At 49.5% G+C, this 72,089-nt stretch overlaps 2 protein-coding genes across 3 annotated transcripts; one reads left to right on the plus strand and one right to left on the minus strand.

Annotated features, from left to right (window-relative positions):
• The first annotated feature begins 14,055 nt into the window (after positions 1–14,055).
• On the plus strand, positions 14,056–14,761 carry LOC100275437 (uncharacterized). Its single transcript, NM_001149509.2, has one exon. The coding sequence runs from the start codon at positions 14,075–14,077 to the stop codon at positions 14,567–14,569; it is 495 nt and encodes a 164-aa protein (NP_001142981.2). The 5' UTR covers positions 14,056–14,074; the 3' UTR covers positions 14,570–14,761.
• A 19,564-nt stretch (positions 14,762–34,325) lies between these two features.
• LOC100193206 (uncharacterized) lies at positions 34,326–44,642 on the minus strand. Of its 2 annotated transcripts, none has more exons than NM_001138359.1 (7): positions 44,015–44,588; positions 42,992–43,432; positions 42,095–42,325; positions 35,372–35,463; positions 35,106–35,271; positions 34,939–35,016; positions 34,326–34,801 (listed from the first exon to the last, which is right to left on the minus strand). In NM_001138359.1, exons 1-7 carry the CDS (start codon positions 44,555–44,557, stop codon positions 34,733–34,735), a joined length of 1,620 nt encoding a protein of 539 aa, NP_001131831.1. In that variant the 5' UTR covers positions 44,558–44,588; the 3' UTR covers positions 34,326–34,732. The 2 variants fall into 2 exon arrangements, with proteins under 2 accessions (NP_001131831.1, XP_008681126.1); XM_008682904.3 differs by having other exon boundaries at positions 34,383–34,801; positions 35,211–35,271; positions 44,015–44,642.
• Between the last annotated feature and the right edge of the window lie 27,447 nt (positions 44,643–72,089).

The raw sequence follows: 72,089 nt of genomic DNA on the forward strand, positions 1-72,089 counted from the left end.
GTACACAGCCAAGCCTTTCACACCTCTTTCCTTTTCTTCTTCTTTCTGTTTCTAACACTTAGACAAGTATATTAGTCCACAAAACCAATGTACTAAGTCTAGAAACATACCTTCTCTGAATTATTTCATCCATAGCATTTCACATGCTTGAGCTTTGATGTTGGACTCATAAATCATCAAGTCGGTTTGACTTGATCTAGATTGACATTTCTTAGCTCCAACATCCTGTAAAGGTCACATAGAACATCTCCAAACATAGGAACAACCCAAACTAAAGATTAAGGTGAACTTAGCTCTTTTGGGCTGCTTCGAGTTCTGGTTTTGACACTTGTTCTCCTTCTAGTGACCTTGATCTCCTTCTTAGAGCTTGATCTTGAGCCTTATGACTTACACCTCATAACTGTAGCTGTTACCTCATTGGTTGTAAGTCACGTCCTTATGTAGTGATCCTTGATGAGCCGAAGCTGTTCTCAACTCGATCACCCTTGACTTTGCAAGCCTTCTTCTTCACCCTTGGCTTTGGGTTCCTCAGCCACCTTGACCTTCTCCCGTGCACTTGGTACCTCGAAGCTCTTCTTGCCTCCGTCCTTGGCTTGATCAGTTGTCTCCGAGCTATGCACCTGAGTATCACTTTTGCAATGTCCATCTTACTTGTGATGTCCATTATGTATCCATAATCCAATTCTTGGACCATCACATTTGTTCACTTGTGTTGAACCCTGTTAGATTTACCTTAAGCACCTGTTCAACACTTAGTACACTTGTTAGTCCTTTAATTGAGTTGTCATCCCAACACCAAAACTCACAAGAGAGCTTTCAGTTACCAGCTGAGAATTAGGAGTCTTGAGGGTACCCCTAATTATGGTCCCCGACAGTCATATTCCTGGAACTTCTCGAAGTCATCCATGTTGCCAGCATCACCTCATGAGCATTGGGTACACTGGGGACAACCTGGGGTGGGGGTAGTGTGTAAAGCAAGGGTGAGTACACATCAACGTACTCAGCAAATGTCCCGTTTGGCTAAAGTGGATTAGCTGTATATGGAGTTGAGGTTAAGCAGTTGCTTTTAGTTGGTCAAGTATTTATTATTATTAGTAGAGCCAAGTTTTAGTAAATAACCCAGTTATTACCCAGAAGTACCTCCTCAAAAGAGGAAATACCAGAGATCAGATTTTATAACATCATTGTTAGTCATCAACATAAAAGTATCCAAAGTTCTTCTAATCAAAGAGGATCCCAAGGCTGCTCTTAACCGTGAGCTCGGCTGATATACCAGTTTTAACACTCTACAGAGGGTGCACACTTTACCCACAAGCCGTGATTCCCATTCTGCCCGGGGTTCTAGCCTCCGCATTGATCACTACCAAGGTGACCTAGCAGGGTCTCACTACGTAGCCTTTACAAAGATTTCCTAGAGGTCATAGCCGCCCGTTAGGTTTCTCCAGTTTGATAAACACAGTACATCTCCCCAAAGGAAGGGTGACTAACAAAACCAAATCAAAGAACCTCTGCAACCAACCTCGGCAGAGCAAGTACTGTGCCCGGACCCCATTGATGGCCCTACGGCGAAGCCAACTACTCCTCTGGTTCCTCTAATTAATCAGCTAAGGGCGTCCCATTCCACCCTCATGGTTGCACTGTTATCCCGGGTTGTCACTCCCCAAACAGGTCCTTATGGAGAGGTACTCAGGAAAGAGCCTGAGCCCCCTAAAGTAATCACAAGGACCCCATTGGGATAACATCATCGTATCATAAAAGATCACATCATGTTCATTGATTAAGTTTAAGCAATAGCATAAGCTAACCATAATTAACCCAAAAAGGTAAACAAGGGTAAGGGAAATACAAACTAGTCAATCCTTAGGTTTCAATAAAGTAATGCGGGACGGTGAATTATAAAAGTAAAGTAGGACATGATAGGTCTGAGGACACTTGCCTTCACCAGGTGGTTGCTCAGGGAGGTCTCCAACAACACACTCAGGAACCTCGGACTGTTCGTTGTCTAAATAAAGCGAGCATGCATTCAGTACAAATGAACATCACACCAAACATGTACAAACATTGGAACACATCTTAAAAAGACACAATACTACATAAGGGATAATGAATTCAGAGTATAACATGAACTATAACATAAATTAACTTCATTTGAAAATAGATTACTATTTCCCTAAGTGTTATTTACAAGTACATAATCATAGATCAATTTATTTTATGGTGACCTAAAATTTAGAACAGAGATGAACTTATGTATTACATATTATTAATCTCACAAGCTTAAACAAGTTTAAATCTCTAAGGTTCTCCTTTTATTTATTTTATTAAATAAATAAAACATACATCTACATTAGTTCATATTCAATCCTAAAAATTAGAGTGTGCAATCAGTAAGTGAACCTATTTTATTTAAATAGAGAATAATTCTATGAACATTTTGCAATTTGAATCACTAAATTTGGAGTTCATATGCAAAAGTTATGAAATAAACAAGTTTGGGAATTCAAAATATGAAATTAGGGCCAATTCTGTGAATATTTAAAAGTCCAGGGCTAAATCTGCAAGAATACAGGGGCCTGCGCGCAAAAACCAGCGACGGCAGGTTGATTTCCAGTAAACCGATGGTCTCTTTAAGAAAACTACCGCGCGAAGGGGTATCGGGTGAATCTAACCGTCTGATCTAAAACCAACGGCTAAGATTAGATCTGCGACAGAGGGCGCGCGCGCGAGCAGGCGAGCGCTGACAGGCGGGCCAGGGAGTGTCAGCGACAGAGGGGGAGAGCGCGCTGACCGAGCGGGCCCAGCGCCAGGGGGTTTGGGCGCTGACAGGCGGGCCAAGGGCGCCGGGTGTGCGTGCGCGAAGCGGTACCCGCGGTCCGGGCCGTGTGATCAGGATCAGACGGAGGGGATCAGACCGGGGGAAAACAGACGGTTGCGGGCGGCGCCGCTCCTCTCCGTGGCGGTGAGGTCGCCGGAGTTGAGGCAGGCGTGAGCTAGGGGGGGTCCGGGGTCGCCGGGATTGGATAGAGAGGTAGAGGGCTCCACAGCGTACTCAATGGCGGGGAAGGGACCATGAATCCACGAGCAGAGAGGGGAGAACGGCGGTGAGAAAGCCTCGGGCGGACCGGAGAAACTCCGGTGAGCCATTCCGGCCATGGGGAGGGGGCTTAAGGCGCGCTAAGGCCTGTGCTAACTTCAGTAGAGGCAGGGGTGACACAGGGATCTACTCCGGGGAACTAGACCGGGCTAAATCGACCGGCCACCGTGCGAGGACGGCGGACCGCCGCGGCCAAGCACCAGCGAAGGCAAAATTGGCCTAGCACAGGTCGCAATAGGGGAAATTGGGCACGGGGACGGGTGTCTCACCTCGGGGCGAAGCTCGGGGAGGCTTGGAGCGGTCTCCGTCGAGCTGGATGGCCGGGAACACGAGCGCGGGTCTCCGGCGGCGGCTGGCGGTGTGAGCAGAGCGCGAGAGAGGGTGAAGCTGAGCGAAATGAGGCGAGGGGTGTGCGCGGGGGCACTGGCGGGGCTCTAAGAAGGGAGCTGGGCGCATGGGCGGGCGTCGTGGCCGAGAAATCCGGGGACGTGCGCGAGTGGGCACGCGCCGGTCCACGGCGAGCGCAGAGGGGGCGGAACTGACAGGGCAGGCCTACGACGCAGAGAGAGAAGAAAGGGGTGCGTGGGGCAACGGCTTGGCGACTGATGATCCGGGCCCGCGAGACAGAGAGAGAGAGCGAGAGCGTGCGGGCAAAGGAAACTGGCGCCGACAGATCGGCCCCACTGGGCAGCGTGCGAGAGAGGGAGGGCGCGCGCGAGGGAAAACTGCCGCTGACAGGCGGGGTCCGCCTGTCAGACGGCGCGGGCGCGCGACCGCACTGGGCTTAGAGGGCCGACTGGGCTACTTTCCCTTTTTCTTTTTCTCTAGATTTTCTAATTCTTTTTCTATTTCTTTTTCTATAGAGTTTTCAAATACAAATTTAAACTAGGTTTCAAATTCAAATAAATTCAAACTTGTGCAACACATCAAAGAATATTTTAAGCTCAGCATGATGCAACATGTCATGACTCATAAGGTTTTGACAAAAATAAATAATTAATCTCCACTAGTTTAAGCTATTTCTAATCAAAAGGAAAAAGGGAGAAAGAATCTAGAGAGAGAGAAAGCCGAGAGTGAGAAAAAGAAGAGTAAGACATGATTTTGGGTGATAATTAGAAAGAAATTTTATACCCCCAAAATTAGGGTGTTACAGTACCTAAGGTGGGGGACGAAGGCTACGACTCGGACGAGGTCGCCCAAATTAGGCACTTTAACTCCCAAGCCACAACTATACTCCTCGCCTCCTTGTGTCGAGAGGAGTATAATAAGGTGCAAGTGTTAAAGAGCGCCAAAGAAATTTGGGACGTGCTCAACGACGCACGAAGGGGATGAGGTGACCAAGATCACCAAGCGCGAGACGATCGAGGGAGAACTCGATCGATTCATCCTCAACAAGGGAGAGGAGCCACAAGCGATGTACAACCGGCTCAAGACCTTGGTCAACCAAGTGCGCAACCTCGGGAGCACCAAGTGGGATGACCATGAAATGGTCAAGGTTATTCTTAGATCACTTGTTTTTCGTAGTCCCACTCAAGTGCAACTAATCCGTGGAGACCCTAGATATAAACAGATGTCTCTCGAGGAGGTAATTGGCAAGTTTGTGAGCTTTGAACTTATGATTAAAGACTCCAAACATATTGTCAACTTGGAGCAAGGCGCCACCTTTACACCCGAGGTGCAACCCGTCGCATTCAAAGCGACGGAAGAGAAGAAAGAGGAGTCTACATCAAGTAGGCTTCCAATCGACGCCTCGAAGCTTGACAATGAGGAGATGACGCTCATCATCAAGAGTTTTCGCCAAATCCTCAAGCAAAGGAGGGGGAAGGATTACAAACCTCGCTCCAAAAGGGTGAGCTACAAATGTGGTAAGCCGATCATTTTATCGCTAAATGCCCAATGTCTAGTGATAGTGATAGGGACAACGACAAGAAGGGGAAGAAGAAGGAGAAGAAGAGGTACTACAAGAAGAAGGGCGGCGATGCCCACGTGTGTCGGGAATGGGACTCCGATGAGAGCTCCACTGACTCCTCCTCCGACGAGGACGCCGCCAACATCGCCGTGAACAAGGGCCTCCTCTTCCCAACGTCGGCCACAAGTGTTTCATGGCGAAGGACGACAAAAAGAAGAAGGTACAATCTAGAACCACCCCCAAGTATACAACATCTAGTAATGAGGGTAGTTCTAGTGAAGACGAAGATGATTTACTTACTCTTTTTGCTAACCTCAACATGGAACAAAAAGAAAAACTGAATGAATTGATAGGAGCCATTCATGAGAAGGATGAACTCTTGGATAGCCAAGAGGAATTCCTTATTAAAGAAATAAAAAACATGTTAAAGTAAAAAATGCTTATGCTTAGGAAGTAGAGAAATGTGAAAACTTGACTAAAGAGCTTAGCATTTGCCATGATTCAATTACCAGTCTTAGAAATGAAAATGCTAGTTTAAATGCTAAGATTGATAAATTGAATGAGTCAATTTCTAGGCTTAGGACTGAAAATGCTAGTTTAATTTCTAAAGCTAGAGAGTTAGATGTTTGCAATGATTTTATTTCCTGTCTTAGAAATGAGAATGCCATATTACATGCTAAGATAGATTAATTGAATGTTTGCAAACCCTCTACATCTACTGTTGATCATGTTACTATTTGTACTAGATGTAGAGATGTTAATGTTGATGCTATAAATGATCACCTCACTCTTATTAAACAACAAAATGATCATATAGCTCAATTAACTGCTAAAATTAAAGAGCATGAAATTGAAAATGAAAAGTTTAAATTTGCTAGAAGCATGCTCTATAATGGAAGACGCCCTGGCATTAAGGATGGCATTGGTTTCCAACAGGGAAGCAATGTCAAGCTTAATGCCCCTAAGAGATTGTCCAATTTTGTTAAGGGCAAGGCTCCCATGGTTCAGGATAATGAGGGCTATATTTTATATCCTGTTAATTATTCTGAGCATAAAATTAGAAGAATTCATGCTAGGAAACCTCATAACATTTCTCACCATGCTTTTATGTATAAGAATGAGGCTTCTAGCTCTAGGCATTCTACACATGTTAAAATGCCTAAAAAGAAAACTCCTGCTGCATCAAATGAGCATAACATTTCATTTAATAATTTTGATGTATCTTATGTTTTAACTAACAAATCAGGCAAAGTAGTTGCCAAATATGTTGGGGGCAAACACAAGAGCTCCAAGACTTGTGTTTGGGTATCCAAGGTGCTTGTTTCTAACGTGAAAGGACCCAAGACTGTTTGGGTACCTAAGAACAAGGCCTAAATTGTTTTGCAGGTTTATGCATCCGGGGGCTCAAGCTGGATAATAGATAGCGGATGCACAAACCACATGACAGGGGAGAAAAGAATGTTCTCCTCCTACGAGAAAAACAATGATCCGCAACGAGCTATCACATTCGGGGATGGAAATCAAGGTTTGGTCAAAGGACTTGGTAAAATTGCTATATCACCTGACCATTCTATTTCCAATGTTTTTCTTGTAGATTCCTTAGATTACAATTTGCTTTCGGTTTCTCAATTATGCAAAATGGGTTACAAGTGTCTTTTTACAGATTTAGGTGTTACTGTCTTTAGAAGAAGTGATGATTCAATAGCATTTAAGGGAGTGTTAGAGGGTCAACTATATTTAGTTGATTTTAATGAGAACACAACTGAACTCAACACTTGTTTGATTGCTAAGACTAATATGGGTTGGCTCTGGCATCGCCGACTAACCCATGTTGGAATGAAGAATCTTCACACGCTTCTAAAGGGAGAACACATTTTGGGACTAACAAATGTTCATTTTGAGAAAGATAAGGTTTGTAGCGCATGTCAAGCAAGAAAGCAAGTTGGCACCCACCATCCACACAAGAATATCATGACGACCGACATACCGCTTGAACTACTCCACATGGATTTATTCGGCCCGATCGCTTACATAAGCATTAGCGAGAGTAAGTCTTGTCTTGTAATTGTGAATGATTATTCTCGCTTCACTTGGGTATTCTTTTTGCAGGAAAAATCACAAACCCAAGAGACCTTAAAGGGATTCTTGAGACGGGCTCAAAATGAGTTCGGATTAAGGATCAAGAAAATAAGAAGCGACAATGGGACGAAGTTCAAGAACTCTCAAATCGAAGACTTTCTTGAGGACGAGGGCATCAAGCATGAGTTCTCTTCTCCCTACACACCTCAACAAAATGGTGTAGTGGAGAGGAAGAATAGAACTCTACTGGACATGGCAAGAACCATGCTTGATGAGTACAAGACACCAGACCGTTTTTGGGCAGACGTAATCAACATTGCTTGCTACTCCATCAACCGGCTCTACCTTCACCGAATCCTCAAGAAGACATCATATGAACTCCTTACCGGTAAAAAGCCCAATGTTTCATATTTTAGAGTCTTTGGAAGCAAATGTTTTATTTTTGTTAAAAGAGGTAGAAAATCTAAATTTGCTCTTAAGGCTGTAGAAGGCTTTTTACTAGGATATGACTCAAACACTAGGGCATACAGAGTCTTCAACAAATCTACTGGATTAGTTGAGGTTTCTTGTGACATTGTGTTTGATGATACTAATGGCTCCCAAGTGGAGCAAGTTGATCTTGATGAGCTAGATGATGAAGAGGCTCCGTGCATCGCACTAAGAAACATGTCCATTGGGGACGTGTGTCCGAAGGAATCCGAAGAGCCCACTCAAGCACAAGATCAACCATCATCTTCCAACCAAGCATCCTCACCTACTCAAGATGAGGATCAGGCTCAAAACAATGAAGATGAAGATCAAGAGGATGAGCCACCTCAAGAGGAGGACAATAATCAAGGGGAGATGAATATAATAAAGACAAGGAAGATGATCAAGAAATACAGGGTCAAAGACCGCCACACCCAAGAGTCCACCAAGCAATTCAACGAGATCGCCCCGTCAACTCCATCCTCGGTGACATTCATAAGGGGGTAACCACTAGATCTCGAGTTGCACATTTATGTGAATATCACTCTTTTGTCTCCTCTGTTGAGCCATACAGGGTAGAGGATGCACTAAGAGACTCGGATTGGGTGCTGGCAATGCAAGAGGAACTCAACAACTTCACGAAGAATGAGGTATGGCATTTAATTCCACGTCCTAACCAAAATGTTGTAGGTACCAAGTGGGTATTCCGCAACAAGCAAGATGAGCATGGTGTGGTGACTAGGAACAAAGGCCAACTTGTAGCCAAAGGTTATTCATAAGTCGAAGGTTTGGACTTTGGTGAAACTTATGCACCCGTAGCTAGGAAGACGACTTTGGCGATTCTGGCGAGGAAGACGACTCTGGTGCCATGGGCCCACCAGTCGGTTGGCGTGAGCGTGAATAGCGGGCGGTGGCCGACAGCCGGGCCCCGCACACAAGTGAGTCCGGCCGTGGCGACGTTGGCTGGCGAGGAGAGAATGTGTAGTGGGCCGAAATGGTTAGGAGCTGGCCCAAATAGTGTTTTTGACCTTTTCTTTTTATTTTCCCACCTTCCTTTCTTCATTTTCAACTTCACTTTAAATTCAAATTTAATTCAAACTTTTTTTTGTGGTTCTTCCTTACAAATTAGATTTGTGAAATTAGGGTATTAACTCTGGAGTTATTTATTTATGTATATTATTTACCTATTCATCTCCTTTATCTTTTCTGCACAATTCTAGAATTTCCTTTTAAACTTTAAATTCCCATTTAGATATTAATACATTTTTTTACTCTATTTTTATATCATCACAAAATGCACACAAAATAAAGCCTCGGCATGATGCACAATTTAATTACTTTTACCAATCCTTTGTTTTTAAATGAGGTGTTCACATGGGATGATAATTAGAGACACACACATATATAAAGGAAACAATTTCTCCTTTTATTCTTCCTTACAATTTGGGTGTTACAAATCCTACCCCCTTAAAAATAATCTCGTCCTCGAGATTTGTAAGAAAAAAAGGATTATACCAAGATTGGTTTGTAATTGAAGTTGTAGTTTCTAATTGATTCAAAAATTAAGAGACTCTCTTTTTTTTAAATACAATTTAGCAAGTACTTAGAAATGCATGGGTATCTTCTAGTTTAGACACACAGTTAGGTAAGAAGAGAGATGGTCAAAGTGAGGTTAGGTGATGGTAAGAAGAACTTAGTAAGGGAAGACTCCATCGAAGGTGGTAAATCTTGAATCATCTCGAGATCTGATTTGACTCCTATTCTTCCATGTCGAGGTTGATCTCCTCCTTCTTGCTCTTTGGTGTCTCCATCCGGGTTTGGGACAAGAGGCTAAGATAGATCTGTTATGTAAGTCAAGTTGTTGGGTATGGCCTTATCTTTTGTACCAGCATTAAGTAACTTACTCTAGATTAGATCATAATAGATTAGATAAAAGCTAGATTAGATTGGATATGACTAGATTAGACTAGTTAAAATCTAAATAATTTTTTTTATTAGCTTATGGTTGTTATTCTAGAGTGGGATAAATATGCTGATTAGGGCAAGATGGATCCATAAGGATAAGGTAGAATCTTTTGAGGTTAGTTAGATCTATTAGGATGAGATAAAATCTTTTCAAGATAAGATGAATCCATTAAGGTAAGAGAGTCTTTTAAGATAAGATGGAGCTATTAGGCTAGATATATTTTAATTAGGATAATCTAGGTTGTTTAGTTATCTTATGAATTTTATTTATTTACATTTATGCATATATGTATATGTAGATGTAATTGTGGACATTACTCCACAACTCATCCCACTCAATCAAAGATCCAAATCAGCCAAGTATCATAAGAACAAACATTCAAGCACATAGATACCTAAAAAATAATTTTGTTTTTTGTTCCTAAGAGTAGGTCTCCTATTCCTAAAGGTCACTTTAAGCACATGATTTCAAAGTGTGAAATCCACATTTGTCTTTAGAAAGAAAAGGTAAGAATAATCAGAGTAAGCGGAAATAGATGAGAAAAGATTAAGGAAAGTTTTGGAAAGAATCATAGGAACTGAAATGGTCCAATTTGGAGTTCATATGAATTTTCTACAAATTAAACAAGTTCTAGTAATTATTTTTGTATTAAAAATGCATTTCTGATTTATTTTCTCTGTTTTTCGAGTTTTCTGAACTGCGCCTCAATTCCCAGAAAGGTCAGGGGGTCTAGCGCAAGATTTTCACAGACACAGACTACTATACATTAGACTGCGGGTTGATTTATCAATACTAGAAGGGCTCTTTTGCTAATACGTCCCGCGAAGGGGTATCGACCAACACGGGCCACCCGATCGAGTCTGGACGGACGCGATTAGATCCCCATCGAATCAAACGGGTACGCAATGCTGATCCTCGGATCTAGATCCGATGGCCAATATCCTACGATCCCGAGATCCGACCCTAACCCTCCGATCACGATCCTACTACCGAGATGAATTTAGCGAAAAGGGCCGCGTGTCGCCTAATCTCCACCGCTCATCCTTGAATCTACGACTAGGGAACTTCTTCCCCGACCGAGGTCGAGCGGCAAAAAGGCCCAGGTCGCTCGTGGAGGCGCGCTCGCCGGTGACTGGCGTCACCCTCCCTGGTGACCAATCCATGGATTGGACTAGCACAAAGCGGTAAATAGGACTGGGCGAAAGTGTACGGCGTGTCATACCTATGGCTTGCGCAGACGTCGAGGCTGGTCACGGCACAGGGCGGGTATGCGGCCGAGCGCCAACTCCGGCGAGGAATCAACAGGCACCGAACAACTCCAATCGTCCGAGACTGTCGCCAACACGCGCAGATGGCGATATCAATCTTCACCCGAACCCGAGCAGAAAGTAGAGGCGCAGATGGTAGTGTAATCGGATTTGGCAAGTGGTAGTTTCATGGGTCGCGGCGGCGCGTTGCCGTGCATGATGGGAAAGGGTCAAAGGGGCGAGTTCCAGGAATATATAGCGCAGAACTCAATGGAACAGGCAGGGATCATTCGGGTCGCAACTGAATCGCTACGGATGCGGTGGGAGGTCCGCGCCGAGGAGGTAGCCGGGAAGTGCGGAATCTGTTGCCGCATCCGCGATTCTGGCGAGGAAGACGACTCTGGTGCCATGGGCCCACCAGTCGGTTGGCGTGAGCGTGAATAGCGGGCGGTGGCCGACAGCCGGGCCCCGCACACAAGTGAGTCCGGCCGTGGCGACGTTGGCTGGCGAGGAGAGAATGTGTAGTGGGCCGAAATGGTTAGGAGCTGGCCCAAATAGTGTTTTTGACCTTTTCTTTTTATTTTCCCACCTTCCTTTCTTCATTTTCAACTTCACTTTAAATTCAAATTTAATTCAAACTTTTTTTTGTGGTTCTTCCTTACAAATTAGATTTGTGAAATTAGGGTATTAACTCTGGAGTTATTTATTTATGTATATTATTTACCTATTCATCTCCTTTATCTTTTCTGCACAATTCTAAAATTTCCTTTTAAACTTTAAATTCTCATTTAGATATTAATACATTTTTTTACTCTATTTTTATATCATCACAAAATGCACACAAAATAAAGCCTCGGCATGATGCACAATTTAATTACTTTTACCAATCCTTTGTTTTTAAATGAGGTGTTCACATGGGATGATAATTAGAGACACACACATATATAAAGGAAACAATTTCTCCTTTTATTCTTCCTTACAATTTGGGTGTTACACTAAATGAATTGGTATTAATGTCCTGGGACGGAAGTCCCGTTCTACCGTAACTATAGTTTCTTATATTCTGTGCATGTGCATCTTTGTTCTTCTTCTACCACTTGTTCGTTGTCGTGAGAAGAGAAACGACAAAAATATTGTAGGTGACGAAAACGTGTTCCACAAAAGTTCCCCACACCACTCGTCTTTGACAAGGAAGAAAGTTTGGCAGCTAGCAATTGGCCATCACGAAGGGGAATGTTTTTTTTTATTGTCCCACCCTCCGAGTACAAGTTGTAGAGATGCGCAGATACGTGTTGCACGAAGAGAAATACTTGTTCTACAAAGGCCTTGAGGTGTGTTTGATTCAGCTGTAGACTTTTGAAAAACTGATTCTAGCTGTAAACTACAGAGAATTATTGAAAAAGTTATTGTAGCTATAAGCTATGAGGACGCTAGCGCGAGATAAGTCGTGTGATTGAATAGATTTTGTTACAGTGTGATGGATTGGCAACAAGAAATGAGGGATGCTGTCCTATCCTCTGGAACGAGCCGATTCAATAGAATGCTATCATTGACAAGGGGTAGTACGCCATGCCATTGGAGCCCTACGGTCGAAGCGCTAGACCCAAGCGTTATGGCTGTAGTCATGCCCAGTCCAGCATATACATGGTACCAGTCCAGCACATACATGGCAGTCTATACGAGTATCGTGTATGGTGGTGACATCTAAAACAATAGGGGCTCATTTGGAACGCAGGAACATGAATGGTAATTATGGTATAGAAATTTCACGGAAATTAGTTCAAAAACACAGGATTTAGGAAATTTTACTTTGTTCCGAAGGGGGGCCTAGATGTTACGACTTCGTTCCAAACATCAAATCAGGGTTAAAGAGATGTTAAAGGGGAAATTACATGTGAACAGACAATATGGATATTAGGCGATAAACAATATTGAAGGGTCGACAAGAACAATGTACAATGGTTCAGGAACAACCTCTAGAGTTGGACACAGGAAGACGGTGACAACTCTAGTCGCCAGGTGAGAGTCAAGCTATGAGTTAGGTGGAGACCTTCAAATAGAAACTAAAACGGTTCCATCCTATAAATAATGACAATTGGTTAATGTTTTCAAAATTTTCAATATAGGAATGAGGAAAATTTGGGATAGAAGGAGGATTTTATGTTAGACTAGAGGAATATATAGATTTTTGATAGAAAATTTAGCTCCGGTATCTCTTTGGTTGGAACTATAGATTTTGATAGAAAATTTAGCTCGTACAAGATACGTCCCTGAAGCTCGTTCTTATTAGCGTTTGCAGTACGACGGGGCGCCACAACCAAACGAGTCTTGGACGTACGCCGGAACGAAGCGTATATACAAGCATTTGGATCTCTTCAAGGTTTTGCCTTATACTACGTTTGGTTTCTTCAGTTTAGTTATTAAAGTAAACTGTTTGGTTAATGACTAAACGTAACTAAAAAGTATTAATTGGTGCGAATAATAACGGTATTAACTCTACTAAGGCCTTGTTTGGTTTGGTGTGACTAAAATTTAGTCACTTTTAGTCTCTAAAGAAGTAAACATGGTGACGGTGACTAAACTCTAGTTCTTTTAGGTGACTAAAAGGGAATAAAGTAATATTTTTTTACCTTATTTGCCCTCTTTACTTTCTTCTTGTAGCAAACATCTACTAATTAATAGGGATAATACAATCATTATTCACAACAATTAATGATTTTTAGTGCGGTTTAGTCACTGGAACCAAATGGGTACTTTAGTGACTAAAGGAACCAATCAGAGCCTAATTAGTGGTTGCCTGCTACACCGATAAAGAGAAGAGGATGAGGTAAATATTCTATTAGTCTCTTTTAGTCACCTCCTTATTAATTAATGAACTAAAATTCAATCATACCATGTTAGTCACTCTTTTCACTTTTTTAAAAACTAAGTGTTTAGTCACTCTTTTTAGAAACTTTTTGAGCGGCGACAGAGCAAGCATTTCATGATACAAGTCATCGTACCCCCTATCGTTTTCGTGGCTTGCACACGAGGATGACTGGACCTGGTTGATGAATGGCGAAACTTCCGATGACGCGCATTGTGGTCACATTCGACATGGCATGTCCGACAAGCGAGAGCAACGACCAACTACCCAACAAGACTTTTACAACTAAATTAATTGTGGCTAGACACGAAACTTCGCGTCATAGACTAACGTCGACGACACGATTTCTCTGCTTCCGCGTAACTCACCGACGGTGGTGTCCATATAAACTGCACACACGAACCAGGCTCCCAGCGCAACGTCATCCAAGGTCACACTAGCAATAATGCCTAATAACGGCGTCCGCGCCGTGGCGACGCCCGTCGCGCGAGAAGAGCCGCTCCTACGGCGGGAAGACGACGCAGCACCGCCGAAGGCCGCCGGTGGCGATGGGCAGCCGCTCGACGCGGGCGCCCGTGACGCCGGCAGCTTCCCGTGGCTGCCAGCCGCGGGCGTCGTGTACCTCACGCTCAGCTCCGCGATGGCCCTGCACCGCTGCTGGCCCGACCCCGGCGACGTCGCGTTCGTCGTGTCGGCGTACGTCGACCTCGTCCTGCTCTTCTGCTGCCTCCGGAGGTACGAGCGCGCGGAGCCTGGGTCGCCGCTCAGGGAGCGGCTCAAGCTGGCGGTGTGGCTGCTCACGTCCGCGCTGACGCTCCTCTTCTCCTATAAGGTCGCCGCCGTCATGCCGGCCGCCGTTGCTGCCATCGTCTGGCTCATGGGTCTCACCACCATCTGCGGTGGCTTCCTCGCTTTCTTCTGCTTCCAGAAGAAGGCGTGACTTTCGCTCTATGGACAGAGAGAGAAAAATGTCGGAGGTTGACGATGGACAAGATTACCGGGTTATCAAAATTTTATTGGTGATAAGCAAAATTTTTTGCACGAATTTATAGAAATGACTCAGTTTGTCTATAATATCTTGTAGCTATTATCTAGACATTTAAGAAATGAAAACAACACATGAGTCAGCCAATCGAGGAATGGAGGGAAAAAAAATTAGTGCAGAGAGCAACTCCAATAATTCTTAAACAAGAACTTGCTAAAATCATATTTAACGAGTTGCTAAATAGCTACCGGGACTTCGGGAGTAAAAAAAATCTTAGTCTTCAATAGTTACTTATATTTAAGAAGTAGTTCGATTTTAAAAGTTAGAGTTGTTTAAGAAAACTATTGAAGTTGTTGTAAGTGCCATGAGAGAGCCTGAAAGACCTATGTGAGCTATCTGGCTTTTAATTTAGGCCTTTGACGGGCACCAATTTAAAAATGGCTAAAATTTTCGACCGAAAACAGATCTCACCGCACGAAAATCGGATTTATTGGGGAACAATATGCACGATAAAATGCTTTCTTTCGGTAGTGAACATTCAAATCATTCCACACACATGACAATATGCATGGAGAATGATATGCATGTCAAACATTTCAGCATTCACACTCCTTAAACCAAAAATTCATAGCAGACTACATGTGCAAAGTTCAATATTTAGACACCACAGTTTATCACTCTGGTGAAAAAAATATCATCATAGCATATGCATAGGAGTCTACAAGTTTTGCATGACTGTGGTTCACAAGTTTTAGCCACAATCTTTATGAAAAACACTACAAAATACATCTACCATCAGCTTCTATGCATCTCTTGGCTTGTAAGTACAGCCAAGAGGATCAATTTATATGTAGCACCAAAAAAAGAAACTGGAGAATGCTTCAAAATATTTGTGTGTCACCAATTATCAGTCGCCACGGTTAACCATGCACTACTAGAATCAGCGACTTTGCCGAGTACCGCAGGCGCTCGGCAAGACCAGAAATGCATTTGGTAAATTAGTTATTGAGTGCTACATTTGGCAAAGAGTACGCGGTAAATGGCTATTTGTTGAGTGCCAAAAAAACACTCCAGAAAACAAAAATCGAGAAAACCCTGAAAGAATAGCAATCTTTTAATAGGGGAGGTACCCACCAGCGAGCGTGTGATATCCTCTACCACTCCACTTCTACCTTATTTGTGTCTATATTACGTTTTTCTTCTCCTCGTATTGAAACAAATCGAGTGTAAATTAATTATTTTAGACACTAAATGAATTCAAATGAAAAACTTATCAACTACAAAGTTGAATAACTATTTAAAATCAACAACTTTCATTTTAGTAGTTTCTTCATCCAAGGTCGTTTACAACATTTGAATTTTAAATCTGAAAACTTCAAACATAGTTTTCTATGACAAGATGTTTTCAAGACCTACACCTTTCATTGTAGTCGTTTTTCCATCCGAAGTCGTTTGAAAATTTCATTTTTTTGAATTTAGATAGTTTTCGTCGACAAGATGACTTAAAAATAAAAAAAATTACCAAATACAAAATTCTATAGTTTCTCAAGATCTACAAAAGCTTATTTTCATTGTTTGATCATTTATTTAACCAACATAGTGGTTCTAACATTGTTAGGTAGTGATGGGCATTACGATATCTAAAAAATACTTGATAAAGAACGTTTTTGTTTGTCACTCGATGTTGGAGTCTTGTTCTCAAATGCTATGAATTAAGAACAAGGCAACACAAAAGAAGGTTAAATGATCAACGTCCTTCGTCCTTCGAAGCATTATTTCCCTTGGGATATAACGATCTTCGGACGAAGGCTTTGAAGGTCATACCTTCATCATTACGGTATATGAAAGTGAAAATGAGAAACACATGAAATACGAAAGGTAGCATGAACATTTATATATCATTATTAGCTCATTTATACTTTATTAACATAGAAAAATAGAAATGATATTAAGTTACAAGTGTACCTTCGGCTTGAAAGAAAGCAAAAGTACAAGCGTGACGCAAAAGCAAATGCCAAGTCAGCGTGAACAGTACGGGACCTATTTATAGGCACGGGTCGCAGCCCATGCGAAATTACATCCAGGCCCTTTGCTTTTAATGATAACTCTATAGTAATTTATCGGGGCCTAGATAGTCTTTTCCTCTTTAAGTCGGTTTCCTTTTTCCAGCCAACATGCCGAAGCTTCCTTGCGCACAGCTTCGGCTTTATTCCATCCTTCGTTCTCCTTGTGTTTCTTCCTTTAGCGATTTTGACTTCGAAGGTACCTGCTCATGTATTACACTCCAGAAACATTGTCAAATCACGTTTTTGAGGACCTTCGGAAGTCGAAGGCCTCCCAACACTCGATAAAAAGCTTCTGTCGAGTGCTAGATGGTTCTACAAAAGCTACTTCCTCTTCAAAGTTTTTTTTGTGTGTGTGTATGTACACTATGTTGAATCTAGTGTGTATGAAAACACGTGAGGTGAATATAGCAAGCAACGTGAACACATTTATTTAGTATAAAGAGAAGCGATGATGAACAAATGAAGCTAGTGGTTAGGTAGAACTACTCATGAGAGGACACGTGTCCACACTTCTATGCTCTTAGGAAAGAATGATATTGAAGAACTTCAAGGTTACAAGATACGAGCAACATGAGAATTATGCATGGAGAAGGAATTTTTCTGCTATCTACTGGATGTTCTTTGTGAGAACAATATCTTTATAATCAATGTTGCGATTGAATAACAATTGGCAATATTTTCATTTTTCTTTATGAGGAAAATAGGCCTATACTCATTTGAAGAATGGTTTTAGTGATTGAATGATTACCAACATAATCGTTTGGAGTAATATTACTTGCTAGTATTCTTGGATATATTCAAAGGATGCACAAGTGTACCTATCCTAAGATAAAGTGGCAATCCGGATGATCAACACTTCAAACAAGACATTACAAGACGTGTAGAAGATCTACATGTACATGGAAAATGTCTAAGACACAAGATAAAGAAATCCATGCAAAGACAAAAATAAATAAATAAATCATGTTGTTTGGTAGCATCGAACGTATCCGTTAGTGCACCAAATGAACCACTAGACAACATTAGAATTGTGTGAAGTAGGGCAATCATATCCATGTGCACTAGACAAGCATGCGGGTGTGCACCAAATCCTAAGCACCAGACATGTCTAGTGATGCACCAAATACTGAAAGCTCTCTTATGGGTTTTGGTGGTTTCGATGATAACCCAATTAAAGAACTGATATGTGTTGCTAATTGTCGAACCTCTCTGAGTGGATCGCGGGTGGTCTGGCCACCTGGCATGGACGGTCCGCGACACAGATATTTAGCCCACTTTCCAAACACGCCTTTGAAAAGATTTTAACTCTCGAAATCGGAAGCGTTGTTAGTCCTAATGCATATGCAACATCTAAATGCTCTATGAGGCACTAAGTTTCACACAAAGAATTATTATTGACCCATCTTAATAATGTGGTTATGTAGCCTACTAATCCGATCAATTTCCTTCTCTAAACACCTTATGACCGGCAATCATTAGTACTTTTGCAAGCCACACTCGCATATCGTTCTTAGCTTTAGGTTCGTTTGTAGCTTTCTATTTATGTTAAACTCATAAGTGCTTAATGACTATGACATAATGAAATTGCACAATCAGTACTATGATAGCATAAAAGCTACTCCATACTTTTCTCCCAGTGTGGGATGCACTAAAGCACATAGGTCATCACCACTTCCTCCCGCTATGCAGGACAAGCTCTATGCCAACTTCAACTCCCCGTACGAGTATACATTTCAGACTTTACCTGCCATGCGGGTAATATCTCAAACTTTTCCCGCTATGCGGGTAGTTCCCTCGAAGGGACATAAATGCCAGGATTGGCTCATATTCAATCATCAAATTCAGAAATGAATCCGAAATTATGTAACAAACATGTTTAATCCAACGTTGGTCAAATCAAATATGCACATTACTTATCACAACTCTTACAATAATGACTGAAACAAAAATAAATTCTTCTTTATAGAGAGTGCATAAAAGACATTTCTTAAATTGTACTTCCATATCACTTTTATGCCATTGACGAAACTTTATCATCTTTTCTTGGATTAATAGCTAAGTACTTTCTTTTCGTTTCAAGCGATTCTTTAAGGAGAACACAATCCCCATGCAATGACCTTCTCTTTGAGTCACAAGTGCCCAACATATTTTCTTTTTGCCATCCTTGAGAGGACAATAATCAACAATAATGCTCATTAAATTTGAAATCAGTATGTTTTATTCTACATCACCGTTGGGCAAAAATAGAATAAAACGACATTGTTCTAAATTAGTTCCACATCACCGTTGGGCAGAATTGGAAATAACGTACTCAATCATCTTGAAAATATATGATTACTTCTCAATCAAATTCTCCTGTTGGTTCGAATTTAATTAGAAGATAATCATCATCATCGCAGCTAAAACATGAAAATACATTTTTTTTCTAGTTTAAGAGCACTCTTTGATCTTTATCTATTCTCTGAAAATTGATCACTTTGATGCAAAATTTACCAGAGACTTAAACTTTGACCGTAAACTCATAAAATTATAATATTGTTATCATCAACGTTGGTAAGAAAATAACAATGCCATAATTAACTTTGAACAAATATCTTTCTTCTCCTTTAATTAAATAGAGAATAACTTTGCAGCAGATACTGTAAATATTCTATTTTTCTAGAAGCATTTTCTTTACTTTTCTATTATTTGAAAATCAATCACATCGATGAAATTTTTTCCAGATATTTAACTTTAACAAACTCAACAAAATGCATCTAATTTACTTCTAAATAACAATAATCTGTTAATTATCTCTATGTTTTAAAATTAAATTCTTCCGTTGGTTCTAACTTAATAGTGAAACAATAATTTTAAATAACCAGCGGCAACTTAAAATAACTTTTATCCAAAAGCAAATACTTTCTTATCTGTTCCCTAATCAAACTATCCCGTTGTTCAAATTTGAGTAGAAATAAACATCAAAATTCAATAAATAATTGCTTCTGAAAATAAAAGTTGTATAACTTTTCTTTTCTTTATTTTAAACTAAAACTGGCCCAAAAAGACCAATTTGGTCCATTAGGGTAAAACCACATTTCTTTCCTTTATCTTCTCTTTTATCTTTGGAACAATTGGATCTATACCATTAAAAGATCTAAACTTTAGATATATACCATGGACCCCACATGTCATTGACTCATGTGGACTCACATGTAAGTGAGATAGTAATGGTATGGATTTAAAGTGGTGATCTTTTAATGGTATGGATCCAAATTTCCCGCTCTTTTCGTGCACCTGTGATTCACGGGAGCAAGCAGAGGGGGCGTAGGGCCGATGTGTGCACCTATTGACTTTTGCGCATTGCGCTGCAGCCTACAAACTATGACATTTTTCTTTCATTTTTTATTAAACCAAACAGCCACTTTTCTTTCCATTTTTTCTTAGATTCGTTTGGCTCGGCAGCAGCTACCGCTTTGACCGGATCGTATCATGCAACTCTTCGCATGCGGGTGACTGGTGAAGAAATAGATAGAAGAGGTGAATTAGTACTTCTAAAAACTATTTTTAAATTAGTCCACGATTAAATCTGAAGACTAAAACTTATACAAATAAATAATCTAGAATATGAAAACTAGGTTTTATCTAAGTGTTGCTATCTCTACTACAAAACCTAAATTTCAATCCTGAATATTCTAACTAAAAAAGAGAGATTGAAACTTAAGCACTTAATATAAATGTGGAAGGTAAAGAGCTAGTAGAGAAAGCAAACTCTCGTGGATGACGTCGATATTTTTACCGAGGTATCCGGAACCATGTAAGGTCCCGACGAATCTTCGTTGGTGCCCCTATGCAAAGGGTAGCCCACACGAGGGCCAAGCACCTCGGTCGGGTAACTCCGTAGAGAGTCGCGGGCCATCTCCACGCGTAAGTGGTGCTCCGCTTCTGACTCATCTCGAACGTTCCCCACCGTCTTCACTATCAAGCTTCCCGCCAAAACGTCGTGGGCCTCGTTCCCATGACACAAACTTTGTTGTCACGGTCTCGCAAAACTCTCGCCCCACTCGGTACAATTACAATGGCTCGTGCAACAACCGAGGGATCATGTGTTTTTTCTAAACTCACTCAACTAACTAGGATTCACATATAACAAGCACATAATCGGTCTAACTAACCTAAGCACTTCGCAAACCACCTAGGCTAATTACCGAGTGATTCTATTAAGCACTTGGGTGTATGAGCACTTGGAAATGTCAATAACATGTGCTGGTATGTTGTTTGGGCTCCCACACCTTCAAATGGCCGATTGGAGGGATATTTATAGCCCCTCCCCCCCTCAACAATAGTCGTTGGATAGAAAGCTGATTGTTTCTGTCGTCGGGCGCACCAGACTGTCCTGTGCACACTGGACATGTCCGGTGTCATGGCCACGTCAGCCGACCGTTGAGGTCTGTAGCAGTCAACCGTTGGATCCGACCATTACTAGACTGTCCAGTGCACACCGGATAGTCTAGTGCTACAGTGCCTAAGAGTCCCTGGTTGCGGGCCTCTCTACTCAAATTGTTCGGTACTCACCGGACAGTCCGGTGCACACCGGACACGTACCATTTACTGTCTGGTGCGCCACCATACCGCTGGCTGACTGCCCACTTCATGGATTTCTTCACTATTTCTTTGGGCTTCTTTTGTTCTTGAGTCTTAGACTTCTACGTATCTTTTAGGTCTTTTTTGAGGTGTTGCATCCTCAGTGCCTCAATCCAATCCTCTTCGCATCCTGTGAACTACAAACACAAACACTAGCAAACACATTAATCCACAAGGTTATGTTGATCATCAAACACCAAAATCACTTAGTCAAATGACCCTGGGTCTATTTTCCTTACAATCGGGTCGCACGCTCGCACTCTTCTCTCAACCTCTCAGACGCGCGTGAGCGTGAGCAGGGCTACCGCCCGTTGAATTAATGTGGGCCTGACCCAAATTAATATTCAACAATAGTCAATGCTAAAGGTCCACTTTAATGCTACAATGTACTAGTACTTTAGTACCATATCGGGGCCTGACCCAAATTAATATTCAACAATAGTCAATGCTAAAGGTCCACTTTAATGCTACAATGTACTAGTACTTTAGTACCATATCGGAAGTTTAAGGGACAAATCAATCAAATTAAATAAGTGGACCATTGGTGCATCTATTGAGAAGCTGAGAAAAGGATGAAGGACTGCCACACGCGCACGCCGTCAGCCGGGCCGAGGACGTGGCCGTGGCCGTGGTAGATCGGACCTTGGTCCGAATATTTATTCCTAACAGTTGTGCATTTTGCTTGGAGTGATGACCGTCCATTGTCGTCTGTTACTGTCTGTTTCCTGTGTTATGGCTAGTAACGGACGGGCTGTAATGGCTGTCAGTTTTCGTTCCTAATGGTGACAATTACTGTCTGTTCCCCTCTCTCTAGGTGTATACAAATACGGAGACGGAGGAGGTGCTGGTTCTTCTGGTTACATACGAACAGTCTCAGATGTGTTGCACTTAGCCCATTCCCATCCCACCTTCTGCGAGCACTGAGAGAGTGGGAGAGCAGGCCTCCGAAATTGTCGTCCGCAGAGCTACACTTGCACGGGTACTCGCGACTGCTCGCTTCATCCGCTCGACCAGCGTTGATCAAGTTCCTCATCGCAGGCGCCGTTCGAGGGACTGCACTGCGTACATCTGCCTGCATCAACTGCGTACGACTACATCGAACACACACATGAGATGCCTCGTGTGAATGGATCCACTAATACCTTGAGCATCGGTCCCTCCGCAGGGTACACTCTGTTCTTCGTATTTGTGCATATTTTACTTTGTTTACTGCTTATGTGAGTAGTGATACACATATGCACATACATGTCATCACATACATCACTCTAGTTTTCTGGATTAAATTAAAACTGAAAACGCCTATTTCTCTAACACTGCCATCGTTGCGGAAGGGGCCCTCCAGCCACGGGCGCGTAGGCTCTACCGCTTCGCCGCCACCCCGGACAGTGGGCGCGCAGGCCACGCCCCTCCCCCTTGTGTGCAGGCTAGCCCTCTAGCCGCGATGCGCTGCCCCCCTTGCAACCGCCTCAGGCTGCGAGCGCGCAGGCTGCCGTCGCCACCCCTCTTGAGCGCGAGTAGAAGAGCGCCACCGTGCGAGTGCATCTTCCCCCTAATTTGGGGATTCTTCTTTCTTACTTTCACTTTCTCTGTGAATCTTGTTACAGATTCATTCTTTTCGATTTTCGTTCAATCACAACATAAACCTTTCTTTGTTCTTCGATTTTCTTCGAATCTTCCCAATTCGAAATCAGGGTGTATAATCTATTTTGTTTGTAAATCTCAAACTGAGATGTACTATGTTTAATCTTTTCGATAATCGGAGAAGATACGTAGTCTAGGGTTAGAAATTTTGGGAACTAACCAGGCTCGTGATACCATTGATAGAACTTGAACTTTTGGATCTCCCCAAGAATCCTAACCACTAGAACAATACCAAACACAAATCATACCTCTGTTTAGATATACCCGATGTCATCACGTTCGTCGGTGAAGATCTGCGCTAGGGAAGCAACGGTCGGGGAGCGAGCTCGATGTCGACGGTGAGCTTCTTGTTGCTGATAGTCTCCCACTAGATCGAATTATGGTACCATCTCCAATTTACCTAAACCGCTACCTATACCCAAATTAGGTAAAGGAAGACATTGTAGACACGTCCACTAGTTTACCCAAAAGTTTACTCGGAGAGCAATCTACTCTCCCACCCCATATGGATGTGGGTATGGGTAAACTACTGATGTGAGGAAGCATAGACGACTACTGTGAACCTCGTACTGAGTCATTAACCCTCACCTATCTAATTATAGGCTGCACAATAGGGGCCCACCATCATCGTCTTGGGTTAGACACCCTTGATTAGGACGCGAGGTCAAGGATCCAATTTGCCGTTGGGCTAATTGGTAGAGATCAGTTCCAATAAAAAACTCATCGCTTGCAAGTGATTGTAGAAAAGGTGAACTATGCTTGTGCTGCAGTCCGTCGATGGAACGTAGCACATTCGTCACCACCAACGAAGAAAACATAAGAGCTAGTTTGGGAACCCTATTTTCCAAGGGTTTTCTATTTTTCAAAGAAAATTAGTTCATTTTCACTTGAAAAAATAAAAATCCATTGAAAAAATAGAGTTACCAAATTAGTCCTAAATTTTTTTCCGCCTGTCTTGTGTGCTATAGGCAGCGGTGGAGCATTAGGTTGTCTCCAGCAATGTCTCCTAAATTTCATCCCCTAAAAGAATATTTTCTATCCTTTACAGCACACTCCAAAAGATTTCATCCTCTATATCTTCTTCTTCTCCAGCAGTATACTCTAAATTATGTTCTCTATATGAACAGTGATACCAGATTTTGTATTCTATATTTTTCCGTATTCGACACAAAGAAACATATTGTTTGTATGTCTCAAAAATAAAATACGCTACATATTGCATTCTTGATTATGTAGCCTAAATTACTCATACTTATTTTTACCAACTCATTAACCAAGCTTTGTAGTTTACATTTCTCCGTATTGGACATGGAAAATGATCGTTCGAATGTCCCTACACAGGAATGGCGATTGGCGGCTGGACGAAGGGCCGATGGAGTTGGTCGTTGGTGCCTGGCTGTGCTCATGATATCCTCCGCCGCCGGCTTCGTGTCAAATACCGACGAGCTAGAACTGCGACGGAGGGCCAATGGAGTTGGCCGGGGATGAGCTAGATCTGCGACGGAGCACCCGATGTACACCTCGCCCTCCTTCCTTGCGGCTGCCGCTTCCCCGTCCCTGCGATCTTGGGCAGTGTTCGAACCAGAATTGAGCGCGGACGGTCCGGCCCTGAGGCCGGACGGTCCGCGGTCCGGACGGTCCGCGCGTGCGCAGAACAGATTAGGGTTCCGAGTTTTGTGCTACGGTTGTTAGCTAAAATCATGGGATAAGCTCGGAAATTAGTTTGTAAAGGGTCCAGCCCCCCTCCTCTATAAATAGAGAGGTATACGGCCGATTTGTAATCATCAACAATCGAATCAATACAACTTTTATTCGCATTTTATCCTAGGAGTAGTTCTAGTCTAGTTTAGGTTTAGCCTCCCAATCCTCAAATTCTTCGTCTCTCTTCGGCTCTACGTCGATTAGAGGAGTCTAGGTCGGCCGGCCCGAGCCTAGACACCACCTAGGATCTCTACTCCCCGACGGGGTCCCTCCCGGGAGCGAGATCCAGGCGCCGTCGGCGATCTTCCGCCGTCCCTGCGTACGTGCGGACCGTCCGGCCCCAGGGCGCGGACCGTCCGGCCGTCAGGCAGAAGTCCCAGCAGCGCACCAGGCCGCGGACCGTCCGGCCCCAGGCCGCGGATAGTCCGCCCTTGCGCAGAGAGCACCACCGCGCCTCGCACCAGGCCGCGGACCGTCCGGCCCCTGCGCGCGGACCGTCCGCCCCTGTGCAGAGGGCACCGCCACGGTTCTTGTTGAGTGTTTGGCGCTCCGAAAAGGCGTCAACATACTTTTTGGCGACTCCGCTGGGGACAACACATATAGACCTATCAAATCGGCCCTCAATGGCCGGTTCAAAAGATAGCTCTGAGGTTTCCACCAGCAATATCATCACACCGACATGGGAAGCCTTGCCGGCTGAAGAACAGCTCCTGTTCGAGGAGCGCCAGGAGCAGCTGATCCAAGAAGCAAAGGCGAAGTTACTGGCTGACTTCAAAGTGGACAGGAACAACAAAGTCGTTCGGCAACGGGCGACAGATCTGGCTTCGCTCCGACCTACTACGATTACCCCAAATGTAAGTAGCACCAACGAACTCCAATCTCTTAAAGCTTACATAGACGAACAACGAGAACAGATGCAAAATATCATAGGGGTTATGCAAAACGATTGTAGGAAACTGGTACGTGCATTTGATAAATCTAGTATAGCAAATTTTCCTTCACACGAGGTTGAATTAGGAGATAATACGCGTAATACATCGGTTAAAGGTTGTCACGACCAGTCACAACCCCCTTATGGGATGCCGATGGACACGTACCCTGAGCAAACGCAAATCGGCAGTAAACCAGCCGATCTACACATGTCCGGACCGTCCGCTCGCGAGCGCGGACCGTCCGGGTCAGCCACAGCCGGGCCCATTTTTAATGAGTTACCTAGACACGCACCCGAGCCACCACATAGGGCACCGAATTTAAACTATCCAGTCGGACGGTCCGCATACAACGACGGACGGTCCGCATATAATCACGGACGGTCCGGGTACGTATCCGGACAGTCCGCGCATGAGTCTTTTGAGGGGGATTATTACCTGAATCCTCGCCCGTCCCAACAACACTTCCCATCACATTATGCAATACACCAGCCCATTAATTCAGGATCCAGAGCCCAGGAAAGCTTTCCGGCCCCACCTAGAAGGCCGGAAAGAAACGATCAAACATATGAGCCATATAGGGCAAATGGAAATGCACCACGTAGCTCAAACCGATGGGGGGAACGACAACATACTAACATGCAACCAACCCCACCTATGTTTGACCGGAGAGTCGGTGGTCTTGCACCGGCTGCCATTGGTATAGTGAGGGAAGAAATAGCCGGGGCGTTCCGAGATAAGCTCGGAGTAAGCATGATCCCTGGGGGCAATCATATCGGAAGCCTTATGACAGCCGATTTGATCACCACCCATACCCACAGGGAACCAGGATACCCGAGTTTGCAAAGTTTTCGGGTGACCAAGGAAAGAGCACACGTGAGCACATAGGCCAGTTCCTAGCACAATTAAGAGAATTGGCCGACACCGAAGCATTCCGTGTGCGTTTATTTTCATTATCCTTAACAGGGACTGCATTCACATGGTATGCCGCGCTCCCTCCTAATTCCATTTTGTCATGGGGAGACTTAGAGCAAAAATTTCATGAACATTTCTTCTCTGGTGATTATGAGCTAGATTTAGTAGACTTAGTGACCCTACGACAAGAAAAGGATGAATCGGTTAGTGATTATATCCGGAGATTCCAGGATACGAGAAACCGATGCTTTCAAATTCATTTAACAGATAAACAACTGGCGGGAATAGCCTTTGATGGATTGCGCTATTATTTAAAAGAGAGATTAGAAGGCATCCAGTTCTTTACTCTAGCACAATTACATCAGAGAGCTTCGGCTTGTGAAAACCGAAGCAAAGAACTAGTCAGAACGGTTCATCATAATGTCCCTATAGTAGAACACAATCAAAGTAGTTCGGACGATGAACCAAAGAAAGTTTACACTGCCGAAATAGTTTGGCCCGAGCAGGCCAAATCTTCGGCTTGCTACTCCTTGCAGTCAGTTCAAAAGGAACGACAGGAGGAGGTTAAGTTTACATTTAATGTCGACAAATGTGATAAGATATTCGATGAATTACTAAAAAATGGTAACATTAAAATTGATTATATCGTTCCACCTGCCGACGAACTAAAGCGTCGCGCATACTGCAAGTGGCACAACTCATTTTCCCATGCCACTAATGATTGTAATGTGTTCCGACGACAAATTCAATCGGCCATTAATGAGGGACGATTGAAATTTCAGGAGGACACGGAGCCCTTCCCAATGAATGTGATCGACTTTAATGGCAAAAAGGTCCTAATTCGGCCCAACACAGCCGATAAGGGCAAAGACAAAGAAGTCATCATCGGCAACGCACGGGAGGTCGATGGAAACAACAAAATTTCTTGCAGGAAAGTGATGGCCGAGAAGACTCCTGATGGAAGGGAGACACTGAAGATAACCATCACAAACTCCAGCGCTGGGGGGCAAGCGCAGATAAAGGGACATGAGCGAGAACCCATACTACGCATCGCGGACGGTCCGGTGCCCAGGCGCGGACGGTCCGTAACATTACCGGACGGTCCGGAGCATTCCAGCGGACGGTCCGGCAACGCCGAAGAGCCACGACGACCACGTACCTTCAAACCACGACGACCAGAAATAGGTACGTGGAAAACTAACACGTTCAAAGCAACTGGTCGGTTGGTAAAATCTAGCCCGACCTTTGATCAATTATTGTCTAAATATGTGAAAAGGAAGGCTGGCCCAAGCGACCGGCCACCAAAGGGACCTCGCTTACCCACCCAGGTGCGATGGCAGGTTAGGCCGATTGGACCACCACACCAATCGGAAAGGATGGAAGGTCATAATGTTCAATTAAGACCTAACGTACCTGCATGGACACCTCCACCACCATATCCAACTATGCCATATCCATATACATACATACCTCCACCATATGCCCCAAATCAGATGTGGGGCATGCCACCATACCCATTTGGGATGCCACAGTACCCCGCATGGGGGGCACCCCAAACATTTGTATTCAATAGGTTGACACCTCCAGTACAAGACCGATTGAGAACCCCTCAATCTGGTCCACGAGCACAGGCCCAACAAGATTGCCGAACAACTCGGCCCCAAAGGCTGACTAATCCAGCAGGGGGGCATACAGCTACAACCTCCAACAGTACGAAAAAGGGAGATGTCATTAAAATAGGAACGACAGATGTCGTCGTACAACAAAATAACGAAGGGCCGATGATTTTTGGTGAATCGGCCAACACAAACAAAAAAGAAAGTACGACTGTCAATAAAATAGCTGATCCAAAATACTCCATGCCTCGATGGTGCCCATCGGGACTGACACGATCGCAAAAGCGAAAATTACAGCGCCTCAGAGCAAAGGAGAATCAGGAAAAAGAGGCAGAAAGAATATTCAATGACACGCATCCGCAGTATCCGCCACCGCAAAAGAGATGGAGACCAAAGGCTGTTGAGAAAAGTCAAACGGCCACAAAGATAGAAAATAAAACGACAACTGTGCATCTCTCTGCAGGTATGGTAGACTGTCCGGCTATAAAAGCCGAATCATCTGCACAGGACGCGGACCATCCGACCCCTGAGGCCGAACCATCCGCACTACACCAAGACACCTCCGACGACGTACCGACGCCCATGGAGGAAGACGACCTGCAAGGAGAAGACCTGGTTGACTACGGAGCTACGCCAGAACACTTAGAGAATTAAGAAGGCAAGGTGACGAATTGGTCAGGACCAGTATGACGCTCGGCGATGTTGGGACTGACAGTTCGATCAAATCTAAAGGGATCACGTCCGTTGAGTCAATCATCGAGACCAAGGCCACTGCGTACCATCCTAGTAAGTGGCAAGATGCCTAAGAAAACCGATGTGATCACATCGAGTTAGTTGCTTTTGGTTCGCCCAGCTCCACCAAAAGGCAGGGGGGCATATGTTCGAACCAGAATTGAGCGCGGACGGTCCGGCCCTGAGGCCGGACGGTCCGCGGTCCGGACGATCCGCGCGTGTGGGCCGGACGGTCCGCGCGTGCGCAGAACAGATTAGGGTTCCGAGTTTTGTGCTACGGTTGTTAGCTAAAATCATGGGATAAGCTCGGAAATTAGTTTGTAAAGGGTCCAGCCCCCCTCCTCTATAAATAGAGAGGTATACGGCCGATTTGTAATCATCAACAATCGAATCAATACAACTTTTATTCGCATTTTATCCTAGGAGTAGTTCTAGTCTAGTTTAGGTTTAGCCTCCCAATCCTCAAATTCTTCGTCTCTCTTCGGCTCTACGTCGATTAGAGGAGTCTAGGTCGGCCGGCCCGAGCCTAGACACCACCTAGGATCTCTACTCCCCGACGGGGTCCCTCCCGGGAGCGAGATCCAGGCGCCGTCGGCGATCTTCCGCCGTCCCTGCGTACGTGCGGACCGTCCGGCCCCAGGGCGCGGACCGTCCGGCCGTCAGGCAGAAGTCCCAGCAGCGCACCAGGCCGCGGACCGTCCGGCCCCAGGCCGCGGATAGTCCGCCCTTGCGCAGAGAGCACCACCGCGCCTCGCACCAGGCCGCGGACCGTCCGGCCCCTGCGCGCGGACCGTCCGCCCCTGTGCAGAGGGCACCGCCACGGTTCTTGTTGAGTGTTTGGCGCTCCGAAAAGGCGTCAACAGGCAGCTTCCGCGGTCCCTCCTGCTTGCTCGAGAGCTTCAGCCCCGGCGCCATGAATGAGAGCTTTGCGAGCGCCAGCAGGAAGCTTCAGCCCCAGCGCGCGGAGTAGAGGAAGGTGTCGTTTAGCGGATGCCCGAGATCCACTAGCTTTAGTGTGTACGAGGACGTGCTCTAAATTTACCGAACGTTTTAGCTTACGTTGCTGGACCCATAGAGGAGGTAGTTGTCCGCTAAATTTAACGTACAGGATTATTTACCGGTCATTGTTGAAGACAGCCTTAGCTCTCTCCAAGGATCTGTAAACGCTCTTGTACCCTATAGCGGTCGTAGAGTCTGATACACCCTCCAACAATGACCTGTGAACGTAATACAGCAGGAGTTGTGCTACCGCAATGCCGCATGGAGGAGGGGCCCGCGTGCCCCTCGTGACCACAAGCTGATGCAACAAAGCGTGGAGCGGGCCCACACTTAAACATTTATTTCCCCCTCTTTATTTGATTTGAGACAAAAAAAAATTGGTGAAACTAATTTGGGTTAAAATATGGTTGGGAAGATGTGGAGGATGAGATATGAACGATAAAATTTAGAGAACGCTACTGAAGACGGTGAAAATATAGAGAATATAATCTTTCAGAGTGTGATATAAAAGATAGAATATTTCTTTAAACAATAAAATTTAGAAAACGTTGCCAGCGAGACAGAATATTTTTCTTTTTTTTATTCCCTTCACATAATACTTTAGATGTACGAAGTACCGGATACTGAATGTCGAACACATAATCGCGCGAAGTGTTTTTAACCATCGGATTGATATCGGGCGTCTGGAAAAAAACGGAACGACGTGACGCGGAAGAAGCCCAGAAATTTCTCCGGTTTAAAATATAGAAGAAGATTTGGGGTTAGCAGTCGTTAAAAGGAGAAGCGATGGGGCATCATCTTGCCGTCATTATATAGTCCTTGCTACTTTTAACTGTTAGTTATTTTGTCACTGAGTCAAGTCAATGAGTCGATGTACGTAGAAAATGACTCAGTCTACGCTAGTCGTTCTTTTAATTTCTATAAAAGTCACTAGGTATTTCTTCTTCTTCTTCTTAATTTCTAGAAGTCACTAGGTAATTTTTAAGATCATGTTTGGTTTCGATTAAAAGCTGTGTTTTGAAGAAGTAACGCGAGAAACAAGAAAAACCCCATCAAACACCTCGCGGTCTGCGCAGTTCTACTCGTTTCAGATGGGACGATGAGTTTTTAACCGAGAATCGATAATCTTGAATCGCGATTATACCCGTTTGCTAGTAGCCCGAACCGCGCGTATCTCAAGCAAATTCCCTATTCTATCTTTTATCTCATCTTTTATTTTAAACTTCAGTCTTTAAATAATATCAAACAATGTCATTTACACGTCTACTATTTTATACCGAAGACAGTCTAAGAAAGCTATTAGGAATATTTTATGTACTCTCTTTGTTAGCCTTAGCGGCTAACACCACGAAGAGAAGGTAGGGACTGGGAAGAATACAGGAAGAATGCTAGAGGTAGAAGAAGGACGCAGGGAATTGGAGAACTTTGTTATTCTCATTCTTCCTGTCTGGAGGAGAAGTTGTCGACTTCTTTTTATACGCAGCCAACACAACCTAATACGCCAACGGTAATACGTAATCCTTTACAAGATGCAGCCCAACTACACGGCCCAATCTGGCCCGGTTACTCGAGTATTGGCGCGCCTCTTCCGTTGCACGCGAGGCTGCTGCGTTCCTCCGGATTCCACAATCTTCAGTTCATCTGGTTCCATCTCCGGAGTGCTAACATTCCCCTCTTCTTCAAATACGGCTTGTCCCCAAGCCGGAGCATTGGGAAATCGATTCTTGAGAGCATCCCGATTCTCCCATGTTGCTAACGAAGCATCCAAACCTGACCAGAGAACCAGTACTTGTGCCACAAAAGAGCCTCCCCGCTGCACCACCATACGACTCTGAAGAATTTGAATTGGAATCTGAAAAATATTAGCATCATCTGGCAGCTGAGGAATCAGTTTATGTTCTCTGCTCAACACAGTCTTCATTTGAGAAACATGAAAGACTGGATGCACATTGGAACTGTCAGGTAACTGTAATTTGTATGCAACATCACCAATGCGTTGTAGCACTGTGTAAGGTCCAAAAAATTTGAACGCCAATTTCTGATTGGGTCGAGTTGCGACAGACGACTGAACATACGGCTGGAGCTTCAAATACAGCTCGACACACTTCGGTGGTTGATCGGGTAGCTTCACTCAAAAGTTATCGAAGAGCAAGGGGCTTATGTGATCGATGTGCAGAGAAATGGTCTCATGGTCACAGATGTGCTACTACGGTGCAATTGCATGCAATTGAGGAAGTCTGGGAACTATTGGGTTCAGAAGAGATAACTGAAGAAGTTTTTGAACCTGAACAGCAAATAATGATGGTTTTATCTATGGCTGCTTGGGTCGGTCAGGATACTCCTAGCACATTTTGGATGCAGGGAATGTTGCAGAATCAGGAATTGTTGGTGTTAATTGATTCTGGCTCTTCGCACACGTTCTTGAATGCCAAATCGTTACCTCTGTTGCAGGGTGTGGACAAATTGTCTGCTCCAATTACAGTACAAGTGGCTAATGGACAGATACTCAAATGTGAACATTATTTACCAGCAGCAACCTGGGTCATGTCAGGAGTACAATTCTCTGCGGATCTAAAATTTTTGCCACTACCATCTTTTGATCTAGTGGTTGGCATGGACTGGTTGACGCAACACAGCCCAATGAAAATTGACTGGGCAAATAAATGGATGGCAATTCAATATCAAGGCCATTCTGTTAGGATGCAAGGTGTACTGTCCTGCTTTCACCCAGAAGCAAAATTGGAACTGATGTTAGTATCGGATACTGAACAGTGTGAGGTCTCGATAGAACCAGTGGATACACACATTGATTCCAGATTGGAGACCATACTTCTTCAGTTTGCAGAGTTATTTTCTGAACCAGTTGGCCTGCCTCCTAGTAGACAATGTGATCATGCTATTCCTCTAATAGATGGAGCTCAACCTTGTAATGTGAAGCCTTATCGTTATCCTCCTCTTCTCAATGATGAAATCGAGAAGCAAGTCAAAGATATGTTAGAGCAAGGTGTAATTCAGAAGAGTCACAGCTCTTTTGCTTCTCCAGTGCTGCTAGTAAAAAAAGAAAGACCATACTTGGCGTTTTTGTGTGGACTACAGATATCTCAATGCCCTAACTATTAAAAGCAAGTAACCAGTGCCCATTTTTGATCAATTAATGGATGAGCTGTCAGCTGCCAAGTGGTTCAGTAAACTGGACTTAAGGGCAGGGTATCACCAGATATTGCTGCAACAAGGAGAAGAACACAAGACTGCCTTTCAAACTCATATGTGACATTTCGAATTTAAAGTAATGGCTTTTGGCCTTACCGGCGCTCCCAACACATTTTTGGAAGCCATGAATGATACTCTAGCACCAGTTCTAAGGAAGTGTGCTCTGGTTTTTTTTTATGACATCTTAATATACAGTCCCTCTTTTGGAACCCATCTAGAGCATTTGACACTGGTGTTACAGCTGTTGCAGAAGGATAATTGGAAGGTTAAACGTTCTAAGTGTGACTTTGCTCAGACAAGCATATGTTATTTAGGACATGTAATCAGTGCTGATGGAGTAGCAACTGATCCATCAAAGATACAAGTGATTGAACAGTGGCCTGTTCCTACATCTGTCAAAGCCTTGAGGAGCTTCTTGGGGTTGGCCGGCTTCTATCGGAAATTTGTGCGGCACTTTGCTACTATCAGCAGACCCCTCACAGAGTTGTTAAAGAAACATGTAATTTTCATTTGGACAACCGTGCATCAGCAAGCATTTGATTGCCTGAAGAAAGCCTTGGTGTCTGCACCAGTATTAGCCCTGCCTGACTTCTTTGTCACTTTTAGCATTTACACTGATGCTTGTCTGACTGGTGTGGGAGCAGTATTGGTTCAAAAAGGGCACCCGTTGGCGTACCTCAGCAAAGCACTGGGACCCAGAAATCAAGGTTTATCTACCTATGAGAAAGAATACATGGCTATTTTGCTAGCAGTAGCACAATGGAGATCATATCTTCAGTTCATCTGGTTCCATCTCCGGAGTGCTAACACTCTTTCCAGAGGGATGTCACCTGTGCCTTTCTTTCACTGAGAGGGCAATGGTGTGGTTTGGTGTCCTCGTCTCTTATTTCAGGTACAGTCTATACGTGACCATATACACAATTTACTGGCTATAGTTCTGTTAGCGCATAGTTGGTTTTATTGTTGAAGTCTGTTGTTTTACTCAATCTGAGATCTTTTTTAAAAGAAAAGGCGACGTCAGCCGCTAGCCACAGCGCACGGTTGATGGAAATGAGTAGGCTGTAGCCAGCGTAGGAGACCGGAAAGCAATATAGTTGTACGCTACAGTTGCGCCTAGATGAGAATTGAGAAGCTACGTAGGAAGGAAACGGGTAAATTCAGCAGCCTGCAGAGCAACTGCCTACCTTTTTCTCCCCAACCCCAAACAGCATTCTCCAAAAAAAACCAGGCAGATAGCACATGCATTTGCATCAGCATTCTCCAAACTCGGCAGATTTGTGGCACAGCAACTGCCTACTTTGCTTGCGTTGCGCCCAAAAAAGGTCAAAAACATCAAGAACACGCAAAGAATTACCCTCACGTTCACTGCATATTTGCATTGACTAATGGCTGTACAACTCAACTCATAGGCTTCATGTATACATGGGTCAGACTACCGTCAATGTAAACCGCAAGCAATCCCAGGTGGGCTCTCTTGGAATCTTCACTACCGTCATGTAATCATTAGTGCTAACATATAGCTAAGTCAAATTTGAAATGGCAGGAACGTTTTGCAGATTCACTTTGGTCTTTGGGCTGTCCAAAGCACGCAGGAAGTTGTCTTGTAAAAACACGGTATGGTTTGTGGGCAGCAAGTCTTGATGCCGCAGTTATGGTTTGTGGTGCGCAGCTGCTTGGTCTTGCAGTTTAGTTGCCCTCAGGTTCATTCTTAACATTGCTCGGCTCATCGACAGCCATTGCCCTGGCACACACATGCTACAGTTCACAGCACCACGAAGAGGGGAAAAAACCCGATTTTGGTTAGTTGAACAGTCATAGTGTTATAGCATGCACTCTTCGAGTTCATCCATGTGGTGTTATAGTAGTTAGTGAATACAAACGAAGACACTTACAGGAGCTTGAATGGAGAAACCATTGTCTTCTGCCTTGGGTTCCAGTACTCTATGTTCAGATGCAACTCTGCCACCATCCTGCACAATACAAAACCAATAAGAATGTCTATTTCAGCATATAATCACATTAGTCGAGAAAATAGGAGTGCAAAAGAAAATGAAAGTACCTGTACTTTGGTATCATTTTCACCAAATTTTCTCTTAACTTTCATACCTACCTGTACTTTGGTATCATTTTCACCACCAAATTCTCTCTTAACTTCCATACCTACCTGTACTTTGGTATCATTTTCACCAAATTCTCTCTTAACTTTCATACCTAGAATGCTCCTCCTACAATTGGCAAGGGGCACACGCCGGGATGAAAAATAAAACTCAAAACGAAATGAGTACTGTAACTCAGGGAACAGAACGAAGAGGAAGGGACGGAGACCTCGCTGACGCTTCCACAGCCTTGTTATCATCCACTTCCGTATCAGAGTCAGGATCATGCCGTTCATCTGGATCATCTTGATCTTTGTCTGGCTGTACATCAAACATGTCCAAAAACAATCAGGTTTTGACTTATCACTTCCAATAGAATACCAGGCAAATTCAACCACCACTAAAGATCATTTGCGAAGTTGCATTCCTGACAGCTTAACACTTGTTGTCAATCACTTTATGTAGATAGCTCAACACTTGAAGGATAAAACTAACCGAAATAAATTATCGACCATCCAGTTTGTGTTCAATTCATCATGACAACATTTTATTGACACAATATTCAGACTGACTGAGGCCATGGAGCATAACACTAAGCTTCAAAAATAGCATCTCTTAGGTTTTAGCTATAACACAGTGTTATGACCGGCCGCCACTACAGGCGCCAGATAACAGCAGAGGCAACGGATAGACATGCAAATTAGTTGGATAAGGATCTACACATGCAGATTAGTTGGATAAGGATTAGAAGATTAAGGGATAAGATTTGTTAGAGAGAAAAGAGGGATTTGATCTCATTAGATAAGTACTAGAAGGGAGTATAAATAATTATAAGCACCACCCTATATGGAATTAAGCAGAAACAATTATAGTTTCCAGCTTCCCTCTGGGAGCTGGGAGAAACCCTAGCCGACACTGTTCATCGCGCTACTGTTCATCGCGCTACTATTCATCAGTGCGTTCTTCCGTTCAGCAGCCCATCTCCCTCTTTCCCTGCGCCCAGCATCCACGGCGCCCAAACACAGCTGTGGGCGTTTCCTCCCTCGCCCAGTCCCCTCACACTCATACAACCTAAGGCCAATCCGTGGTAGGGATCGTATTCCTATCAATCTGGTATCGGCTATGTCCAGCGATCCGTCCGCGTCGCTGCCCTCCTCGCCATCAGCGCCGTCGCTTTCTCAGGCGTCAGCGTCGCTACCATTAGACGCGGTGCCGTCCACGGTGCCGTCCACCGGTTATGTGCCGCCAGGCACCTCATCTGTTCCCCTGACCCTAGATTCCCTCGCTGAAGTAGTCCGGGAAATTTCACGGAACATGGTTGTCATGCAGGGAAACATGATCGTGATGCAGGGGAACATCTCCTCCATCCATACCTACATCACCGGCACCCAGAACCCACCGCTGCCTGCCTCCACCACCATGCCACTGCCGCCCAGCCCATCTGCGCCGCCGCCCACCGCATCTCTCCCAACATCCGCCGCTGCCGCATCCTCCATGACCGGGGCTGCGCCTGGCGTACCGCTGCACTTAATGCAGTGGCCCCGATCACCGTCGCAAGTCCCGTCATATGTGCTGCAGCCGCCGATCTACTCTACTCTGACGACCATCACGTCGTCGGTGGTGCAGTCTGAAGCCCCCCACGCGCCGGCCTCTGGGGGGGTCTTCTACGGAGGCGTCGAGGGAGTCCTCTTCCATGAACCCACGACCCAGACAGCCTCCTCCGGGGTCGTCGAGCCCGCTGCTGGCCTAGGCTATAGCCAGGCGGCACAGACTCCCCCTCGCTACTACAAGATCGACTTCCCCACCTATGATGGCAGCGTTGACCCCCTAAATTGGTTGAACCAATGCGAGCAGTTCTTCCGGGGCCAGCGCACCCTGGTGACTGACCGCACTTGGCTCGCTTCGTATCACCTGAAGGGCGCTGCGCAGACTTGGTATTACGCCCTGAAGCAAAACGAGGGCATGCCAACGTGGGGACGCTTCAAGGAGGTCTGTACCCTTCGGTTTGGGCCGCCTGTTCGGGGCACCCGCCTGTCCGAACTTGCCCGCTTGCCCTTCACCTCGACGGTACAGGACTACGCCGACCGCTTCAACGCTATGCTCGGCCACACGCACAAGCTCGACGCGCAGCAGAAGGCCGAACTCATCGGCGGCGGCCTCCCCGACCACATCCGGGCTGATGTGGCCATCCGAGACCCCCAGGACCTTCAATCAGCGATGTACTTGGCGCGTGCTTTCGAGCAGCGGCGCAGACCACTCCGCCTCCAGCGCGCGGGTTCCGGCAGTCTTGCCCGGGACTGCCAGCACCGCCGCGTCCGCTGACTGCTCCGCCAACCGCTGCAGCGCAACCAGCAGGTATAGCCGCCCCAGCGCGACTGTTCCGTCGGCTTACGCCGGCCGAGCAGCAGGAACGACGTCGTCAAGGGCTCTGTTTCAATTGTGATGAGCCCTATGTACGTGGGCACGTGTGTCCCCGCCTCTTCTACTTGGAGAACGACGACTACATCGACGACGAGCCCCAAGAGGAGGGAGCTGACCTACAGATCGCGCTCGAGCAGGAGCCACCCTCGCGCGCCGCGGCCATCATTCTGACGGTCTCGCTGCACGCATTGGCAGGGGTGCGCACACCAAACGCCATGTTGCGTCTTGTGGCCCTCGTCAACTCCGGCTCCACCACCAACTTCATGTTGGTGGGTCTGATGAGCCGCCTGCAGCTGCCATCCACGCCACACCCCACCATCAAAGTGCAGGTGGCCAACGGTGACAACATACCGTGCCAAGGTATGGCGCGGAGCGTCGACCTGCGGGTGGGCACCGAACAGTTTTCCATCGACTGTATCGGCCTCACCCTCGGCACCTTCGACGTCATTTTGGGCTTCGAGTTCCTGCGGCTGCTGGGGCCGATCCTCTGGGACTGCGACCGCCTGTCCATGTCCTTCACCAAGGGGGGCCGCCGCATCATTTGGTCCGGCCTGGGGGCGCCCGGTGCGGTTCCCCCACAGCCGACTGCGTGCGTGGTGTCCAGCACGCCCACACAGCCGCTCCTCGACGATCTTCTTCGGCAATTTGAGCTGGTCTTCGCCGAGCCGCAAGGGCTGCCACCCGCCCGCCCCTACGACCACCGCATCCATCTTCTTCCGGGGGCGGCACCGGTGGCGGTTCGGCCCTACCGTTACCCCCAGCTCCAGAAGGATGAGTTAGAGCGTCAGTGCAACGCCATGCTTGCCCAAGGGATCATTCGCCCCAGCACATCGCCATTCTCTACCCCGGTCTTGCTGGTCCGCAAGCCCGACAACTCGTGGCGGTTCTGCATCGACTACAGGGCCCTGAATGCTAAGACATCGAAGGACAAGTTCCCTATTCCGGTGGTCGATGAGTTGCTCGATGAGCTGCATGGCGCCCACTTCTTCACCAAGCTCGACTTGCGCTCGGGCTACCACCAGGTGCGCATGCACCCCGCTGATGTCGAGAAGACGGCGTTCCGGACACACGAGGGACACTATGAGTTCTTGGTCATGCCGTTTGGCCTCTCCAACGCTCCGGTGACCTTTCAAGCCATCATGAACGACGTCCTCCGCCCCTATTTGCGCAAGTATGTGCTTGTGTTCTTTGATGACATCCTCATCTACAGCAAGACATGGGCGGAACACCTCCAGCACATCAGCATCGTCCTCCACGCCCTGCGCGACCACCAGCTACATCTCAAACGCTCCAAGTGCTCCTTCGGGGCACGCTCGGTGGCATACCTCGGGCACGTCATCTCCGCCGCGGGGGTGGCCATGGATGCGGCCAAGGTGGAGGCCGTCTCCTCGTGGCCAGCACCGCACTCCGCTCGTGGCCTGCGGGGCTTCTTGGGCCTCGCCGGCTACTACAGAAAGTTCATCCGCGACTTCGGTGTCATCGCGGCACCTCTCACGCGCCTTCTGCGGCGCGATGCCTTCACCTGGGACGACGACACCCAGGCCGCCTTCCAGCAGCTGAAAACAGCCTTGACCACGGGTCCGGTCCTTTAGATGCCTGACTTCGAGAAGACCTTCGTCGTGGACTGCGACGCCTCCGGTACGGGCTTCGGCGCCGTCCTTCACCAAGGCGCGGGACCGGTGGCGTTCTTCAGCCGTCCCTTTGCGGCGCGACACCTCAAGCTTGCCGCTTACGAGCGGGAGCTGATCGGCTTGGTTCAGGCGGTGCGCCATTGGCGGCCCTATCTTTGGGGTCGTCATTTCGCCGTCTGCACTAACCACTACAGCTTGAAGTACCTCCTCGACCAGCGACTGTCTACAGTGCCCCAGCACCAGTGGCTGAGCAAGCTCTTCAGCTTCGACTTTGAGGTTGAGTATCGTCCGGGCCGCCTCAATGTCGCCGCGGACGCACTATCCCGCCACGACGCCGAGCTACTCCAACCATCTGCGGGGGAGCCGGGGGCAGCAGCAGCCCTGGCCCTCTCTGGGCCTTCGTTCGCCTTCCTCGACGACATCCGCCGCGCCACAACGACATCCCCGGACAGTAGCCGCCTGTGCCAGCAGCTCCAGGATGGTACCTTGACCGCCCCATGGCGCCTGGAGGATGGCCTCCTTCTTCACGGCTCGCGCGTCTATGTACCGAACCACGGCGACCTCCGACATCAGGCCATCCTCCTGGCCCACTCGGCGGGGCATGAGGGCATTCAGAAAACCCTCCATCGCCTCCGCGCCGAGTTCTACGTTCCTGGCGACCGCACCTTGGTGGCTGATTGGGTGCGGACGTGCACAACGTGCCAGCGGAACAAGACAGAGACCCTGCAGCCGGCGGGGCTGCTGCAGCCCGTCCAGGTGCCGTCCCAGGTGTGGGCTGACATCTCCATGGACTTCATCGAGGGGCTGCCTAAGGTGGGCGGCAAATCGATCATCCTCACGGTGGTCGATCGCTTCTCCAAGTACGCCCACTTCATTCCGCTCGGCCACCCGTATACGGCGGCATCGGTTGCGCGGGCCTTCTTCGATGGCATCGTCCGGTTACACGGGTTCCCCTCTTCCATCGTCAGCGATCGGGACCCTGTGTTTACCGGACACGTCTGGCGCGACCTCTTCAAGTGCGCCGGCGTTCCCTCCGCATGAGCACGGCGTTCCATCCACAGACGGATGGCCAGTCCGAGGTTATCAACAAGGTGATTGCCATGTACCTTCGTTGTGTGACAGGTGATCGGCCTCGGGCCTGGGTGGACTGGCTCTCTTGGGCGGAGTACTGCTACAACACCTCGTTCCACACCGCCCTCCGTGCCACGCCATTTGAGGTGGTGTATGGACGCCCCCCACCGTCGATCCTGCCATACCAGCCCGGGTCCGCACGGACGGCAGCGGCGGAGGAGTTGCTGCGCGACCGGGACAACATCCTTGCGGAGGTCCGACAGCGCCTCGTTCAGGCGCAACAGCTGTCCAAGCGGTACTACGACGCTGGTCATCGCGACATGGAGCTGGCTGTCGGGGATTGGGTGTGGCTGCGCCTTCTACATCGGCCCGTGCAGTCCCTAGAGCCACGCGCAAAAGGGAAGCTCGGCCCTCGCTACGCCAGACCGTTCCGAGTCCTGGAGCGCATTGGCAAGGTGGCATACCGGCTGGAGCTACCAGAGGGAGCCCGCCTGCACGACGTATTTCATGTGGGCCTCCTCAAGCGCCACAAGGGTGAACCGCCGGAGCAGCGTGCGAGGTTACCCCCTGTCCAGGATGGCAGACTACTACCGGCGCCGCTGAAGGTGCTGCGTGCTCAACAGCGGCGCGGAACGTGGCACATTTTGGTGCAATGGCAGGGCCTATCTCCGGAGGGAGCTACATGGGAGCCGCTCGACGACTTTCGGGGCCTCTACCCCGACTTCCAGCTCGAGGACGAGCTGTTTGCGCATGCGAGGAGAGATGTTATGACCGGCCGCCACTACAGGCGCCAGATAACAGCAGAGGCAACGGATAGACATGCAAATTAGTTGGATAAGGATCTACACATGCAGATTAGTTGGATAAGGATTAGAAGATTAAGGGATAAGATTTGTTAGAGAGAAAAGAGGGATTTGATCTCATTAGATAAGTACTAGAAGGGAGTATAAATAATTATAAGCACCACCCTATATGGAATTAAGCAGAAACAATTATAGTTTCCAGCTTCCCTCTGGGAGCTGGGAGAAACCCTAGCCGCCACTGTTCATCGCGCTACTGTTCATCGCGCTACTATTCATCAGTGCTTTCTTCCGTTCAGCAGCCCATCTTCCTCTTTCCCTACGCCCAGCATCCACGGCGCCCAAACACAGCCGTGGGCGTTTCCTCCCTCGCCCAGTCCCCTCACGCTCATACAACCTAAGGCCAATCCGTGGTAGGGATCGTATTCCTATCACACAGTCTCTCATATACAAATAATTAAAATGAACTGAATATCAAACAAAATACGGATGAGAAGAAATCACAAGAAAAAAAATTGTGAAAATTGGAATGTATGCACTGTCTTGTAATGCGACCTCAGCTGAGAAGCATAGCACATGCATGTATTGACAGATCAAGTCACTACTCACTACTACATAGAGCAAGACAATGCTAAAGAACGACAACAGACACTAGTTCATTTGCATTTGTAGTACAAAAAAGGCACAAACTTCTACCATCCTTCCAGCTTTGGTCGACAAGAAAAGAACAATGTTCTAAAAGCAGATCTATTAGACGTTATACAAGGAACAGGTGCCCACTGTGTTACCATGTACTGAAGGCTGTCCAATCAGTACTAAGCAGTTAGAATTTAATTCCGGTTACTAGTATTCAAAGCATACAAGAAATAACATAATGACTGAATATAGGTACCATACCACCACCAATCTGCATCTGGTAGAGATAAAGATACCACAGAATTTAAAACAAATGGTCAACACACATCTAGCACTCATGAAGGGACACACACAATTGTCTTGCTAGTTATAACAGGATGTTCAGTTGCTCACATCAGGTACTTCTGTATCAGGAACTCTCTCTTGAAACTGGACACTAGGAGCATGTTGAAGTTTTCTAAGATTATCAAGAAGTTTTGATCTTATATCATCCAGTTGGTGTCGTGTATTTTTGTTCTCCATGTTACTTGGTGTGACATGAAGAGTGTAATATGGAGCAAAGTATCCATAATACTCATTGGCAGGCATCTTATCTTCAAGCTCTTGGCCAAGAGCAACTCCCGTCTGCACAAAGTGTACTTTTTAGAGAAGAAATAGATGGAGCAAACAGCACGCAACAAAAAAAAAAACAGAAGTAAAAATATATTCCATTCTAACATCTGCAATCAAATTTTTTTAATGCAATGTCCTTGGCATGACAGGAAAGTGACCTGTCAGTTAATTTGTTTTATGTATCTACCAATAATCTACTCTGAGCTTGACTAACAAGGCACTTTTGTTTATCCCAAATATAATCTGAGAAACACAAGGTGTTCTGGTATTTGATGTGCTCAGTGCTCATACACACACACACACACACACATATATATATGTGTGTGTGTGTATATATATATATATATATATATATATATATATATATATATATATATATATATATATATATACTCTTTAACATATGTATTTCAACATTGAAACATATACTAACATTCCAAAACATGTGTCACATGTATAGCTCAGATGTCAAAACCAAGACCATGGGTATTATTTGAACAAAATTGCTAACAGTAAGTGCAGACTGAAGTAAAACAATACAATCACATCAGGTTCTGGCATGTTCTAGCTTGCATTTTCAGATCATCAATAAATAATGTTAGCTTAACCAAGTCATGGTAACTGCAGTACATAGGCATAAGGATTCAAGAAAGTCAAATTTTACTTAGATCATAGTACCTCATAGCACCAACAGCGTGCAACATTTCTTATGGTATATCCACCCCCACCAAGGAGCAACAATGGTACGTTGAAAGACCTCATGTACCTAACACATTCTGCATGACCTCTGATTGAGAGGTTGAAGCAGCCCAACCTATCCCCAGATAAGGAATCAGCACCACACTGAAGCACAACTGCGCCAGGTCGGAAAACCTCCATAACTTTGCTCATGATTGGCTTGAAAAGGGACTGGTAACTTTCATCATCAATCCCATCATCTAGAGGGGCATTCAGGGAGTAGTACTTCCCCTTTGAATGCCCAATGTCACGGATATCCCCTGTTCCTGGGAAATAGTCCCCAAACTTGTGGAACGAGACGGTCATAACCCTGTCTGTTGTGTAGAAAGCCTCCTCCACTCCATCCCCATGATGGATATCGATGTCGACATACAGAACTCTCTGTAAATATTAAATGAACCATCACATGTTAGCACACCAAAATGACTAGGAGTGATTTGATTGAACATCCATAGATGACGAGGCTATTAATCAAAACTGGTGAACATGCAAAACTGATTATGATGTAAACAGGAAAAAGTTGTTATATCTACTCTTACCTAGGCCCTGTTTGTTTACTCTCTAGATTATATAATCCAGCTTAAATAAGTTAAGAGAGAAATAAACAACACAGATTATTAGGTGGATATATCATCTAAATAACTAGATTATAATAATCTATAAGCAGGTCATTAGGTGTTTATATAATCCATAAGCTGAAGTATATAATCCTGGAAGGAAACAAACAGGATCCTAATCTACCCCAAATCGTGACATACCCATCACCAAATAGACCTAATGTACCCAAAATCGTACACATACCGATCACCAAGTAAATATAGAATTAGACACACCAGCAAAGCAAAAAAACACTATCGCGTAACTACATGCAAACGCATCCAAAGCAACCCGAACACCTAATTAATCGAGCCAACCAAAACACACCAAGGGGACAAAGTTGAGGAACCATGATCGTCACGTCACCTCGTGGTACTTGAGCAGCTCGAGTATGGCGAGCACGATGTCGTTGACGTAGCAGTAGCCCGACGCCTCGGACTTCTTGGCGTGGTGCAGGCCGCCCGACCAGTTGATTGCAATGTCGTGGCCGTGGTTGAGCCTGAAGGCCCCGCCGACTGAGGCGCCCGCGTAGGTCTGGCAGAAGCTGTAGAGGCCGTCGAAGACGGGGCAGTCCTCGCCGACGTTGAAGCGCTTGAGCAGGCGGGTCTGCTCCTGCTGCGTGTCGGGCGTGACGGAGCGCAGGAATTTGATGTAGTCGTCGGCGTGGAAGCGACAGAGGTCGCGTTGGCTGGCCAGGCTGGGGCGGTACACATGCATCTGGTTGAGGAGGCCGTAGCGCGCCAGCAGCGAGTGCGTCATCCGGATGCGGTGCGGCTTCATCGGATGGCCCTGCCCGTAGTAGTAGTTGCCCACATCCGGGTCGTAGTAGTAGCACACGCGCCGCTTCTGTCCGTCGGGGCCAACGGACGGGAGGGAGTTGCCGCCGGAGCCCGACGAGGACGGGTCCATCGCCGCCGCCGCAGGGGGTATGGGTTTTGTGTGGGGTTTTTTTTTCCGGATGGCGGAGCCTTTCGTTTTGTTTTCAGGAGAAAACGGGCGGGGGCGAGCTGGATCGATGGGAGATGTGAGTGAGACGAAAATCGAGCACTATCGTGTCCCGAATTTTTTCTTTTTCAGCTCTACTTTTGAAAAATATTTACGTTTGGACCCTCAGAAATTTTATATGCAAGTTTAGACCCGATACTCGGCGCCATAGACTGTGGCGCCGAGATAACATAGCTCGGCGCCACAGCCTATGGCGCCGAGGTGTGACGTGGCAACAACGGCTACCTGCGCCTATGGCTGACATGGCACTGACGCGGCACCGATGCGGCCTCGTAGCTCGGCGCCACAGATCTTGGCGCCGAGCTACGGAGGCCTATAAAAACAGTCGCGCTGCTGGCCGAGAGCAGCACATTTCCTCTCATATCAAAACTTCGTCAAAATTTGTTGGATTCAAAGATTCGAGTTGGTTCACTTCGTAGACCAAGGTATGGTGACCAACTGATTTGTTTTGTATATTGGGTTGTTAGTTTCATAGTTGCTCATAGTTTGATAGTTTGTGTAAACCTATTATATTATCATTTTGATTATTAGTTTCATAGTTGCTCATAATATATATAGTATCATTAATATGATGAGTATATTTTATTTGATAGTTTGTGTAAACCAGTTATAAAGCATATTAGGTACAAGTGATAATTATAATCGTTTATTAGATGAAAGACATGTACCGAGAGGTGTTGTGGCAGAAGAGAGGTCGTCATCGGGAGTTATATCCGGACGTATCTAGTAAGGATGCTCCTGTTCCTCTTGAACTCCCCGTGCCTAACTGTGACTGTGGCAGACTAGCTTGGTTATGTTAATCCAAACATCCAGACACGGCTGCTCGCTGCTTCTACCTTTGTGGCGGTTTTGACGTATGTAGCTTATGACTTGTGACTTAATTTTGTTCGCATTTATTATTTTGTAGATTTGTAATAGTGCTTCGTCCCATTGTTTTAGGGGCACCAGAGGTGTTTCTTTTTCCAGTGGATCGACGGTCCTGATAAATTTGACCTCGGTATCTTCTTTTCGCTAATTGGTTGAGTGGAAGGACTAGTCATGAGTGTTTTAAGCGTTGGGTACCTCCTCCCCCGAATCCTCCACCAATGACGGATGCGGAGAAGGAGATAGCAACAGAAAGACGGATGGACTCACCGCCTCGATGCGATTGTGGAGACCGTGCTGTCATCGACGAAGACCATGAGAAGCAGTTCTATTGTCCGAACATTGATTATGTGAGCCCATCGATATGCTAAATGTATGAACTAGTTATTTTTTACAATAAATTACTAATTTTTTCTCCTGCAGCCATACGGGTGGCGTAAGTGTCGTTTCAGAGAGTGGTTGTATGGTCCTTTGTCCCATTGGCCAGAGCCAGAGGTAAAGGAAAAGAAAAAAATCAGTGGGTGGAAGAGTTGAAATTTGATCCAGTACTCTGCAAATGTGGTATTGAAGCTAAGTATGGATTAGTTCCTTCCGAGCTTGGTGTTGGATATTTTTGTAGACATATGGTCGATTACGATGAGGTTGGTATTTATTTATTTTTTTGCACCAGCTGTAATGTTATAGCAGTACTTACTTTTTTTTGTAGGAGACGAGGAAATGCAGTTGGGAGAGTTATGACGACAGAGGAGAGGTGATGCGCACAATAGAGTCCAAGAGACTAATGGGACAGAAGATGCATTGTGGATCTCAGCTCGTCGATTCGTACATTAACGATCGCATACGCGACATGCGTAGGGACGCAAAATCTGCCTTTTATGATAGCCCGAAGCGTGCAGAGTATAGGAGGTTGAAGGCGGTAGATGAGAAGAGAGCACAGGATGCAAGGGAATGGGAAGCGGCTCAAGCCGAGAAACAGATGTTGGATAATCTTGCTGATCGCCTCAAGGGAAGTGAGTGAGAAAAATGATACTATAATTATGTTAGTACAATTTATTTATCTTGACTTTGTTAACTTATTTTGCTCATTATGTTTGCAGAGATTGGAGGTGGCGTAAACTATTTGACCGATGAGGCGCATGCAAGATATGTTCAGGATAAAATGGCGACGGTTGAGCTGATGGAGGAGGAGGACGACGACACATCTAGATTAAGTGAGCTTATCGCTCTCGCAGAGACAGGATTACATGAAGAAGAGGAGGACGACACATCAAGGTTGAGTGAGCTCATCGCACTAGCTGAGGCAGGATTACGTGCTCAAGAGGAAGAGGACGAGTTTATGTCTCAGGCCGCCGAAGAGGTAGAGGCGGCTTATTACAAGAAGAAGTCTGATGAGGCTGAGGCTAAGGATGAGTTACTCTCCCAAGCTGCAGATGAAGCAGAAGCCAATTATTACAAGAGAACTGTTGATAAGTGTGATGCAGGACAATGCAGCAAGTGGAATGAGGTTGTCGTTGAGGATTGCGCGACGGATGACTCCGAAGATGAGTTACTTATAGATTGTGATTTAGATTGAAGAAACTTGTAGCCTGTTATGTAGTATTTTCGTATCCAAAATAATTTAGAACTCTACTTGAATATCTAAAATAGTTTAGAACTCTAAAGATGCGTTACTTATTGCTTGTCATGTTTTTTACAATTCACAAAAAAAATTCGCAAGAGTTTCCCTTGTTTTATTAACAACCACAGTTCAAATAATCACATATTATAAGACATGACCACATTTCAACATACAATACATCACAAAGTAACATAGAATATAAAAACATCCACATAACATAGTTCTTCATACAATGTCCACAAACAAAGTACAAAATACAATGTCCACAAAACATAGTCCAAAACACATAACATAGTTCACATTACAACGTCTCCAGCATGAGTCCAAATCACAAAGTTTTCAGCATAAGACCAACATCACAAAAGTATTCATTTCCTCCTAGTCTTACCCTTGCCCTTGGCCCCAAGAGCGTCGGTGCCTGGAGTGTAAGGGTCACGTGGATGCCTTCTACGTGGTGTCAGTTGTGATGGCTGAGTTGTAGGAGCATCCTGCAATTGTGATGGTCCAATCTCCTCCTGACCTGCGGCGCCAGTGCCAGTGTCGTCGTTGTGTTCGTCGTCGTCCTCGTCGTCCTCGTCCTCGTCGTCGTGGGCCACGTCCTCAAACGTGTCCCGCGTCGATCGCGAGGAGCTCAATCCAGCTGTAGATGGTCCAACTGCACAAATGGGAGGCTGAACGTCCTGTTGCATAGGAGGCACAGGCAGCTGCACGTCAACGCTCGCTAGAGACCAGCATCCACAACGAGCCGCTGCACGATGAAGACGACGTGATACCCTCTGTAATCGAAATATTAGTTACAGACATATGTTACAACATACAAATAAACAAGTTTTCTTTTAAACATTGATACTCACTGATAGTAACGAAAGCGTAGTACTATCTGAAGTTCTCTGTGAGATACGCTCAAGTTCAACAACAGATATGTCGGGTACCATAATTAGGGGTACCCTCAACACTCCTAAACTCGGCTGGTAATCACCATCAGCACAAACTGCAAAGACTGATGGGCGCAATTCAGGTCAAGGCCTCGTCTACTCAAGGGACGCAATCTCGCCTCGCCCGAGCCCAGCCTCGGGCGAGAACAGTAGTCCCAGGCGAATTCACGCCTCGCCCGAGGGCCTCCTCAGCAACGGGCGCACCCTCGACTCGCCCAAAGCCCAGCTCGGACAGGCTTCGTTGTGAAGCAACCTTGGCCAAATCACCTCACCAAACGACCGTATCGTAGGCGCATTCAATGCAAGGATCGTCTGGCGCCTTATCCTGACACGCGTGCCTCAGTCGGCAAGGTCGAAGTGACCGCAGTCACTTTGCCCTCCCACTGACTGGCCTGACAGGAAAACAGCGCCACTCGCCCTCTCCGACTGCTGTGCCACCCGCCAGGGTGAGGCTGACAGCAGCTGAGTCCAGCCTCAGGTGCCACAGGAAGCTCCGCCTTGCCCGACCCTGGGCCTCGGCCTCAGGAGAAGTCTCCGCCTCGCCCGACCCCAGGGCTCGGCCCCCGCCTCGGCCTCGGAAGGTGGTCTCCGCCTCGTCCGACCCCAGGGCTCGGCCTCAACCTTGACCTCGGAAGGTGGTCTCCGCCTCGCCCGACCCCAGGGCCCGGCCTCAACCTCGACCTCGAGCGGAATCGCATCCTCGCCCGACCCTGGCCTCGGCCTCAGGAGGAGTCTCCGCCTCGCCCGACCTTGGGCTCGGACCGACCACGCCGCAGGGGGTACATCATTACCCTACCCCTAGCTAGCTCAGGCTACGGGGGAACAAGACCGGCGTCCCATCCAGGCTCGCCCCGGTAACAAGTAATGATGGATCCCCGCGTGCATCCATGACGATGGTGGCTCTCAGCCCCTTACGGAAGCAAGGAGACGTCAGCAAGGTCCCGATAGCCCCGACAGCTGTGCTTCTACAGGGCTCAAACGCTCCTCCAACGGCCACGACACCGCGTACACAGGGCTCTAGCACCTCTCCGACAACCACGTTGGCATGTACATAGGGCTTTGGCTCCTCTCTACCGGACACGATAGCATATTACTACACCCCCATTGTACACCTGGACCCTCTCCTTGAATCTATAAAAGGAAGGGCCAGGGCCCTCATACAGGAAGTTGGTCGCGCGGGACTCCCTCTCTCCCTCGCGAACGCTTGTAACCCCTACTGCAAGTGCACCCACTCTGGCGCAGGATAACACGAGCCAATGTTTTCCCCCCTTCGTGTTCCGTCTCGCGCCAACCCATCTGGGCTGGGGCACGCAGCGACAATTTACTCGTCGGTCCAGGGACCCCCCGGGGTCAAAACGCCGACAGTTGGCGCGCCAGGCAAGGGCCTGCTGCGTGTTGACGAACAACTTCCCATCGAGTTCTAGATGGGTAGTCTCCAGCAACCTCTTCAGCCCGGGACGCTGCTCCGTTTTGGGAGTCTCGAGTTCATGTCCCTCGACGGCAGCTACGACATGGTACTCCTTCCCCCGCAGCGCGACAGCGACAACGACGGTCGTCAGCCCGCCCGGCGGCGGCGGACTTGGCGACGTCTTCCCCCCATGGCGGAAGAGCAGCATCCGGGTTTGTCCCGTCGCCTTCCTCGCCGCAGGAGGAGGAGGCGGGGCAACCGTGGCCAAGCAGGAGGCGGCACCTCGTCGGCGGTCGAGCGAGTCGATGACGCCGGCACCCCAGCGGGGGACACGTCGGGCGCTGATCTCGTGCCTGAGACAACGACGAGTGTCGTTTCCCAGCAACACGCCAACCCCAAGCGGACAGATGACGCCAGCACGCTCGCAAAGGGCCTGCTAGGCGTTAGCCTCGTACCTGACATAACGGTGCAGTCCGTCCCCGACGTGACTTCGTCACCGTCCATCGATCGAGAGGTACCGTCCGTTTTCCACCAAGCGATCCCGCTTCGGTGAGCGCTTTCATAAAGGCATATCCTAACCTTCCGGGGTACCATATGTGGTCGACCTGGGACCGACTGACGGTCGTCTCGACCTACGGGCCCCCGGGTTCTGAGGAAGAAGACGAGTCCGACTCTGGTTGGGATTTCTCTGGGCTCGTTAATCCTAGCGCCATGCGAGACTTCATGACCGCATGCGACTACTGCCTCTCCGATTGATCCGATGATGGCCACAGCCTTGACGATGAAGGTTGTGGCCCAAGTCGCGAATGTTTCCACGTCGATCTAGGGGGTCATGACGAAGGCAACCACCTTGGTATGCCGGAGGATGATGATCCCCCTGGGCCTGCGCCTCGCGTTGACATCCTGCGGGAGCTAGCTATGGTCCCAGTCCCTGCGGGGGGTCAGGACACACAGCTCGAGCAAATCCGCGAGATGCAGGCCAAGCTCGACGAGGAAGCAGGACAACTTGTGCAGCTCCGGCAAAACATCGAGCAGGAGTGGGCAGGCCGAGCACTAGCTAGAGAAGCGCGTCATCAGGCCCAGGACGTCCAGCGTCGTATCACTGACGATGCCAGGGCAAGGCTGCCCCCGGCTTCCAGTGGGGTCGGCCAGAACCCGGCTGCAGCGGCAATACTACTCCGAGCGATGTCGGAGCTATCCACCACCGAGGGGCGGCGTATCCAGGGAGAACTCAAGAATCTCCTGGAGGATGCCGCGGTCCGACGGGCCGAGAGCTCTGCCTCCCGAAGGCAAGGGTACCCCCGGAGCATCGCGTCGTGACTTCCCGATTCATGCGGGAAGCCTCGGTCCACACCGGGCGCACGCGGGACGCGACGCCTGCAGCCCCGGGTCGCCTCAGCAACGAGCACCACCGCCACGACCGTCGAGCCCGCCTCGACGAAAAGGTGCGCCGAGGCTACCACCCCAGGCTCGGGGGACGCTACGACAGTGGGGAGGATCGGAGCCCCTCGCCCGAACCACCTGGTCCGCAAGCCTTCAGCCGGGCCATACAACGGGCGTTGTTCCCGACCCGGTTCCGAGCCCTGACTACCATCACCAAGTACTCAGGGTAAACAAGGCCAGAACTGTGGCTTGCGAACTACCGGCTGGCCTGCCAGCTAGGTGGAACGGATGATGACAACCTCATCATCTGCAACCTCCCCCTGTTCCTCTCCGATGTCGCCCGAGCCTGGCTGGAGCATCTGCCTCCTTCGCATATCTCCAACTAGGACGATCTGGTCAAAGCCTTCACTGGAAACTTCCAGGGCACATACGTGCGCCCTGGGAACTCCTGGGATCTCCGAAGCTGCCGCCAGCAGCCAGGGGAATCCCTGCGGGACTACATCCGGCGGTTTTCAAAGCAGCGCATCGATCTGCCCAACATCACCGACTCAGATGTCATCGGCGCGTTCCTCGCCAGCACCACTTGTCGCGACCTGGTGAGCAAACTGGGTCGCAAGACTCCCACCAGGGCGAGCGAGTTGATGGACATCGCCACCAAGTTCGCCTCTGGTCAGGAGGCGGTCGAGGCCATCTTCCGGAAGGACAAGCAGCCTCAGGGACGCCAACAGGAAGACGTCCCCGAGGCGTCCGCCCAGCGCGGCGCGAAGAAGAAGGGCAAGAAGAAGTCGCAAGCGAAACGCGACGCCACTGACACAGATCTTGTCGCTGCCGCCGAGCACAGAAACCTTCGGAAGCCTCCCGGAGAGGCCAACCTGTTCGACAAGATGCTCAAGGAGTCGTGCCCCTATCATCAGGGTCCCGTCAAGCACACCCTTGAGGAGTGCGTCATGCTTCGGCGCTACTTCCATAAGGCCGGGCCCCCGGCGGAAGGTGGCAAAGGCCATGACAACGACAAGAAGGAGGGCAACAAGGCAGAGGAGTTCCCTGAGGTCCATGACTGTTTCATGATCTACGGCGGGCAAGTGGCGAACGCCTCGGCTCGGCACTACAAGCAGGAGCGCCGGGAGGTCTGCTCGGTGAAGGTGGCGGCGCCAGTCTACCTAGACTGGTCCGACAAGCCCATCACCTTCGACCAAGGCGACCACCCCGACTGCGTACCGAGCCCAGGAAAGTACCCGCTCGTTGTCGACCCCGTCATCAGCAACGTCAGGCTCACCAAGGTCCTCATGGACGGAAGCAGCAGCCTCAACATCATCTATGCCGAGACCGTCGGGCTCTTGCAGATCGATCTGTCCACGATCCAGGCTGGTGCGGCGCCCTTTCACGGGATCATCCCCGGGAAGCGCGTCCAGCCCCTTGGACAACTCGATCTGCCCGTCTGCTTCGGGACTCCCTCCAACTTCCGAAAGGAAACCCTCACGTTCGAGGTGGTCGGGTTCCGAGGAACCTACCACGCGGTGCTGGGGAGACCATGCTACACCAAGTTCATGGCCGTCCCTAACTACACCTACCTCAAGCTCAAGATGTCGGGCCCCAACGGGGTCATCACCGTCGGATCCACATACCAACACGCGTACGAATGCGACGTGAAGTGTGTGGAGTACGCTGAGGCCCTCGCCGAGTCCGAGGCCCTCATCGCCGACCTGGAGTGCCTCTCCAAGGAGGTGCCAGATGCGAAGTGCCACGCCGGCAACTTCGAGCCAGCAGAGGCGGTTAAGTCCGTCCCTCTCTACCCCCAGCAACGACGCCTCCAAGCAAGTCTGGATCGGCTCCGAGCTCGACCCCAAATAGGAAGCAGTGCTCATCGACTTTCTCCGCGCGAACGCCGAGGTTTTTGCGTGGAGTCCCTCGGACATGCCTGGCATACCGAGGGATGTCGCCGAGCACTCGCTGGATATCCGAGCTGGAGCCCGACCCGTGAAGCAGCCTCTGCGCCGTTTCGACGAAGAAAAGCGCAGAGCCATAGGCGAGGAGATCCACAAGTTGATGGCTGCGGGGTTCATCAAAGAGGTATTCCATCCCGAATGGTTAGCCAACCCTGTGCTTGTGAAAAAGAAAGGTGGGAAATGGAGGATGTGTGTAGACTACACTGGTCTAAACAAAGCATGTTCGAAGGTTCCCTACCCTCTGCCTCGCATCGATCAAATCGTGGATTCCACTGCTAGGTGCGAAACCCTGTCATTCCTCGACGCCTACTCAGGATATCACCAAATCAAGATGAAAGAGTCCGACCAGCTCGCGACTTCTTTCATCACACCTTTTGGCATGTACTGCTATATTACTATGCCATTTGGTTTGAGGAATGCAGGTGCGACATACCAAAGGTGCATGAACCACGTGTTCGGAGAGCACATCAGCCGAACGGTCGAGGCTTACGTCGATGACATCGTAGTCAAGACGAGAAAAGCCTTCGACCTCCTCTCTGACCTTGAAACGACATTCAAGTGTCTGAGGGCGAAGGGCGTGAAACTCAACCCCGAGAAATGTGTCTTCGGAGTCCCCCGAGGCATGCTCCTGGGGTTCATCGTCTCCGAGCGGGGCATCGAGGCCAACCCGGAGAAAATCGCGGCCATCACCAACATGGGGCCTATCAAAGACTTGAAAGGAGTACAAAGGGTCATGGGATGCCTTGCGGCTCTGAGCCGCTTCATCTTGCGCTTCGGCGAAAGAGGCCTACCCTTGTATCGCCTCTTAAGGAAGACCGAGCGCTTCTCTTGGACCCCTGAGGCCGAGGAAGCCCTTGGAAACTTAAAGGCACTCCTTACAAGTGCGCCCATCTTGGTGCCCCTCACTGCAGGAGAAGCCCTCTTGATCTACGTAGCCGCAACCACTCAGGTGGTCAGCGCCGCGATCATAGTCGAGAGACGAGAAGAAGGGCATGCACTGCTCGTCCAGAGGCCGGTCTACTTCATCAGCGAAGTGCTATCCGAGACCAAGACCCGCTACCCGCAAATTTAGAAGCTACTGTTCGCAGTAATTCTGACGCGGCGAAAGTTGCGACACTACTTCGAGTCTCATCCGGTGACTGTGGTGTCATCCTTCCCCCTAGGGGAGATCATCCAGTGCCGAGAGGCCTCGGGTAGGATAGCAAAGTGGGCGGTGGAGATCATGGGCGAGACAATCTCGTTCGCTCCTCGGAAGGCCATCAAGTCCCAAGTCTTGGCAGACTTCGTGGCTGAATGGGTCGACACCCAGCTACCAACAGCTCCGATCCAACCGGAACTCTGGACCTTGTACTTCGATGGGTCGCTGATGAAAACAGGAGCAGGTGTGGGCCTGCTCTTCATCTCGCCCCTCGGGAAGCACCTCCGCTACGTGCTGCGCCTCCATTTCCCGGCGTCAAACAACGTGGCCGAGTACGAGGCTCTGGTTAACGGGTTGCGCATCACCATCGAGCTAGGGGTTCAGCGCCTCGACGCTAGTGGCGACTCGTAGCTTGTCATCGACCAAGTCATGAAGAACTCCCACTGCCGCGACCGGAAGATGGAGGCCTACTGCGACGAGGTTCGGTGCCTGGAAGACAAGTTCTACGGGCTCGAGCTCAACCACGTTGCCCGACGGTACAACGAGACTGCGGACGAGCTGGCTAAGATAGCCTCGGGGCAGACAACGGTTCCCCCGGATGTCTTCTCCAGAGACATACATCAACCCTCCATCAAGACCGACGACACGCTCGAGCCCAGGGAAGCCTCGGCCCAGCCCGAGGCACCCTCGGGCACCGAGGGTGAGGCATTGCGTGTTGAGGGAAAGCGGAATGGGGTCACGCATAATCGAAACTGGCAGACCCCGTACCTGCAATATCTCCACCGAGGAGAGCTCCCCCTCGACAAAGCCGAAGCTCGGCTACTGGCGCGGCGCGCCAAGTCATTTGTCTTACTGGGTGATGAAAAGGAGCTCTACCACCGCAGCCCCTCAGGCATTCTCCAACGATGCCTATCCATCGCTGAAGGGCAGAAGCTATTGCAAGAGATACACTCGGGGGCTTGCGGTCACCACGCAGCACCTCAAGCCCTCGTTGGGAACGCCTTCCGACAAGGCTTCTACTGGCCCACCGCGGTGGCCGACGCCACTAGGATTGTACGCTCCTGCCAGGGGTGTCAATTCTACACGAGACAGACGCACCTGCCCGCTCAGGCCCTGTAGACAAAAACAATCACTTGGCCGTTTGCTGTGTGGGGTCTGGACCTCGTCGGTCCCTTGCAGAAGGCACCCGAGGGCTTCTCGCACCTGCTGGTCGCCATCGACAAATTCTCCAAGTGGATCGAGGTCTGACCCCTAACCAGCATCAGGTCCGAGCAGGTGGTGGCGTTCTTCACCAACATCATCCATCGCTTCGGGGTCTCAAACTCCATCATCACCGACAAGGGCACCCAGTTCACTTGCGAGAAGTTCCTGGACTTCTGCGAGGACCACCACATCCGGGTGGACTAGGCCGCCGTGGCTCACCCCATGACAAATGGGCAGGTGGAGCGTGCCAACGGTATGATTCTGTAGGGACTTAAGCCGAGGATCTACAACGACCTCAACAAGTTCGACAAGCGGTGGATGAAGGAACTACCCTCAGTGGTCTGGAGTCTGAGGACGACGCCAAGCCGAGCCACGAGTTTCTCACCGTTCTTTCTAGTCTATGGGGCCGAGGCTGTCTTGCCCACAGAACTAGAATACGTTTCTCCGAGGACAAGGGCGTACGACGACCAAAGCAACCAGACTAGCCGAGAAGACTCGCTGGACCAGCTGGAGGAGGCTCGGGACGTGGCCTTGCTGCACTCGGCGCGATATCAGCAGTCTCTGTGACGCTACCACGCCCGAGGGGTTCGGCCCCGAGACCTCCAAGTAGGAGACTTGGTCCTTCAGCTGCGACAAGACGCCCGAGGGTGCCACAAGCTTACTCCTCCCTGGGAGGGGCCATTCATCATCGCCAAGATTTTGAAGCCCGGAACATACAAGCTGGCCAACAATCAAGGCGAGGTCTACAACAACGCTTGGAACATCCGACAGCTACGTCGCTTCTACCCTTAAGATGTTTTCAAGTCGTTCATATACCTCGTTTTCTTTACATACACAAATAAAGTCTAACCGTCAAGGAAGGGTCAGCCTTGCCTCGGCAAAGCCTGACCCTCCCTCGGGGGCTAGAAGGGGGGAACCCCCTCTGCATCAAAATTTTCCTCGGAAAAAGTTTTCTACCAAAACGACTTTCGTGCTTTCCGACTATATCAATAGCAGAACGAGTAAGAGCGCATGTAAGCGGCAAGGCCGACCGAGCCGAGGGACTCCTACGCCTCCGGGATACAGATACCTCACTCGTCACCTTCCGCGAAAAGTAACTCTTACCCGGATAAACGATTTTGCTACTGACGAACAAGTCCGGATACTCGAAACGAGAGGAAAAGAAACACAGCTTTATAACACGACAACAAAGTGTTTAGGCCTCGGCAGCCACGAAAGACACATGCATGCTCCAAACAGACTGCTCCGGCAGAATCAGGCATCACCCGGGGGAGGAGTGGCACCCTCGGCTTCGTCTCCACCCTCGGCACCGTCTCCACCCTCGGCGAGATCTGGCCCGACCTCGGACGGCGACACGGGCGGAAGGATCTCCACCTCGAAGGAGGACGCCAGCACCGCGCTTGGGCCCGCGACGGCCGCGTCAAGCCTCTGGACCTCGGCTAAGGCAGCCTCATCTTCGTCGGGTAGACAGTACCCCTCGCTGACCCGCTCTAGATCCACGTCGTAGTGGGAAGCGAGCACGGCGAAGGCCCGCCTAACGTCGTGATGCAGCGCCTCGCGGAGTCTGCCGCGCACATGGCCGCCCAAGGCCCGCAGATGGCTCTGGGGGGAGCTACCCGAGGGGACATCATCAAGGCCAAAGAGCTGGCAGAAGACCGAGATAGCTTCGGACATGGCCACGCGGTCAGCCTCCTTCTACTAAGCCGCCTAGGCAAGAGCCTTGACGAACTCGCTGAGAGCTGTCTCGAACTGTACAAACAGCCAAACAGAATTCTTCAGACGCGAGTTGAAGAATGAAGATAAATCGAAGTCACAAAGCGGCCAAAACATACCTTCAGCCCGGGCACGCTGCTCCGAGGCTGCGGCTTGGGCGGACTGGGCAGACCCGACCGCCACGGCCTGGTCCTCCGCAAGGGCTCCGGCCCGAGCAGACACCTCGGCTAGCTGGCCCCAAGGGCCTCGGCAGCCTGGTTCCGAGATTGGTCTCGCTCGCCAATGACCTGGCCAAGCTCCAGCTGCAGCTGCTGCGCCTCCGCCCGTGCCGACACCGCCTCTGCCCGCGCCGCCGCTGCCTCCACCTCCAGCTCATCACAGAGCAACTGGAGGTCCGCCGCCTCGGTGCTCCGTTGGGCGAGGCGTTCGGTAGCCTCGGTAAGCGCGGCCCTCAGGAACCACAGCGAACCCCAGACATCGGTCTCGTGGCGAATGAACAGTGACTTGGCGGTGCTCAGATCCGTTAGATCCTGAAGAAGGGACACAGGGTGTCACAAAGAATGCCCTAGTCACGCGAAAGGTATGCCTGAAATCTTCACCTAGAGGACCCTGGGAATGTCCCTGGAAAGGAACTCCATGGTCGACCGAAGCGACCCCATCGCTGCCTCGGCATACTCACGGAGCTCATCCCGAGACTGCTCCTCCCGCTCGTCGTCAAGGACGAAGAGGGGTTTCGAGGCACCACGGGTCTAGAACCGGAGCGCCTGCCCATGCCACTCGTTGGGATCGTGCCGTGCGGGGACGAGGTCGCTGCTCCCTAAGATAGGCCGCGGTTCTGCGCACCCCTCCTCCAAGGTGTCGGGACCCCCTGCAGTCGACGCATCGGGTACCACCTCGGCTAAGGAAGTGGGCTTCCGATCACCGACCTCGGCAACAGCGGTCGCCCCCTCCTTATGGCCGAGACTAGGAAGGTCAGAGACGACCTCGAGCAGCGGCATCTCAGCCATCCCAGCATCAGCGGCGACGGGTGGCTCCACGGGCAAAACAGCAACGACCTCGGCAGAAGCTGGGGCCGGTGCCGGCAACGCGTCAGGTAAGCTCAGGGTCGCGGCCACGCCAGTAGCCTCCCCCGGCATGATGGCCACCCCGATGGAGGAGTCGGCCTGGGGGGCTTGCCCCATGGCAATTTGTGCCGCCTGGGCCCCCCCGCTTGAGGGCGTCTTGTGCGGAGGCCAGCCAACCGGCATGGCGCGGTGCGGCACTGGCTGCAGAAGCTAGCACCATCTTAAGGACCTTCCTGGGAGCCAGACCGGCCGAACCGTGCCTCCATTTGCTGAGAGGAGAAGGTAAAGCAGGATAAGGACACACGAAGAAGGAGCCAAAACAGAGGTATCCTCAGATACTTACCTGCTCCGGACCAAGGCCCATCGTGCCTGCGGGGAGTCCCCTCGTCCTCAGTCCCCGTAGGTGCCACCGAGGTTCGCCCTGCTGCCGGCTTCGGCACCGTTCCCACTTCGGGCGCCCGGGGCGCCGAAGGGACGGCCTGCCCATGCGCCGTCATGACGGCCCGAGGATCAACCTCCTATACAGCCGGCACGAGCGACCGCTCTTGGGAGACAGGCAGGTCGACCCAACTCCCCGGAGTCACCTCAACTACCTCAGCCAAGGGGTCAAGTACCCCCTCAGCCTGCCCTACTCTTCGGACCGGGACCCTGATGTCCCGGCCCCAGATACCGATGGTGCCAGCCCGCTCGAGGGCTGGCACGACGACCCCTGGCCCAGCCTCAGATCCGGGCTGAGGGCAAGGCGGGCCGCCATGTCGTCGTCCTCGTCATCATCGTCGTCATCGTCCTCGTCAGGCGTCTCCGGCGATGGCTCCCTCGGGAGCCCGTCCCTCTCCTGCCTCCGACGGCGCCTCTCCAAGGCGTCCCGAGCCCGCATCCGCTCGCGAGCCCGAGGCTTTTCTGCGTCCTTCTTCTCCTTCTTCTTCTCCGCAGCGACCCTCCGCGCGGCTCGGTCCACCGCGTCCTCCGGGACCGGTGGCAGGGAAGGCTTGTAAGACCCCAACTCCTGGAGACGAACGGAAATCCCGACTGTGAGAATCAAAGGCAACCTGACACAAGATAGGAGAAGGAGCGGACACTCACCAGGGACACGCACCCACGCTCAGGACGCATCAAGGGCTGAGTAAGGGCGCCGGCGTCCAGCCTCCCTACCGTGCCCGCTACCCGCCTACGGAGGTCATCGGCAGAGAGGGAGACCGAGGACATCTGCGAACCCTCCAAGTCGACCCCCGGCATCATCTCCGAAAGCGGCAACCGCCGCTCTGCCAAGGGAAGCACCCTCCGGCGATGGATGGCGGCAACCACCCCCACGGCGGTGAGCCCCCCATCTCGTAACTCCTGCAAGGCCTCCAGAAGGGACTGGAGTTTCTCCTGTTTCTTGCGCGTGGCCCCATAGCGCTAGTTGCTGCCGGCGGCAGTCACCACTCGTTGAGAAAACGACTGGAGCCTTCCGTCGTCATTCCGGAGGTAAAACCACCGGCGCTGCCACCCCTTGTTCGAAGACACAAGGATGGCGGGGATGTACTGCTGCTCGCGCGCCTGCCTCAACTGGAGGGTGCAGCCACCAGCCCGCACCGCCATGCAGACCCTCTTTTCCCCCATCGTCAAGGCAAAAAGCTCCATGGAGAAGAGATGGGTCCACAGATCCCAGTGGGGGTCAATCCCCAAAAAGCCTTCGCAAACCGCCACGAAGATGGCCGCTTGCGCAATAGAGTTGGGGTTGAAGTTGTGCAGCTCCACCCCGTAGTAATGCAGGAGCGCCCACATGAAATGGCTTGCTGGCACTCCGAACTCCCGCTCATGGAAGGAGACGAAACTCAGCACATACCCCCGCGGCGGAGTCGGGTCGGCCCCGCTCGGAGGGACCACCCACTCCGGCTGTGGGTCACAGGAGAGGGGATGGAGCAAACCATCGACGACAAGGGCCTCCAGATCGTCGACCGTGACGGTGGAGAAAGGCCACGGGTCGCGCGGCGGAACGACGGTCACCCGATCGGCCATCGCCAAACGAAGGGGGTGGTGGCGGAGCGGACAAGGTGCGCGGTTTTCTTTCTCTGGCTATTCTCTTAGGTTGCAGAAACCAAAGTAGGAGGCGAGCAGCAGAGTAAAGAACCACCATCGGTCCCTCTTCCGGGTATATAAAGGCCCGGGCAAGACCCGTTCAACACTTCGCCCGAACCCGCCGCGAAATTCAAACTCGAAGGCGAAACGCCTGTTCCTCGAACGACTCGCGCACGCGCAACGGCTGCCCCACGAACCACCCGTCCCGTCGCATTAACTTCTCGGCAGGGCAAGCGACACCTTTGGCAGGCGAAGCGGACGACGTTTCACCTCCGCCATGATGACCGCGTCAAAAAAGGTGCGCCACATCGTTTAAATTTGTATCCTTTTCTTCTTCCCCTTTCTCTCTCTTGCTACAGGGACCGGGAAAGGGGATATTTCAAAAGGGATCCTTCTCCGCGAAGGAAGCGGCCCCCGAGCCCTCCTACTGATCAGGGGTTCGAAGGCTGACCCCTCGGAAGGGTTCGACAGCCGCCCTAAAGCACTCGGGCTTTAGGCTCATTACTGATCAGTGGTTCGAAGGCTGGCCCCTCGGAAGGGTTCGACAGCCGTCTCAGAGCACTCGGGCTCCGCGCCCACTACTGATCAGGGGTTCGAAGGCTGGCCCCTCGAAGGGTTCGACAGCCGCCCCCAGAGCACGCAGAGCGAGGGATGACTCTGGGTACGTCCGATACAGGGCCGAGGCTCGGGCTACGCTCCCGAGGTACCCTAGGACATTTCCGAGACCAGCAGGAGCGATTTTGTAACGGAGTCCCATCAGAGGGAGGCATCGAGCCCTCGGACCCTATCGAACAGGACCGGGTCCGACAAATCACCTGCAGGTACTTTTGGAGCGCGCCTCTAGGCCACTAGCCGACTCTTATCGAACGGGGCAAGGGCGTCCACTCGGATCACCCGTTAGCAACTCACTGGAGACACCATGTTTGGCGCCCTCCGAGGGCAACATGGCGCCTTCCCCCCTCCTCCTTGCGGAAAGGCAACGAAGGGGCGTATGATAAAAGCCGAGTCAGTCCTTGATCGTCCTCTCGCCCTGTGCAGAGGCTCGGGGGCTGCTCTCGCAAACCCGGCTCCGGCCAAACCGTTGATAGCGTCAACAAACCAGCCTGAAAACTTGGAACCTGACCATGCACCCGGACTACGATCAGATCGCATGAGGGAACCACCAGACCGGCCAAGGCATCACGAAAGGCATTAAGACCTCCGAGGAGTCAAACCACTCCTCCGAGGCCTCGGGGGCTACACCCGGCGGGTGCGCTCGTGTGCACCCACCGGAACAAATATAACCGAGAAAGGCCGGTCCCCTTGCAAAAAAGTGTGACAAAGCCTCCAAGCGAGTACCAACACTCCCTTTGAGGCTCGGGGGCTACTGTTGGGTACCATAATTAGGGGTACCCCCAACACTCCTAAACTCAGCTGGTAATCACCATCAGCACAAACTGCAGAGACTGAAGGGCGCAATTTAGGTCAAGGCCTCGTCTACTCAAGGGACGCAATCTCGCCTCGCCCGAGCCCAGCCTCGGGCGAGAACAGTAGTCACAGGCGAATTCACGCCTCGCCCGAGGGCCTCCTCAGCAACGGGCGCACCCTCGACTCGCCCGAAGCCTAGCTCGAACAGGCTTCGTTGTGAAGCAACCTTAGCCAAATCACCTCACCAACCGACCGTATCGCAGGCACATTGAAGTTGAGAAGGGCTCCACCGGAAACTCCTGTCGCAATCCGAACTATCGAGCAACTCTGTGGGGCAAGTGGTACTCAACAGCATAAAAACAAATGAGGGGACACCTCATTAGGTAGATGTCCTCGTCTATTGAGCACATGCTGCTCAACTGTATGCTGGCGAAATATGGATCAAGATACAGTTGCCAGGTCACCTAGAAAAGTTTTTGAAAGCACATATAAGTTTATAGTCATTTTACCAAATGTTTAAGAAAAAAGATAAAAGTAGACAACTCACCATCGAAGGAGTAAGTGCGTCGAGCTCGTTTGAGTACTCCATGTACGCACGCTGGTGTCGTGCGAATGGTTCCTCGACCTGGTCCCAGCGGTAAGCAGCCGTGGGCTTAAGCCGATGTCCGGCTACAACGAACCACTCATGAGAAGCAAACTCTCTGGGTCGCCCGACGGGTATGTGTGCCCACATCCACAGCTGTAGTAGGTAGACACACCCACCTAAGCTAGCGGTCCTCGACGAACGTCGACAAGCCTTGCAAAGTTGCCTGTACAGCAAGGCCAACACTGCAGAAGCCCAACTATAACCTCCTATCGTATCCCAGTCAGTCAGGCAGGGCAGAAACATCCATGACGCGATGTCGCCTGTCGCGTCTGGAAAAAGAACTGAACCAAATAGGTGGAGAATCCAAGCTCGACAATGGTAGCCAACCGTCTGCTCGTCTGCACCAGGTGGACACTCCCCAAAAGCCTGCCTAAGCCAGGTCAGTGGGACTTCGGTGTTGTGGCTACCTCGTAGGTCATCCGGAAGCAGTCTCCCAAGAAAGGCCTCGACCCTCTGCCTCCATCCGCCTGGTGATGCCTGACCGGTCACTGGACGACCAATAATGCTGAGACCAAGAATCTTCTAGCAATCTTCCAGCGTCACGGTCATCTCCCCGCAGGGAAGGTGGAAAGTGTGAGTCTCTGGCCGCCACCTATTGGAAGACAAACGAATACAAAATCATTAGTATGCAAAGTAGATTCGATTATTGTAAAAATTTAACAACTAGAGAAGTCTTTACCTGTCGACCAGAGCGGTCAACGCCGCTGGGTTGAAAGTGGGAAGCCCACGACGAACCTGGAACGATACGACGTCCAAGCCAGCCCTCTGTAGGAGAGGAGTGTACCTCTCATCGTACCTCATCTCCTCCAGAAACCGGTCGTGGGTTCGGACCCGCAGAACGGGCAACACCTAGCAATCAAAGTAATTTCATTAGTCAAATATACGTCGCATATATTAATTCGAAAATTTAATATATGTGCAAAATATTACCTCTCCCTCTGCGGTGAGACGGCCCCTGTGGTGCTCGTCGTAGTGAGGGTCCAGCAAGTGGAACTGCGCCATCCTGCAAATTAAGATATCAAGGTTAGTAAAAATATTAGAAACATTGGCATAGTACAATAAAAGTTGTGTACTAAGTGTAACAAAAAACATCGACATATTAGAATAAAAGTTGTGTACAATAAAATATTAAAATGTATCACGCCTGACTAAGTGTCCAAATGCATGTACGTGAGTTGTGGCCAAGTCTCCCGCATTTTCCGCATTCATTCTGCTCTGGGTCCACGAGAAAGGGGGACGCTCGACCTCTCCTACTGCGACCGGAAACCTGATCCATAACCATGTTGCACCGGCTCCTTTTCCTACTACCACGTTTGTCCCATCGATGCGCTGGATCAGCAACGTATACCGGACCGGTGTACGTTGGCCATTGTGACTCATCAAGAAATGGCTCAAAACGAGGGCTCCAGGTACGTACTAAGCTCTCTACACTGAACTCAGAAGGTATTCTGCTCTCAAATGCAAAGTTACGATGACGGCGACCGCAACATAATGAGAACATGGAAAATGGTATTGTCTAGGTTTACCACAACCGCACGAGAATGCATCAAGTAACACGACATGTGTCCTCGAAGCCCGCACCTCACCGTCGGAAGTTATGCCGCCTAGTGTTGTTACCTCGTATTTACCCAACTCCTCATCAAAGCATTGTACCTCATGTCTGTGGGCACGTTCCTTTGCATTATTAAGGTGTGATGTTGGTTTAGGTGCCCATCTCTGCCCTCGCGTCTGCATTGCCTTGGCCTGTGCGTATCTATCATTAAACCAAGCCATAAGCCTATAAAAAGTGAATGTTACTATAGCATTGACTGGCATGCCGCGTATACTCTTAGCACACTGTTAAATGACTCGGCCATGTTGCTAGTCTGAAACTCGAACCTCCAGCCACCTTCATCGTAGGCCCTTGTCCATTTCTGCGGTTCCCTCAGCAATCCAGCAATCCAGTTCTTACCTTCAGCATTTGTTGCATCTTTTAGTTCCTTCAACTTATCCTCGAAAAACGAAACCTCCAACTGTCGGTATACCTCCTCAAAAAGGGGGGAAGTTAGCCTTGCTATGATCCTTTCGAAGAAGATTTTCTGCTAGATGTCGAGTGCACCATCTGTGGTGCATGGGTGCGTAGCCAGGAATCTGCTCTTGCACTGCATTAAGAATACCTTGGTGTCTGTCAGATATGACACCAACCTCGTGACCAGGGCCTACGACATGGATCCGAACAAGTCGCAAGAACCAAGACCAACTATCTCTGTTCTCCCTCTCCACCAAAGCAAATACCAAAGGAACCAATGCGTTGTCTGCGTCGCATGATATGGCAACCAATAATGTGCCCTTATACTTCCCAAGCAGAAAAGTACCATCAATAGAGAGCACGGGACGACAATGCCTGAAGGCCTCTACGCACTGCGAGAAACACCAGAAAGCACGAAAAAATATCTCTCTGTCGTTCCTCCATTCATTAGGTTTGGGGATGTACTCGTAATGCATGCATGGGTTTTTTTGCTTTGATTGCATTGAACAATGCTGGTAACTTCTCATAACCCTCCTCCCAATCCCCGTATATCATCTTCCATGCTCGCTGCTTTGCCCTCCATGCTTTCCCATATTTGATCCTGTAACCAAACAACTCCGAAGTCATGGTCATAATTGACTTCACCTTCAAGTTTGGCTGACCCTTCAATATCCCCAATATCCTTTTCGCAATTAGGGTAGATGTCAACTGACGATGCTTAGAGCTCAGATCTGTCTGGGCACAAGTGTGTGGACCTACAATTTTGGTGATCTTAAACTTTCCGGCTTACTTCTGCCTTCGGACACATACCCTCCAATTACATTCCGACACGTCGCACACAACAGTGTAACGACGCTGTGCATACGAGTGTCTCACCTTGAACGGCCTCTTGCGGTTCACAGAATATTCCTGTAGCCATCGTCTCAGTGTAGGCAGGTCCTTGAAAAGTAAGCCTACCTTAATCTCAATGTTGTCGGCGTTATCCGGAGCCTCTAGCAGTTCATCATCACGTCCTTCAGCATATGTACGGGTGGAATGACTTAGACTGCTAAATTCATGTACTGCAGGGTCACGCTCGGGACACAAACGTCGTATGAGTTTAATTTCTTGCTCGGCCATTGTCGGTGTTTTGGGTCCGACCGCACACCCGGGGTTGCCCCTCAAGGTGTTTTTAGGAGTAGGACGGTGTCGACGACTGTAGCAAAATGGTTCGTGCCGATCACACGAGGGACAGTGGACAAGATTTACAGGTTCGGGCCGCTTAGAGATGCGTAACACCCTACGTCCTGGTGAGTATGTGTACGTGGTTACAAGAAGGCTCTCTGGATTGAAAACACAGAGAGTTGAGGTGGGTGGCTAAGTAAGATTGGGTCGATCATTCTGAAGGGGTGCCCCCTAGGCCTTATATACTCGATCGTGGGGCAGTACACGTGGATATGATAACAACAAGTAGCTAAAAGGTAGTGAACCTCTTGAGTTTATCCCTACGTAACCCTCGCCGACTTATCCTCGCATGGCTCCGTTGCATGGGGGCTCCAGCGCGGGAAAGTCGGGTCTCTGTTGTGATTTACTCGTTCGACGTTGTGGGCCGTCCGGGTTTGCACTAATCCGGTCTCACGTCGATCTGCTCTGCTGGTTGTCTCTCCCCAGGCCCACGAAAGAATGACCTTATGATTTATTGGGCCCTTGGGCCTTTCGTGAGGTCTTTTACTCTTTAGTGGACCCGGGGGATATCTATCCCCCACAAGCCCCCGATCTTTGGGTTAATTTAGAGGTAATCAGCCCAAAGATCCCAGGTCCAGCTCGCAGGTGATTTGAAGAAAATGACTTCCTGTTGCCTTCTCCTGCTTCGATCACTCGTTGACCGAGGCTTAGTTTCGTGCTTGTGCCTTAGAGGTCGGCATTTAAATTTGTAGGATTCTGAACTTCATTGGGTGTAGCCCCCGAGCTTCGAGTAGATTTTAGAAAATAATCTACTCGAAGGTCTTCCCCAGAAATTATTTCCATTTGTGCTCCTACGTTTTGGTTGAGGGCTGGCCTTTTAATCTTGTCCCACGCATTGGAAGTCGGCACTATCTCGGTTTGGAATGATAATCCATGGGGTGCACCGGAGGTGCACCCAATGGGTGTAGCACCCGACCTTCAAATGGATTCTTTAAGGATAATCCATTCGAAGGTCTTCCTTTTGTTTGTAAAAATTGGCATGAAGCTATTTGCATTATGCTTTGGAGGTCAGCATTATGTCATCAATATTTTGCTGCAGAGGTCAGCATATATTTTGTCTTTAGCAGCCGAGTTTGCAATCCATCCATATCTTGCTAGGTAGTGCAATTTATTTGCTTCTGCGACTGATTGGACGTTTGATGGACGTTCTCTGTCTAGTCTTCACGTCGCTTCTGTCGGCCATATCTTGTACTTCGCTGGCTATTTTTGGCTTTCCTCTGATCCTTACTGATATCTCATTTTTGTCTTGAGGTATTCACTGCGTGCCCTGCACGGATGTGACCGTTTTGAAAAATATACTGATAATTCCTGGGCGTCCCCCCCAATGGGTGTGGGCAAGGGACGGCTTGGTACGCTGAGTGTTTTAGCCGGCTGCTTCTGAGTAGTAATGTGATGGGACGGCGAGTGTAATCATATCCTTTGCGCTGTTGACTGGAGTCCCAATGGGTGTAGTGTTGCGTGAAGCGGCGTTAGCCGCCTGACGTGTCTTCAGACTGGTGGAAGTGCTTATTGAATGCTTTGCGACTGTTCGGTGACCACGGTTGGAGGTGAGCGGTTGCCTTTCCCTTCTATAAATAGCGCCGTTGCTCCTCTGGTTTTTTCACATCTCTTCGCTGTTCTTTACTGCATCCTTCTCTTCTCTCCTGTCTGCTTCCGCCATGGGCAAGAGTAACAAACGCAAGCGCGAGCCGACTCCTCCGTCGGAGGACTTCAGCGACTCGGAATACTCGGAGGAGGAGTTCTCCTCCGAGTCCGAGGGGTCTCCAGCTCCCGTCTCTCCCCCGGCGTCGTCTGATGATTCAGACGACTCCCAGGGGATTGCCGCGGAAGTCTGGACATACATCCGGGCCGTCGAGCGCTCCGGGCTCGAGGGCTCGGATGAGTCGGAGTACTCCTCGGATGAGGAGGACTCGGACGGCGGCGAGGGCGAGGATGACGACGACGACGACGGTGACGACGACGACGGTGGCGACAGCGACGGTGACGGCAGCGGCAGCGGCGGCGGCGACGGGAGCAAGGGCAGCACCAGAGGCGGCAGCAGCACGGGCAGCACCAGAGGCGGCAGCAGCAAGGGCAGCACCAAGGGTGGCGGCGGTGGCAGCAGCAGCAAGGCCAGTGGCTAAACGCCACTGGTCTTTAGATATTAGTATAGTGTAGTTAGAATAATGTGGTAGTAATGTAGAGTAGTATAGTGTAGTATAGTAGTAGTAGTAATGTAGAGTAGTATAGTGTAGTATAGTAGTAGTAGTAATGTAATGTAGTAATAGTAGGGAAGCATCAACTCGCAAAGAGTTGATTTGTAAGCTCATTGTCTTCCCTTAATGAAAGAATGACGTTGGCCTCTTCTTGATGACTCGCTTTCCTTGATTATAGAACTGATTCTTTTGAGACAGTAGATGAATAACTTGTGCATCACACTGACGCTTCCAGAAGTAGCTGCCGAGTAATCTTGTAGTCGGTATCGGCGTTTTAGAAGCAACGCCGAGCGATTGAAGGTCGACGTCAGCATTTTAGAAGTAATACCGAGCAATCGAACACGAGATCAGCGTTTTAGAGGCAACGCCGAGTGAGTGAAGGTCGACGTCGGCATTTTGGAAGTAATGCCGAGCGATTGAACACGAGATCAGCGTTTTAGAGGCAACACCGAGTGACTGAAGGTCGACGTCGGCATTTTAGAAGTAATGCCGAGCGATTGAATACGGGATCAGCGTTTTAGAGGCAACGCCGAGTGACTGAAGGTCGACGTCGGCATTTTAGAAGTAATGCCGAGCAACTGAATATGAAATCAGCGTTTTAGAGTCAACGCCGAGTGATTGAAGGTCGACGTCGTCATTTTAGAAGTAATGCCGAGCGATTGAACACGAGATCAGCGTTTAGAGGCAACGCCGAGTGATTGAAGGTCGACGTCGGCATTTTAGAAGTAATGCCGAGCAACTGAATATGAAATCAGCGTTTTAGAGTCAACGCCGAGTGATAGCCGGCCGCATGAGTTATTTTGAGGATGATAACCGAGTGATGAGGTGGCGCGTCGGCTTTTTGGAAATAACCGCCGGATGACCACGTGGCATGCTGGGGTTTCAGAAATAACCGCCGGGTGATGACTGGGCACTTTTGAAACGGTATCTGGCTCGAGAATATCCCATAAGAGCTGCGCTTTTAGCCGCCTTTGCTTTCCGTGCCCTAGTTCTTGCATTCCCGCTTCTGAATCCTCTCTGCCATTCGCCTCCTACTCTGTTCGCTGGTGAAAATCGAGATGGCGCCCAAGAGGAAAACTGCGAGCTCGTCTGCTGCAGTGATCCCTCCAATCGACCCCAACAGCCAGTTGCCCTTCGCAGGTAACCATATGTCCATCATTTCTGAAGCTGAACTTCTCCACCTCGTATCCATCGGGGTTCTTCCTCCGCGAGAACTCTGTTCTTGGCGGATTTGCCACGGGACTACTGTCCCGACAGAGGATACCCACGAGTCTGTAGTTTACGCTCCTTTTCTTCTCCGCGGCCTCGGCCTTCCCATCTCCCCCTTTTTCCGCGGCCTCCTTGATTTCTACCACATTAACTTGACCCATTTGAACCCTAATTCCATTCTGCAAATCTCCATTTTCGTTCACTTATGCGAAGCCTTTCTTGGCGTGCTGCCGCATTTCGGCTTATGGAAGTATTTTTATCATTGTCGCCCTAGGATGGCCGGGGGACAGCATCAGTTGGTCAGAGGTGCCAGTTTGGAGATGCGCCGCGGGCGGAAAACTGAGTATCTTGAGATTCCCCTCAAGGACAGTATTAAGGGGTGGCGTCTAGAGTGGTTCATAGTTGATAATTATGGAAATTCTCTTCCCTCCCGGTCGAGAAGACAACCAGACGTTCGCACTTCGAGCTGGACCGAGTCTCCCACAGATCAGGAAGTGGTTGAGGCAGGTGTGTTGCTAACTGAGGTGGGACTGCTGAAAGAGAGAGGTCTAACTGCTGAAGCTGTGGTCGCTGACTTTGTTTTCAAGAACATTCAGCCACTGAAAGATAGGGCCTATCCAGCATATCTGTATCGAGGGCTGGCCGACTCAACTCGGGTTACTAATAGGAGAATTCCTTCTGTAGACTTGGTAAGCCGACTTGAAATGATCCTCAGGGGTAAGGTGTCAAATGTTGGTGCTCCAGCGGCATACTCGGCCTGGAACCTGCCTCCTCCCAAAGCCTTCACCCTTTTTGTGTCAAATCCGCCCGTGACTGATGGCAATTTGGGCCTTAGAGTGCGACCCTCTGCTGAAGAAGTCAATACTTTGGTTGCTTCACTTGGGGAGATTCCTGATGATGAACGACAGGTTCATTTTGAAGTGCCCCTGAACCCTAGTGATGCGTACATAAATGACATGCTTGATCTGCTAGCTGAGGATTCCTCCGACGCTGCTCCTGTTGGTACGTTGGCGGTGGTGCCCCTTCCAGAGGTTGATACAACTTTGGATGTCCAGAAACCTGTTAGTACTCGCCCGAGGCGTCCTAGCTGAACCAATCAGCCTGAGCCTTCTGCTGATGAGCAAAAGAAGAAAAGAAGACGCCTCCGGCGAGTATCCAGTTTTGATGAGGATGCTGGTACCTCAGTTCCTGCTGCTGAAGGAGTGCCTGCGACTGGACTTACTGACGCCGACCCCAATGGGTGTACCCAAACTGCTACTGATCCTAATGTGGGTGCTCCATCTGTTGCTGATCCCAATGGGGGTGCTACTTGTGTTGTCACTGTGGAAGATGAGGAGGAAGAAAATGAAGCTCCTTTAACTCGGAAAAACAGTCGGCAGTTCATCGCCAGCGGTGGAAGTAGTGGAGTTACTTCTCCTGCTTTGTCTGCCCTCATTGGTCTGCAAGAACTGTCCCTAGCCAACTTTGATCAAACTCTTGAGGATATGGTCCCAGAGGACTTGTTATCAGAGCCAGTGGATGATGATGCAACAGAGACTTGCTCTGTCGTGCCTGATGCTGGGTTGAGGTCATCCCGCGCCTCGTCGACCTTAGAGCGCGATCTCGAGGGTCGGGATGCTGACTTGGATTGTCCTGATCCCATGGAAATGGCTGAAGGCCCGTCAACCTTAGAGGTGGTTACTGCGGAGAGCCTGGACCTCAAGAATGGTGCTGACACATGCCCAGCCCCCGAGGATGTCGTCGTGGATGACTTAGCTTGGGTGAAGAGTGTAAGCCACTGCCCAGCCCCCGAGGGTGTTGCCGGTGTCGGGGACCATAATTAGGGGTACCCTCAAGACGCCTAATTCTCAGCTGGTAACCCCCATCAGCATAAAGCTACAGAGGCCTGATGGGTGCGATTAAGTCAGGGATCAGTCCATACGAGCGACTCGATCACGCCTCGCCCGAGCCTAGCCTCGGGCAAGGGCAGCCGACCCCGAGGGATTTTCGTCTCGCCCGAGGCCCCCCTTTAACGGCGGACACATCTCCGGCTCGCCCGAGGCCTTGCCTTCTCTCAGAAGCAACCCTGACTAAATCGCCGCACCGACCGACTGAGTCGCAGGAGCATTTAACGCAAAGGTGGCCTGACACCTTTATCCTGACGCGCGCGCCCCGGCAGAGCCGAAGTGACCGCTGTCACTTCGCCGCTCCACTGACCGGTCTGACAGAAGGACAGCGCCGCCTGCGCCACTCCGACTGCAGTGCCACTTGACAGAGTGAGACTGACAGGCAGTCAGGCCTTGCCAAAGGCGCCATAGGAAACTCCGCTCCGCCCGACCCAGGGCTCGGACTCGGGCTAAGCCCCGGAAGACGGCGAACTCTGCTCCGCTCGACCCAGGGCTCGGACTCGGGCTAGGCCCCGGAAGACGGCGAACTCCGCTCCGCCCGACCCAGGGCTCGGACACGGGCTAAGCCCCGGAAGACGGCGAACTCCGCTCCGCCCGACCCAGGGCTCGGACTCGGGCTAGGCCCCAGAAGACGGCGAACTCCGCTCCGCCCGACCCAGGGCTCGGACTCGGGCTAAGCCCCAGAAGACGACGAACTCCGCTTCGCCCGACCCCAGGGCTCGGACTCCACCCTGGCCTCTGCCGGACAACCTCCGCCTCGCCCAACCCAGGGGCTCGGGCTCGGCCTCGGCCATGGAAGACAGACTCGACCTCGGCTTCGGAGGAGCCTCCACGTCGCCCGACCTAGGGCAGAGGCCCGCCACGTCGACAGGAAGCGCCATCATCACCCTGCCCCAAGCCGACTCGGGCCGCAGGGAACAAGACTGGTGTCCCATCTGGCCAGCTCCGCCAGATAGGCAATGATGGCGCCCCGCTAGCCCTGTGACGACGACGGCTCTCAGCTCCCTTACGGAAGCAGGGGGACGTCAGCAAGGACTCAACCGCTCCGACAGCTGTCCCTCCGCCAGGCTCCGTTGCTCCTCCGACAGCCACGACATCACACCAGCAGGGTGCCAAGATCTCTCCGGCTGCCACATTGGCATGTACTTAGGGCGGTAGCTCTCCCTCCGCTAGACACGTAGCACTCTGCTACATCCCCATTGTACACCTGGATCCTCTCCTTACGCCTATAAAAGGAAGGACCAGGGCCTTCTTAGAGAAGGTTGGCCGCGCGGGGACGAGGACGGGACAGGCGCTCTCTTGGGGCCGCTCGCTTCCCTCACCCTCGTGGACGCTTGTAACCCCCTACTGCAAGCGCACTCGTCCTGGGCGCGGGACGAACACGAAGGCCGCGGGATTTCCACCTCTCTCACGCCCGTCTCCGGCCACCTCGCTTTCCCCCCTTCACGCTCGCCCACGCGCTCGACCCATCTGGGCTGGGGCACGCGGCACACTCACTCGTCGGCTTAGGGACCCCCCGGTCTCGAAA

Source organism: Zea mays, chromosome 5, assembly GCF_902167145.1.
Source record: "Zea mays cultivar B73 chromosome 5, Zm-B73-REFERENCE-NAM-5.0, whole genome shotgun sequence".
NCBI classification, from domain to species: domain Eukaryota; kingdom Viridiplantae; phylum Streptophyta; class Magnoliopsida; order Poales; family Poaceae; genus Zea; species Zea mays.

Bases quoted from the DNA above. Each gene is read 5' to 3' on its own strand.
- LOC100193206 (NM_001138359.1), bottom strand. From the start codon at position 44,557: ATGGACCCGTCCTCGTCGGGCTCCGGCGGCAACTCCCTCCCGTCCGTT. The intron at 43,433-44,014 runs GTGACGTGACGA...TAATATTTACAG, and splicing joins AGCTGCTCAAGTACCACGAG to AGAGTTCTGTATGTCGACAT. The intron at 35,272-35,371 runs GTCTCCGTCCCT...TGCCAATTGTAG, and splicing joins GCTGTGGAAGCGTCAGCGAG to GAGGAGCATTCTAGGTATGA.
- LOC100275437 (NM_001149509.2), top strand. From the start codon at position 14,075: ATGCCTAATAACGGCGTCCGCGCCGTGGCGACGCCCGTCGCGCGAGAA.